Genomic DNA, 72089 nt, shown 5'->3' with positions numbered 1-72089 from the left:
ACTTTAACAATTACACTTTTAATTCAATTAAATGGTTAACCTAGACTTTTATGGATTTATTAAATCTCTTTTAATTATACACCTTAATCAATTAATAAAACCATAAGGGTGTATTTGAACTTTTCAAAACATTACTAGGGTTTTAGAATTTAACATTCCTATTTAAACTTTTAATCAACTTTTAAATTCCAAAACTTGAGGGCAAGTTTTGAAACATTTCAAAACAATTTAGTTTTAATCTATCTTAAAATTTCGAATTTATGACATTTAAATTAAAATTTTAAATATTAAAACTCTTGATTTAATAATTATCTTGAATTATACTATTAATTTAATTATTGAATCATAAGGGATTATCTAAATAATGAGGATAATTACCATTTAGACATTTAAGTTATCCTCATCCCTTAAATATCTATATAGATTTCGAAAATATGGATGAATAATGCAAGATCTTGAATTACCATATATAACAATTAGAGGATAATTACAAGATATGGGATAATCCAAATCCCTAAAAATTAGGACCTTATCTTGGGGAGGAGGAAAATTTCGAAAATCAAGGGATTATAACAAACCCTAGATTTCAAAATTTAAGGGTTTAAGGAAAGGATTTAAAGATCTTATTCAAACTCTTGCAAATTAGGGTTTGCAAATCCTAATCTCGAAAAACCCTAGCCTTTTAGGGTTTATTGGCAATAAACCCTAATATATCAAGTTCATACAATTGAAACCAAACCAATGGCTCTGATGACACTGATGGGTTTTGGTCATAAGACATCCTATGTGCTCATACAAACCCTAATGCTTGGATCTAGGTTTCTCTATTGTACATGCTTTGAATCCAAGACTATAAACCCTAATTCTAGCATACAAATAATCATATTAACATAAGAATGAGTTTATAATGTTACCTTGATTGTTATGTAGCAATAACAATCCCAAATCTCCTTGATTTGACATTGGAATGCTTAGAGTCACAAGTGTCACTCCTCTAATGGCTTACAAACACCAAGAGCAAATGGAGAAGGTATAAAGAGAGAGGAGAGAGGTTAGAATTCGTCCTTAGGACTTCTTGGGAACAAGTACACGAATTCTAAGGCCTTAGGGTCTTTATATAGGTGTAGATATAAGGTTTCAGTCATTATCCTTATCTAGTTGCTTATCCACAAAGCAACCATAAGATAAGCCTTGAAAACCCTTATCCTTTATCCTTTGGACGATTTCAAGGATCCTTATCTCCTTGAATTTGTTCAACCCATATTTAGGATAACCATTACCATATTTTGTAACTATCACATAATTACAATTCAGCCCCTCTAATTTAATTAATTACACTTGATCACAAAATTAATTCCTAATTAATTATTGACCAATATTAATTAAGCAAATATGATTTCTCCTTTAATATATTATTCTTATAACATATTAATAAATCATAATAACCTCTCTCTCTTTATTTATTTCTCCAATCAAGTTGCTTTGGTGAAGGCAACCCAAAAGGACCATGCACCATCGGGTCAAGTACATACCAAAATAGTTATGGACTTAGACACTAATCCAACATTACCTATATATATACATATATATATATATATATATATATATATATATATATATATATAATACACTTTCACCAACACTTTACACTTCCAAATAAAAAAATACTTCTACTTTCTTTCACTTTTCTTCAAAAAAATGGATCCCAACCAAAATACTTCACCCACTCTAAACACCCCAAACACTCCTAATGATTATCAAGCTTATATGCAATTGTTGAATTCTCCAATCCAACAACAACCTTTATTCACTAACCTTCCCTACAACCCACAAATCCTCCAACAACAATGACCACAACAACAATTCATTCCCCAATTCCAAGGTTTCTAACAATAAGCTTCTCCACAATTCCAAACTCAATCGTCTCAAGTCGCATTATCTCAATCCCAAACCGTGAACCTCGACAATGACGATGTACTTGTCCAAGAAACACCACAATCATCCTGAAGAAGGCAACCAAAAGGAAAACGGAAAAAGAAAGCAACGGCTTGGAATGAAGAAGAGGAAGAAGCTTTAGCAAAAGCTTGGATTTTCATATCCCGTGATTCGAGAAGAGGCAACGCGCAAACTGGAGAAAGTTTTTGGTATTGTGTTTTGGATCATTTTCACGCGCTACTTGGAAGGAAAATGGATCGGTCCTACGACGCGGTCAACGGGAAATGGCGTGATCTTCGTGCGATTTGCACAAAGTTTAATGACATATTTGAAAATCTAAAAAATATGCATAAAAGTGGTTCCAACGATTTCAACATTTTATCAACCGCGTGCTACCAATTCAAAGTGACCAACAACGGTAAACCATTTGGTCACCAAAAAGCATGGGAAGTTTGCCGTCAAGGTCTAAAATGGGTCCTTAATCCAGAGACATCACATTTGGACTCGACCACCGGCTCCAACAAAAGAGCAAGAACTTCTGAATCGGACACGGGTTTTGGGTTAGACCTCAATGATGACGTCGATGTTGCCGAGGGAGACGGTCCACCTGAAGTCCAACTCCGTCGACCACCGGGAAGGGACAAAACAAAACGTCCGACATCTTCAAGCGGGAAAGCAACCCCAACTAGCGACGACGGGCTTGTGGAATAAATAGATAAAACTTTAAGTTTTCTAAAAAAAAATACAAATCCACGGAGGAAGCTTGTTGCCAAAAAATCACTCTTACCGATCTTCAAATCATAAACTCGAAGCCCCTACCGGATCTCGACCCCGAAAATCTCGCGACATTTATCAAAATCCAACAACGTGTCCGTGCTAAGTATGCGGATTAGGTTATATATTTATGTTTTAGTTGTTGTGTGTGTTTTTTTTTAAGTAAATTAGGATAAACAAGTAATTTAGGATTTTTTTTGTCGGGGTTTTGGCAGGGCTGTTGTAATTCTATGCTACCAACGGGAATTCGAGTCTCTCTGGGTTAACTAGGACCATAAGTGCAGAATTTATACGTGAATCAAGATCGAGAAAAAGAAGTTTTTTGAGTATTTTAGGAAAAATAAGTAATTTAGGATTTTTTTTTTATTGTTGTGTGTTTAAAAATTAAAGCAATCTTTTTTAATTTAATGATTCTATTGTGTGTTGTATTTGAATTATTTTTTAATTTAATTTAATATAATTCATATAAAAAAGAAAAAAAATATATTGTGGAGTGGTAACTATTTCTAAGGGTTAGTGGATTGACAGTAGGTTAGTAGTGAAGGTGATGTGGTGCTGACGTGACTTCACTTTTTGAGTAGACTGGTGGTAACCATACCCCTTAGCCTAATCTAACACGCATGAGAGTGATGCGACCCTATAGCCTTTATAATAAATTTAGAATTTACCAACCAAAGTTGAATGTATCTTTCCCTAAAAGTTCAAGAAAATGTTTTACTTTTTTTCATTCGGAAAAAAATAATTTAAATGCATATCAAGAAGACGTATTTGATGATTGTATCGATGTTTTACCTTTAGTTCGCCACTGTTGTTTCGGTGGTGAGATACACAAATGCTAGTTTGACGATCCAATGTTTTTACCATGGGGCAAGATATTTTCTTTGATTAAGAAAGCCCTTTGTTTAGACTAGTCGGAAAATAAATTATAAGTTAAATGTATTTAAACGGTTATATTTAATTATTTTTCACATATTGTAAAAAATAAAACATTCTTCACAGTGGGTTTTCAAGTTATATATAATTTTCTAAAGTAATTTTTTTTGGACCATATCAAGACCTAATAAACATTCAAGGTTCCACTCAAATAAATCTAAAATATGAAAAATGTTAGACAAATAAAATCCACGGATCATAGACAATTTATGAGATTTTTTTATCTAGTTAAGAATTGGACAATGTAATAAGCTGAATGTGTCTTAAGATGACAAGTTTGATTAAGTCATTGTTTATTTTTTCTCTTTCCACACATACGCCACCTTGATATGTTCCAATGTTTTTTAGTATAAAAGCATCACCAAGTTGCATATTATTCACAAACTTCTCAAGCTAATTAACAAAGACATTAAAGCACAAGTTTCCCCTTCTCAACAATGACATCTCATTTGCTTTTATTTGGTCTCTTGGTAGCGGGCTGCTGCCTTGCATTTGCTTCGGACCCTAGTCCTCTTCAGGACTTCTGTGTGGCAGACCAAAATACCACAGGTAAGAATTTATGTCTACAGGTCGAGAAACTCTCCAGCATTTTCATGCATAATTTGAAAACATATCATACTTAATTGTGATTAATAGTTTATTTATTTATATTTTTTCCCTCGTAGTATTTGTGAATGGCTTGGTTTGCAAAGAGGCAAGGCTTGTACAAGCTGATGATTTCTTTTATAGAGGACTGCAACTAATGGGAAATACTTCGAATGCGGTTGGGTCTGCTGTGACTCCGGTGACTGTAGCAGAGTTGCCGGGACTTAACACTCTTGGTATCTCAATGGCACGTATTGACTTTGCCCCTCACATACACACCCTCGGGCCACTGAAATTTTGACTGTTATGGAAGGCCGTATTCTAGTTGGGTTTGTCACATCCAACCCTGAAAACCGACTCATCACAAAACTACTTCAGAAAGGCGATGTTTTCGTGTTCCCAGAAGGTCTAATTCACTTCCAGAAAAACGTGGGAAATGGCTATGCTGTTGCTATTGCTGCTTTGAGTAGTCAAAATCCAGGTGTTATTACCATTGCAAATGCTGTGTTCGGATCAAATCCCGATATTGCAGCAGATATCCTTGCACAGGCTTTTCAAGTTGACGTCAACGTGGTCTATCAAATTCAATCTAAATTCTAACTTTTATGTGATTGAAAAATGTTGTTTTCAGTGATTTAAACTCTTCAATCTTGTGATATTTTTTATTTTTATGTTGCTATATTTAAAATTGAATAAAAAATATATATTTTATTGTATCCGTGATTTAGATGTAAATCTTATTTGGTATTAACAACTTCAAAACTATGATCTAATGTTAAATCCTTGCATTGTGCTAGCAATTGAGTTCCAAATTACGAGACAAAATAAGATTAAATGGTCCCACGTGCTTTAAGAAAGTGAGAAGTTTGGTAATTAATTTTTTTTTTTTTTCTGGATGAGTATGGTCCGTATGTTTCAATTACTTGCCTATCGGTCCATAATCCGCAACCTATGCAAATTGAGTTTTGTCTCATTTTAAATAATGTTTTGCTTATTATAATTAAAAAAATATAATAATTAAACCCTAACGCCATACCTGCTCCCATCCACCTTTCCTTACGCCACCCCACCCACCCCACCCATTACATTCCACTCCATTCTTCTAATCGCAAATGTTACGTGATGAGCAATATAATCATAACCGATATAATTATATTTATAGTGGTTGCTTATGTCACATAACTACGATGAAGGAACATCTTAGGGATTATCAGAAACTTGTGTGGATAGGAGTCGTAAAGTTTGGAAATAATAAAAAAGAATTGATCAAAGGTTACATAACCATTACGAATGGTCAATTCACAATAAACCGTTTGTATATGTTAACGGGTTAAAACACAATCTCATCATTATTTCTCAACATGTTTTTGGAATTGGAAATAAAATTACTCTCGATGAGGAAGGAAGTATGGTCAACAATAAAATGACAAATGAGGTTTTGTTAAAGTCCAAACAAAAACTGATATATATCCTTTGGATATCACTATGATCAAAGGTGCTACTTCAATATGCCTTCTTTGAAAAGTAGTAAATGACATAAGTTGTTTGTAGCATTAGAGAATCTTTCACTTAAATTTCAAGAACATTAATTAGTTAGTTACACGAGATTTGGTGAGAGGATTACCAATTTTGATATTAACATCACGAAGTCATTTAATTACAATTGAGATTAACATCACGAAGCCACTTTAGCTGCTCCATGTTGAACATTATGGACTTCAAAAAAGGAAAATTATAGAGGAAAGAAGTATATCCTTGTTATTGCTGTTAATTTTTCAAGCTTCACATGGGTCTACTTTTTTTGTAAAAAATCCGAAACTTCACAAGATCTCATCAACACTATCAAAAAAATGGAATTGCATCTTTCAAAACCAGTCGGAAGTATACTCAATGATAATGGTTCAAAATTCAAAAATAAAAAAATATCCTACTTAACTTATGGAGAAATGAATCAGTTACAAATTTTCCGCTCCATACACTACAAAACAAAATATAGTTTTTGAAAGAATAAATTGATCTCTTTGTGAAGCTAACCCCTCAATGCTGAATTTGGAAATAAAATACCATTCTACTTGTGGATAGAAGAAATCTCAACTACGGGCTTCATATATAACCGTTTTTTTGTTCATCAACATCACTCCCTATAAAGTACTTATCAATCATAAACCTAATGTCAAATTTTTCCTTGTGTGTGTTTGTAGGTGATTCATAATGAATTTCAAGAATAATCATTTATAATTCCAATCTAAATTCGATGAAGGCATATATCTTGCTTATTCACAAAATTAAAAAGGGTTATAAGGCAATGAAAAAAAAGAACAAGGAAAACTAAAGTAACGTTCAATCTCACATTTGATGATCACTTTGTGAAGAAAAGCGAAGCATACTTTCATCGATCCAAACTTTTCCATACCCTACCCATTTAAACCTTAATCTTAATACATTTTGATGTCGATATTAATTTATTCTGTGGAACTCTAGAGAAAGCAAAAACTTCAAAAGTTAATTCTTTGGACAATCATGTTGATAAAAATGTACAATTTTTTTTAACTATAAAATCAAAAATTCACACCACTCCCAATCCTCCAATTCATGAAATAGACTCTTCTTATTTATTTAATCCAGAATCCACACCAATCCATGGGGAACACGGATCAACCAATGATATGGTTGAAGGGGAACATTCTACACCATCCGATGCTCCGGGGGGCGCAAATGAACCAAGTTATGATCAATTTTATGGAGAGAAGGATGGTCATATGAAAGGATATAATATTGAGCACGTGGATAACGCTCTCTTAGATTATGATAATATGTTTCCTCCTCTAACTAAGTGGACAAAGGATAATCCACTTTCTCAAGTCATTGATAATCCATCACAAAGGCTGACGACTCATTCTCAACAAAAAGAATATCAAGTTGTAAGGAACATTTATTGAAAATATTGCATGTTTCATGTGTTCTTCTCAAAAGTTGAACCAAGAATGTCAAAGTTGCTTTACAATATTCTGAATGGTCGAAGCTATCCAATTAGAATATCGGAGGTTAAAAGAAATTAAGTTTGGAGATTAATTCTTAAACCTCATGATGCATGTGTCATTGGTTTAAAGTGAGTTTTGCGAAATAGGTTGACAAATAAGGGAATATTATCCAGAATAAAGAAAGATTGGTTGTCAAAGTATACTGTCAGGAAAAGGCATTCATTATGAGGATACTTTTTTACCAATTGCATAATTAGGAGTTTTATGAATATTTATTATGTATGATGCTCACAAAAACTTTGATATTTATAAAATGGATGTAAGTATGCCTTTCTCAGCAGTGTACATAGAGAAACCTCCTGGGATTATGAATAAAAACTATCCCTATCGTTGTTATATTTTTGATAAAGTTGTTTATAGGTTAAAACATGCTCCATGTGCCTGGTGCGAAACAATTAGTTTTTTTAGTTTTATTTATTTATTTATTTATTTTTATAAATCAAGAATCTTATATCAAAAGTCTCTCGATAATATTTTGTATGATTTATTGTTCGGACGCAAAAATACCGATGGAATTTGTAACAAAATTAGGTCCGTGTAAGGTTAAACCACCCATGGAAATGCGCAATTATCATAGTATGATTGGTTCCTTAATTTATCATACCGCAAGTAAGTCTGATATTCATTGTTTTTTTAATATGTTAGGTTTCAAGCTAATCCGAGAGAACCTAATTTGCAAGCATTATAGAACATTTCTTGATAACTACACAAGACTCAAACTCAGGGTTTATCGTATCTAGCCAAAACTAGATTTTAGATTCAAGCGTATTTAGATATAGATCTGGGTGGATCTCATATTACATGGAAAAGAGCTTCGGGCTTATAGCAATTTCTTGATGGCAAATTGATCAACTAGAAATCCAAAAAGAAAACAACTGTATCAATATTAAGGTTCACCACAATGCCTGGAATGAAACCATATCCATAATTTGGCAATTGGAGATGAAGATCTCTTTAATCATCTTCCTTCATGGAGTTTTTTTTACAATAAAGCTTCCGGATGAGCAATTGGACATGCCTATCACACCAAGGGCTTTCACTTTTCAGTTATTTTGGACAAAGGATATTACTAGGATCGAATCCCCAATAACAATCTTTTGATAAGATTATTTCATGAATGGAAAACCACAAGTGGATGTGTAGACGCTTGAAGGAAATAAATAATTGGTTTCCATAAACCAATAGAAATGTATAAGAACATAATTTAAGATTATGAATTTGATGTGTTGTGAATGGATGTTCAATTTTATAATTTCAATGTGGTGTACTTTCCCCTTATCATTTCCCTTATTTGATAGTCTTGTTCAAAAGTTTGTTGATAACAAAAATTGCTGATTAACTATATCAAGTAATTTATGGTAGTATATTTCAATGCAATTGGAAAGATTAACTATGATGTGTGAAAGTGTTTGAAACTCGAGGAGTTACATCCCAAAGGTAGTCTTGATAATCAATAAAGGTATGTTGATGGACAAATTATTTAAACACTTGACCGGGGAGTTCTCTACGGTATGCAAAATTCTCATAATTGAATTTTAAAATGACTTTCTGGAATAATTCACGTGGAACATTTTTCTAGTTCAACAGTTGAGAGTATACTATGGAGAATCCACATTCCTATAATTATTTATGTTGAGGAAATAATGATGGAACAAAAGTTTGCTCCTGGTAGTTGGCAGTTAGTACAATGCTTTTCTTTTGGTGATTGGCAGTTTGGATTTTACCTTACAAGCCTATGTGAAGATTGAACCACAAAGGGAAGATTGTTAGGCTTATTTTTGTTTTTATAAGTTTCTTGTCTGTATATTATCAATACGTAGGTTTTTTCTTTTGTATCTGAGACTTGTTGTTTCTAGATTCTAGGACTCCTTTCTTACGCTACACACCCAAGTGGATGTTAACATATATAGTTGGTTATTTGTATTCACGTGTAATATCCTAGGTGTCATTGTTTGACTGGCGTTTCCGTTATTTGAGTATCTCATGTTCACTATAAATATGTATCTGGATAAGTCAATCATATAGCAAGCTAGACATAATCGTTTTCATCTGTCTAACATAAAGCATAGTAGACTTAATTAGAGTTTGTGCTATAACTGTTAATCATTAAGCTATCCATGAATCCTCTCTTGCAATGTTCAGTCTGAATTGTTTCATTTATATGCCGCATTCGGTTCTTTGATTGTTGATTATAAAGTCGCTAAAGTGAGTGATGATTTGTTGGTATATACCATATTTGTTTCTTGAGTATCCTAGCCCATGTGACTCCATATATCTTGAAGAACCTATTAACTTGCCAATTATTCCTATACATACTAGATTGGATACCATCTTTTTCTACCGTCCTTAGTACCAATGATATCCTTATGACTGATTTACCACCTTCTGATACTCCTGATACTCAAATCGTCCAGAAAAACTCCATCTCAACTCGTGGAGTTGTCTCATCAACTCGTCGAGTAGTCTCGTCAACTCGTCGAGTTGTAGCCCGTCCAGGCTATCGGGGGAAAACCATAACTGACTCGTCGAGTTGACTCATGCACTTGTCGAGTGCCTCTTGACTAATTCTCATTCAGTCGATTCTAAGCATAAATACTATCCCAAACTCTAGATCTAACTTCCCAAGGCTGAAATACCATGTAAAACTGCATGCTTTACATTCATGCATGGCACCTACAACTCGAAATGCCAAAACAATCTCTATTATAGGGTTTAATGCATAAAGGCTTGCCTCTAGCTTTATAAATCTTGGAACGTTGGGCTCAAAGGACCTCCTACAGTCCAGATCTAAGGTTTCAATCTCATAACATGGTCAACTGACTCAATAACCAAAAAATGGATGGGAGAAAACCCTAAAACTCCCTAGAATGAGATCTAACAAAAGAAATGGTCAAGATAACAACTTTTTGCCTCCAAACAAAAGCTAGCCACTAAAGAACACTAGATCCAAAAGTCCCTCCTCGATCCACTCCATGTTCCTCTCCAAATCTCATTCCAACAATACATAAGAACACTCAAATTAAACTCTCTATCTCTCTCTCTCTCTCTCATACACACACACACACATAGAGCGAGTGGAACTGGTCTAAGGTTTCTCACAAAGCTCTGACGTGACAAGGGAGGTTGATATGAAGGGCTTAAGGTCCTTTAAATAGGACAAAAACCCAAAAAATTAGGGTTTCCTCACACAGCTCCTACTCGTCGAGTCAGGGTCCTTCGATTCGTCGAGTAGACTCTAAAAATCTGTGACCATAATAGTCTCTACTCGGCGAGTTGGTTCTCCTTAACTGGTCGATTTTCCATGTCAAAAGAAGTAAAATAATTAAATATTATTCCTGGGAGTCGGGATGTTACATTCATTATTCAGGGTTGCGGCCCAATCATCAGTATTCATGAGGTTTATGGCCTTGGGGAAGAAAGGATTTAGACCTTTTCGGATGTGGATATTATATGGTGTTTTCGGAGCCCAAGGGTATAATCATAATTTGACAACTCGGTCTTTTATGAATTTTTGGGTTTTGCTGGAAGTTTTAAGGCTATGGTGAGTTGTTAGAAGTGTAAGGTGCTTGGTGCATGTTGGTGTGCTTTTTCTCAAGGCTCAAGGCTCTTTCATTTACCAGCCTCCATTGGCTTCTAGCCTCATTTCAGAAACCCTAACCTCTCATTGAGTGTTTGAGAGATCTAAGTGTGCATTTTGGTGTGCTTTTGCTCATTTTTAAGGAAATGGTGCTTCGTGCGAGCTTGTGGTTCAAAGAAATACATATAGATCTAGACTCTTTGCTTCATTTCTAACCCATTTAAGGTATCAAGTTCATAACTTGGTTTCTTGTTATGTTTTATGGATTTAGGGCTAGATTTGTGCTTATTTTTGGGTTTTGAATCCTCCTTGTGAGTTTGAGCGACTCCAAGAGCTAAGATTACTAGATCTTGTCCTTTTTGAGTTTATAAGCTCGTAAAAATGGTATCTTGATCCTTGCGTTTGGTCCATGCATGTTCAAGTTGGATTAGAATGAGTCTTACTGGATTAAGATGGTTTTTGGGTCCCATTAAGTCATGTAAATGCATAAAGGTGCCTGCTGATGGCAAAAAAACCCGAACCCGACGGGGAAACCTGAAACCCGATCATTTCGGGTCGGGTAACGGGTCGTTATCGGGTTTTTTATCGGGTTCGGGGCAGGGAGTGGGTTATGCTCGCCCCGACCCGCCCCGCCCCGATTATATATATATATATATATATATATATATATATATATATATATATATATATATATATATATATATAATATGTTCAAAAAATTTTGCTGTTAATTGTACACGTTCAAATATAAAATACTTATCGTGGACAAATTTTTTAGTTATTAATAATCTGGTGTTAATGATCATTTTTATGTGTTTTGACGTATTAAACAAAACTTAAATAAAACAATTTTTTATATAACGTCCAGTTTATTTTATTAAAGTGATGCATCATGTTTTTAATTTAAAAGAGTTGCTAGAACATGTATATTTTATAAGACATTAGGGTACCCTAAAAGAGAATAAAGATTTCGTTATCAGTTGTTGTAAACCCGATAAGATACCTAAAACCCGGCGGGGAAACCCGAAACCCAATGGGGCGCCCCGATAAGATACCCGAAAGTTATCGGGGCGGGTTTGGGAATCCATGCCGACTTTATACATCAAGAGCTTTATTTTAAGATTTTCTAAAGTTTGGGTGCAAAGTGCTTAAGTGGTTAAGCCATAAAGTCGGTTTTGGAGCAAGTCAGTTTACACCCCGCGTAACTGAAGGTACACCTGGCGTACTTGGTTGTGGTTGCGATCTGGATTTATCGAGTACGCCCAACGTAGCTGAGTATATGCCCTGCGTACAACACTCAACTGGGCTTTGGACTTGTTGTGTTTTGGGCTTCGCATCTTTGGGCCACTTTTTTGCTTTAGGCATTTTGGACCAACTGAGATCAACCATTGCACTAAGGGAATTATTGGGCTTAGGATAAGGCCCATATGGGGATTGGGCTCAATTTGGAAAATTGGTCCATTAGTGGTCCTTAGTGGATCTATTGGTTTTGGACCTTTTTGTTTTATAGATTTGGGCCTCCGTTTTGGTTCAAGCTGGGCCAAGGGTAAAATGGTCATTTTGCCCCAAGTATGGATTATGGCCCATAGATTGGAACCCAATTGTTAATTGGGTGTTATTTTGTACTGATAGCTCGGGGAGTCGTCAGGGCAACATCGAGGGATTTCTTTCAATGAGCTTCAGCATTCGAGGTGAGTCTCCTCACTGTCCTATGGGTCGAAGGCACCAATGCTGCCCCATTTGGTTTATGTATTATAGGAAGACCCAGGGGTATCCCTTGGAATTTGTATGAAGGAACAGGAGGTGGCTCCTGGCGAACTGTATGCAAGACCTGAGTCTGAACTCTGGCAGTTAATTAGTTAAGTAATGTAGATTGTATGCTAGTTGTCGTTATGATGCTTGCATGGAAGACCAAGAGGTGGCTCTCGGCACTTGTCCGTAAGACGCAGGGTTTTGGCCCCCAGCCTGGCAAGGAAGACCATGATACGACTCGTGGCATAATGGCAAGACTATGGTTGGCACATAACTCTTTTATTAATTGTTGGATAGGTATGATATGTATGGCTCATTTGATATGTGTGGTAGTGGTATTTTGGGAACCCAGTAAGCTTTGTGCTTGTAGTTTGTGGTTTATGGTTTCAGGTACTTCCGTTTCGAAAGGGAATGGCGCGACTTGATCGCTGTGCATACACCCGTGTTTTCCGCAATACATGATTTTGGGAATGAACTCTGATAATTGTTTTATTTTGAAATGTTTTTAAATGTTTTAATAAAAGTTACATGAGTGTTTTGATTATAATAAAAATGAAACTTTTACGCTATGATTTTCGGGATGTTACAAAGGCATCACCCTAGGGTTTCTAAAGGGTCGGGCCATAAGTGGCCACTTTATTGCCTTCTAGGGTTTCAATACCTATAAATATAGCCTTATGGGAGCCGTATTTGACATGCAAATTTTCGAAGCTCTCTCTCTTTCTCTCTCTCTCTCTCTCTCTCTGCAATTTCTTTCGGTTTCTTAGTGTTTGTTTTGCATTTATCGTTTTCCATAGTTTTTGGAAACTCGTTGAATCTACATTAGATACTGAGGTCTTACTCTATTGCTTATAGCCAATAGAAGCGAAGTAAAATCCTTTAAAGACAAGAGTTCGATCCATGCAATTATTACACGTTCAAGATTAGTCGTTAACAAGTCGGTTTTTACATTATAGTCTTATGTTTATTTTCGTCTAATAACCGGTCAATATGCTTCTACTTATTTCTTATAATCAGATCTAATCGAGAATGATTAATCTGGTTTCTAGACGAAACTTGGTAATTATATTAATAATAATAGGATTTTTTTCACAATTAATCGATTGTCAGTTTCCTTGCATGTCTATTAAATCTGATAATCAACAATACATACTAGACGACAACAACCTACATCAGATACCACCAAAGGGTCTTTGGCCTAGCGGTAAGGAGTAACTCTGTCAAATAAGAGGTCATGGGTTCAAGTCTCACTACGAGGCATATATGATATTTAGGATTAGATTAAGAGTAGGATAGTTTTCTGTTTGAAAAAAAAACGATACCGACTACTGATACAGACAAAAAAAAAAAACGATACCGACTGGATACCATCTTTATCTATAGTTCCTAGTACTAATGATACCACTGTACGAGTGATTTACCATGTTCTGATACACAAGATAGTGAAATTGATGATCAAGTTTTGTTTGCTTTCCTTACTTTGATCGCTATACACCCCTGCTCATCAACATAATCACCCTTTTTAGTCGTAGACAAAACCACTGCATCAACAATGAGTTATGAGGATTGAAGTAAAAAAAAACAAAATTTAATATTTGTTTCCCTAGAGTTATGTGTAAATTTAAAATGTAACATTGAATATCAATGCCTAATAAAGATTCAAGTTCCACCAACATTAACCAAAGTTGAATGTATCTTCCTCTTAAAAGTTCAACAAAATGTTTTACTTTTTCTTTATTCGGACAAAATAATTTAAATGTATCTCACGAAGACGTATTTGATGACTGTATCGTTGTTTTACCTTTAGTTTGCCGCTGTTGTTTCGGTAGTGAGATACACAAATGCTAGGTTAATGATCCAATGTTTTTACAATAGGGCAAAGATATTTTCTTGGATTAAGAAAGCTCATTGAGTTGACTAGTCGGAAAATAAATTAATTATAAATTAAATGTATTTAAACACTTATATTTAATTATTTATCCAATATTATAACAAGAAAAGATTCTTCGTAAAGTGTTTTTCAATTATATATAATTTTCTAAAGTAATCTTTTTGGACCATATCTAGACCTAATAAACATTCAAGGGTCCACTAAAATAATTCTAAAATATGAAAAATGTTTGACAAATAATTAAAATCCACGGATCATAGACACTTTATGTGATTTCTTTATCTAGTTAAGAATTGGACAATGTAATATGTTGAATGTGTCTTAAGATGACAAGTTTGATTAGGTCATTGTTTATTTTTTTTACTCTTTCCACACATACGCTACCTTGGTATGTTCCAATGTTTTTTACTATAAAAGCATCACCACGTTGCATGTTATTCACAAATTAACTTCTCAAGCTAATTAACAAAGACATCAAAGCACAAGTTTCCCTTTCTCAACAATGACATCTCATTTGCTTTTATTTGGTCTCTTGGTGGCGGGCTGCTCCCTTGCGTTTGCTTCGGACCCAAGTCCTCTTCAGGACTTCTGTGTGGCAGACCAAAATAGCACAGGTAAGAATTTATGTGTGAAGGTCGAGAAACACTCCAGCATTTTCATGCATGATTTGAAAACATATCATACTTAACTGTGATTAATAGTTTATTTATTTAATTGTTGTTCCTCGTAGTATTCGTGAATGGCTTGGTTTGCAAAGAGGCAAGGCTTGTACAAGCTGATGATTTCTTTTATAGAGGACTGCAACTAATGGGAAATACTTCGAATGCGGTTGGGTCTGCTGTGACTCCGGTGACTGTAGCAGAGTTGCCGGGACTTAACACTCTTGGTATCTCAATGGCACGTATTGACTTTGCCCCACAGGGTATTAACCCCCCACATACACACCCTCGGGCCACTGAAATTTTGACTGTTATGGAAGGCCGTATTCTAGTCGGGTTTGTCACATCCAACCCTGAAAACCGACTCATCACAAAATTACTTCAGAAAGGCGATGTTTTTGTGTTCCCACAAGGTCTGATTCACTTCCAGAAAAACGTGGGAAATGGCTATGCTGTTGCTATTGCTGCTTTGAGTAGTCAAAATCCAGGTGTTATTACCATTGCAAATGCTGTGTTTGGATCAAATCCTGATATCGCAGCAGATATTCTTTCAAAGGCTTTTCAAGTTGACGTCAACGTCGTCTATCAAATTCAATCTATGTTCTAGCTTTTATGCGATTTAAAAATGTTGTTTTCAGTGTTTTATACCCTTCAATCTTTTGATATTTGTTATTCTTGTGCTGCTATATTTAAAATTGAATAAAAAATATATATTTTTATTGTAACCGTGATTTAGATGTAAATCTTATTTGGAGTTAACTACTTCAAAACTATGGATCTAATGTTAGGATCTTGCATTGTGCTAGCAATTGAGTTCCAAATTACAAAAACAAAATAAGATTAAATGGTCCCACGTGCTTTAGAAAGTGAGAAGTTTGGTAATTAATTTTTTTTTTCTTCTGGATGAGTATGTCCTTATATTTCAAAACTTTCAATTACTTGCGTGATCGCTCCATAATGCATAACCTATGCAAATTGACTTTTGTATCATTTTAAATAATGTTTTACTTATTATAATTAAAAAATATAATAAGTAAACCACTACAAGAAAAGTATCCTTTACCAACGACATCTATGCCGATGACAATGGTTGTCGGTAAAATGTTTGTTATACGAACGACATGTTATCGGTACAGCTTTTTGAAAACTTTGACAAACTATCTTTGACCTGGACTCTATTCCGACGACTTACGGTTGCCATAGATTAGGTGGGAACGAATTTTTTTTGGCGGTCTACTGAAAACTTATGCCGACGATATGCCGTTGGTATAGGTTACGGATTTTATAATTTCGATTTATTTGTTTTTCTTTGTGTTGAAACAAAATAACGACGACGTTTTGTGGATATCTATCCCGGCGACATGTCGTTGGCATAAGACTTGGCGATCCACGTGAAAAATCAAAACTGGGAAAATCGAAACGACGTAGTTTTTTCTAACTCTATACCGACGACATGTCGTCGGCATTGGGTTTAAACCTAACATATCTTAGTCAATCGACTTCATTTGCATCGCAACTGTCTTTTGTTTCTCTGTCGCTCTCTCAACGAAAAATTACCACTCCAGCGATTCTCCTTTACCGTCGACGAGCTCGTATGCTTCTTAATCCTTCTTTTCTTCTATGTTACGGATTGCTCAAGTCATTTACCATACTTTTGGGTGGGGTTTTTTTTTCTCCAGTTGCCATTCACAGTCCTTCACTACCATCGGCATCTACATCTCTTTCCTGTGACCTTATTCCAGTGTACATCGTTGACCCTTCACCACCACTCATATCACCGATGATTTTGAAATAAAGTTCGGATTTCATTTTTTTTTTTTTTTTTTTCTGTTTTGGAAAGTTTTTGAGATATGATTGACTTATGTTTATGCTCACTGTGATGTATGAAGTCTTAATTGCTCAACCGGAATGTGTGTTTAGATGATACTCTAAAGCAGCTTCAAAGAGTAACTACAAGGTCAAACTCTATCTAGCCTTGAGTTTTTAGTTAAACTTGTTTAAGGAATCATTAGTTTCAAGTTTGGATCCATTATGTATTAACAAATGCAAATATACAAACTTTTACATTGAAGTGCAATAAGATTACTTCTACAATTTATTTCAACAAAACAATAATTGACATATAGTCAAAACTTAGATTGAATGTAAAACCTAAAAGCTTTATGGAGACTTCAAAGTTATCTTTTATTTGTCTAAAAGTTCAGCTAGCTCAATGTCTTCTGGTACGATCAGCTGTTTTTGAGATACCAACAGCAACAAATATACAAAACTAAGTAGTGTTACTCGTATTTAAACTAGAAAATACTAACAAAAAATATAAGACACATTTAGTATTGATATGTATAGGAATTTGTTTGGAAATTAAGCTCGGATTTTTTTATTCACAAATGCAAATGTAGAAATATAACAAATGAACAGTAGATTTGTCTATATTGGCATTGCTATTGTTATTTAGCATGCCTATAATAATATAATTTGCTCATTAATGCATACCTTTTGTTTTGTTTTGAATGTGTTTTTTGGATGTAAGTATCATTTTGTACATGCTTTCATAATTTGCTAATTGTAACATAGTATACTTTTGGATGTAAGTCCCAATACTTACTTTTACAAAAAAAAAAAAAAAAAAGTAACATAAAAACAAAAAACGTTTGTGTTCTTTCTATAATGGTTATTTTAATGCAATTGCTGCCAATGTAATTCTTGTATGGCTTGGTTTTGGACTATGATCTGGTTTCCTGTAGTTATCTCTTGGTTATGTGATTAAAACCGTGTTTTTTTTGAAGCTGAAAAGACCCGGTTATTTGAATGGGACCGGTCCATATTTAATCATTATACGGCCTGGTTGTAGAATTGAAACCGGGCTCTTATCTAATTTTATCAAGCGGGTCCTATGAACTTTTTTGTAGTAGTGTAATTACATTAATAATAATAGAATTTTTTTCGTTGGTTTCCTTACATGTCTATTAGATCTGATAATCCACAATACATACTAGACAATAACAACCTACATCAGATACCGACTACCAACTAGATACCATCTTTGTCTGTAGTTCCTAGTACTAATGATACCACTATACGAGTGATTTACCACCTTTTGATACATGTTTTGTTTGCTTTCCTACCTTTGATCGCTATCCACTCCTGCTCATCATCATAATCACCATTTTTAGTCGTAGACCAGACCACTGCATCAGCAATGAGTTTTGGTGATTAAAAAAAACAAAATTTATTATTTGTTTCCCTACAATTATGTTTAAATTTAAAATGAAACATTTGAGAATATCAATGTGTAATAAAGATTCAAGTTCCAGCAACATTAAGGCGAAACGGTAAGGAGGTTACTTGGCTACGCGTGGGTCTGATGTGGCAAGGTCACCTACGCGTGAACACCGCCCAGGTGCGCGTAGGTGCCTTGTGGCGTGGTGCGTATCACGGACGAAGACGTCCAATCAAAAAGAGAGAGAGAGTATGTAATGGGGTTTTTTTTACCGTTTGCATGTTAAACAAAAAAAATTAAAAAAAATACTTCTACTTTCTTTCACTTTTCTTCAAAAAAATGGATCCCAACCAAAATACTTCACCCACTCCAAACACCCCAAACACTCCTAATGATTATCAAGCTTATATGCAATTGTTGAATTCTCCAATCTAACAACAACCTTTATTCACTAACCTTCCGTACAACCCACAAATCCTCCAACAACAACGACCACAACAATAATTCATTCCCCAATTCAAAGGTTTCCAACAATAAGCTTCTCCACAATTCCAAACTCAATCGTCTCAAGTCGCATTATCTCAATCCCAAATCGTGAACCTCGACAATGACGATGTACTTGTCCAAGAAACACCACAATGATCCCCAAGAAGGCAACCAAAAGGAAAAGGGAAAAAGAAAAGCAACGACTTGGAATGAAGAAGAGGAAGAAGCTTTAGCAAAAGCTTGGATTTTCATATCCGGTAATTCGAGAAGAGGCAACGCGCAAACTGGAGAAAGTTTTTGGAATTGTGTTTTGGATCATTTTCACGCGCTACTTGGAAGGAAAACGGATCGGTCCTACGACGCGGTCAACGGGAAATGGCGTGATCTTCGTGCGATTTGCACAAAGTTTAATGACATATTTGAAAATCTAAAAAATATGCATAAAAGTGGTTACAACGATTTCAACATTTTATCAACCGTGTGCTACCAATTCAAAGTGACCAACAACGGTAAACCATTTGGTCACCAAAAAAACATGGGAAGTTTTCCGTCAAGGTCCAAAATGGGTCCTTAATCCGGAGACATCACATTTGGACTCGACCACCGGCTCCAACAAAAGAGCAAGAACTTCTGAATCGGACACGGGTTTTGGGTTAGACCTCAATGATGACGTCGATGTTGCCGAGGGAGACGGTCCACCTGAAGTCCAACTCCGTCGACCACCGGGAAGGGACAAAACAAAACGTCCGACGTCTTCAAGCGGGAAAGCAACCGCAACTAGCGACGATGGGCTTGTGGAATAAATAGATAAAACTTTGAGTTTTCTAGAAAAAAAAAAAAATACAAATCCACGGAGGAAGCTCGTCGCCAAAAAATCGCTCTTACCGATCTTCAAATCATAAACTCGAAGCCCCTACCGGATCTCGACCCCGAAAATCTCGCGACATTTATCAAAATCCAACAACGTGTCCGTGCTAAGTATGCGGATTAGGTTATAATATTTATGTTTTAGTTGTTGTGTGTGTTTTTTTTAAGTAAATTAGGATAAACAAGTAATTTATGATTTTTTTTGTCGTTTGAGTATTTTAGGAAAAATAAGTAATTTAGGTTTTTTTTTTTATTGTTGTGTGTTTAAAAATTAAAGCAATCTTTTTTAATTTAATGATTCTATTGTGTGTCTTATTTGAATTATTTTTTAATTTAATTTAATATAATTCATATAAAAAAGAAAAAAAAATGTTGTGGAGTGGTAACTATTTCTAAGGGTTAGTGGGTTGATAGTGGGTTAGTAGTGAAGGTGATATGGTGCTCACGTGAGTTCACTTTTTGAGTAGACTTGTGGTAACCATATCCCTTAGCCTAATCTAACACGCATGAGAGTACGCATGAGAGTGATGCGACCTTATAGCCTTTATAATAAATTTAGAATTTACCAACCAAATTGAATGTACCTTCCCCTAAAAGTTCAAGAAAATGTTTTACTTTTTTTCATTCGGAAAAAAATAATTTAAATGCATATCAAGAAGACGTATTTGATGATTGTAATGATGTTTTACCTTTAGTTCGCCACTGTTGTTTCGGTGGTGAGATACACAAATGCTAGTTTGACGATCCAATGTTTTTACCATGGGGCAAGATATTTTCTTTGATTAAAAAAGCCTTTTGTTTAGACTAGTCGGAAAATAAATTATAAGTTAAATGTATTTAAACGGTTATATTTAATTATTTTTCACATATTGTAAAAAAATAAAACATTCTTCACAGTGGGTTTTCAAGTTATATATAATTTTGTAAAGTAAGTTTTTTGGACCATATCAAGACCTAATAAACATTCAAGGTTCCACTCAAATAATTCTAAAATATGAAAAATGTTAGACAAATAATTAAAATCCACGGATCATAGACACTTTATGTGATTTCTTTATCTAGTTAAGAATTGGACAATGTAATAAGCTGAATGTGTCTTTAGATGACAAGTTTGATTAAGTCATTGTTTATTTTTTTACTCTTTCCAAACATACGCCACCTTGATATGTTCCAATGTTTTTAGTATAAAAGCATAACCAAGTTGCATGTTATTCACAAACTTCTCAAGCTAATTAACAAAGACATCAAAGCACAAGTTTCCCCTTCTCAACAATGACATCTCATTTGCTTTTATTTGGTCTCTTGGTGGCGGGCTGCTGCCTTGCATTTGCTTCGGACCCTAGTCCTCTTCAGGACTTCTGTGTGGCACACCAAAATAGCACAGGTAAGAATTTATGTGTGAAGGTCGAGAAACACTCCAGCATTTTCATGCATGATTTGAAAACATATCATACTTAACTGTGATTAATAGTTTATTTATTTAATTGTTGTTCCTCGTAGTATTCGTGAATGGCTAGGTTTGCAAAGAGGCAAGGCTTGTACAAGCTGATGATTTCTTTTATAGTGGGCTGCAACTAATGGGAAATACTTCAAATGCGGTTGGGTCTGCTGTGACTCCTGTGACTGTAGCAGAGTTGCCGGGACTTAACACTCTTGGTATCTCAATGGCACGTATTGACTTTGCCCCACAGGGTATTAACCCCCCACATACACACCCTCGGGCCACTGAACTTTTGACAATTATGGAAGGCCGTATTCTAGTCGGGTTTGTCACATCCAACCCTGAAAACCGACTCATCACAAAAGTACTTCAGAAAGGCGATGTTTTCGTGTTCCCAGAAGGTCTAATTCACTTCCAGAAAAACGTGGGAAATGGTTATGCCGTTGCTATTGCTGCTTTGAGTAGTCAAAATCCAGGTGTTATTACCATTGCAAATGCTGTGTTTGGATCAAATCCCGATATCACAGCAGATATTCTTGCAAAGGCTTTTCAAGTTGACGTCAACGTGGTCTATCAAATTCAATCTAAGTTCTAGCTTTTATGCGATTTAAAAATGTTGTTTTCAGTGTTTTATACCCTTCAATCTTTTGATATTTGTTATTCTTGTGTTGCTATACTTAAAATTGAATAAAAAAAAATACATTCTATTGTAACCGTGATTTAGATGTAAATAATATTTGGAATTAACTACTTCAAAACGATGATATAATGTTAAAAACTTGCATTGTGCTAGCAATTGAGTTCCAAATTACAAAGAAAAAATAAGATTAAATGGTCCCACGTGCTTTAAGAAAGTGAGGAGTTTAGTATTTTTTTTTTCCTTGATGAGTATAAGTATATACTTATGATTTCAATTCTATCGGTCCATATTCCATAACTTATGTAAATTTACTTTTGTATCATTTTAAATAATGTTTTGCTTAATATAATTAAAAAGGATAATAAGTAAACCCTAACCGCACATCCAATCCCATCCGCCTTTCCTTACGCCACCACACCCAGTCCACCCATTAGATTCCACTCCATTCTTCTAATAGCAAATGTTACTTGATGATCAATATAATCATAAATGGTGTATTAATTGTGGTTGCTCACTTCATATAACTAGGATGAATAAACTTGAGTGGATAAGAGTCGTAAAGTTTGAAAATAATAAAAAGCATTGATCAAAGGTTGCATAACCATTACGAATGGTCAATTCACAATAAACCGGTTGCATACGTGGACGGGTTAAAATACAATCTCATCACTGTTTCTCAACATGTTTTTGGAACTGGAAATAAAATCACTCTCGATGAGGAAGGAAGTATGATCAAGAATAAAAAGACAAATGAGGTTTTGTTTAAGTCCAAAAAAAAAAAGTTGATATATATCATTTGTATATCACTCTGATCAAATTAAGGTGCTCCTTTGAAAAGTAGTATATGACATAAGTTGTTTGTAGGATTAGAGAATCTTTCACTTAAATTTCAAGAACATCCATAAGTCAGTTACATAAGATTTGATGAGAGGATTACCAAATTTGAAATTTAATAATGATCACTTATGTGTTGCATGTGAACACGGAAAGCAACATCATCAAAGTCATTTAATTATAATTGAGATTAACATCACGAAGCTATTTTAGCTGCTACTTGTTGATCATTATGGACCTTCAGAAAAGGAAAATTATAGAGGAAAGAAGTGCATCCTCGTTATTGGTGATAATTTTTCAAACTTCACATGGGTAATCCATCATAAAGGGTGATGACTGGTGCTCCACAAAAAGAATATCAGGTTTTAATGAACATTTATTGTAAATATTGCATGTTTCATGTGTTCTTGTCCAAAGTTGAACCAAGAATGTCAAAGTTGTTTTAAAATATTCTGAATGGGTCAAAGCTTTCAAATTAGAATATTGGAGGTTAAAAGAAATTGTGTTTGGAGATTAATTCTTAAACCTCATGATGCATCTATCTTTGGTTTTAAGTAGGTTTTGCGAAATAAGGGAATATCATCTAGAATAAAGAAAGATTGGTTCTCAAATGATACTACCAGCAAGAAGGCATTCATAATGAGAAAGCTTTTTTTTACCAATTGCATAATTAGGAGTTGTCTGAATATTTCTTATGTAAGATGTTCACAAAAACTTTGATATATATAAAATGGATGTAAGTGCGCCTTCCTCAACAATGAACTTGAAGAAAGTGTGTACATGGGAAAACCTTTGGGGATTATGAATAAAAACTATCCTTATTGTTGTTATATTTTTGATAAAACTGTTTATGGGTTAAAACATGCTCCATGTGCTTGGTTTGAAACAATTTCTTGTTTTTTTTTTTTTTTTTTTTTGAAAATCTCAAAGTTCAAACAAAGCTCGGTAGATCCAACATTTTTTTTTCACAAAAGGTTGGCAATCAGTAAATGTTGGTGAAAATCTACATGGATGACATAATTTTTGGTTCTACGGATCGTTCTCTTAGAATGAATTTGAACAATCATTGCAAATCAAGTTTGAAATGAGTATGATGGGTAAAATAAATTTCATTTTAGGTTACGAATAAACCAATTTCGTGACAAAATTTTTACAAGTCAAGAATCTTATAACAAAAGTCTCTCGATAATATTTGGTATGCAAAATTGTTCGGATTCCCAATGGCATTTCTAACAAAATTAGGTCCGTGTAGGGTAAACCATCCGTGGAAATGCGCAATTATGAGAGAACCTCATTTGCAAGCAGTATAGAACATTTCCTGATAACTTCCTTACTTTATCATACCGCAAGTAAACCTGCTATTCATTGCCTGTTAATATGTTAGGTTTCAAGCTAATATGATAGAACCTCATTTGCAAGCAATATAGAACATTTCCTGATAACTACACAAGACTCAAACTCATGGTCTATTGTATCCAGCCAAAACCAGATTTTATATTCAAGCATATTTAGATGTAGATCTGGTTGGATGTCATATTACATGGAAAAGAACTTCGGGCTTATGGCAATTTCTTGATGGCAAATCGATCAACTAGAAATCCAAAAAGAAAACAAGTGTATCAATATTAAGGTTCACCACAACGATTGGAATGAAGCCACCATCCATAATTTGGCATTCGGAGACGAAGATCTCTTTAATCATCTTCCTTCATGGAGTTATTCTACAATAAAGCTTCCGGATGAGCAATTGGAAATGCCTATCACACCAAGGGCTTTCAATTTTCAGTTATTTTGGACAAAGGAAATTACTAAGATCGAATACTAAATAACAATCTTTTGATAAGATTTTATGTCATGAATGGAAAACCACAAGAGGATGTGCAGACGTTTAAAGGAAATAAATAAACTATTTCCATCAAACCAATAGAAATTTATAAGAACATAATTTAAGACTATGAATTTTATGTGTTGTGAATGGATGTTCAAATTTATAATTTCAATGTGGTGTACTTTCCTCTTATTAGTTCTCTTTATTTGATAGTCTTGTATGTTGATAACAAATATCATTTATTATACTTTGCCAACAACCTATATCAAGCAATTTATGGTAGTATATTTCAATGAAATTGGCAAGACTAAATACGATGTGTGAAAGTGTTTGAAACTCGAGGAGTTACATCCCAAAGGTAGTCTTGATAATCAACAAATGTATGTTGACGGACAAATTATTTAAACACTTAACCGGGGAGTTCTTTACGGTATGCAAACTTCTCATAATCGAATTTTAAAATGACTTTCTGGAATAATTCATATGGAACATTTTCCTACTTCAACAATTGAGAGTAAACTGTGGAGAATCCACATTCCTATAATTATTTATGTTGAGGAAAATAATGTAACAAAAGTTCGCTCTTGGTGGTTGGCAGGTTGGATTTTACCTTACAAGCCTATGTGAAGATTGAACCACAAAGGGGAAGATTGTTGGGCTTATTTTTGTTGTCATTTCTTGTCTGTGTAATATCAATACCTAGGTTTTTGATTTTGTATATGCAGACTAGTTGTATCTAGATTCCACCTAGGACTTATTTCTTATGTTGCACACCCAAGTGCATGTTAGCATACACAGTTGGTTATTTGTATTCACATGTAATATCCTAGGTGTCATTGTTTGATAGGTGATTCCTCTATTTGAATATATCATGTCCACTATAAATATGTGGCTGGATAAGTCAATCATATAACAAGCTAGACATAATCTTTTTCATCTTTCTGGCATAAAGCTTAGTGGATTTCATTAGAGTTTGTGCTACTACTATAAATCATTAAGCTATCCGTGAATCTGTTGGAAATTAAGCAATGGAATAGTAAACAATTCAAAAACCAACAGGGGTAAAGCTGGAAATGGGCAGCCAAATGATTAACTTTTATTAAATGAATGATAGCAACCTAATGATTGAGTTGTTGTACAAAGAAATTTCGATTGATGGATTGTAACTTCTAATCTATGATATTTATACTACTATACATCAACTGAAAATGAGAAATAATAGGAACAGTCAATTTTCCAACGGTCATGACTTCCCATGTGTTTTATTCCTTCGTAATTACTAGGTCAAACTTTGACCAACATTTCTCCCCCTCAAGGTTAACCTTTCTTCTTCAGATCTTCTATGCCAATTAGTGCACTTATCTCAGCAAACTTTGTTCTTGGCATTGCCTTTGTTAGAACATCAGCCTTCTGTTGATCTCTACACACATGCTCCACTTGAATATGTTCCCTTTCAACACACATACAAATAAAGTGGAACTTTTGTGTCTATATGCTTGCTTCTGCTATGGGACACCAAATTTCTTATGAGTGCTCTGGTGGATTGGTTGTCAATTAACAACTTCACCTTCTGTACTTTCTTTTCCATCAGCTCACTGAACAGGTTCCTTAACCATGGTCCTTGACATGTAGCTGTTGTTGCAGCCATATATTCAGCTTTACATGAAATTAGGGCCACAGTTTTCTGTTTTTGTGATGCCCATGTTATAAGGTTTCTTGAGTAGTAGTAAGCTACTCCAGTGGTTCCTCTCTTGTCTTCACAGTCATTATTGTAGTTGCTCTCACTATAGCCCACAACTCTTCCATTTATACGTAGATAACTATATATAGTCTTACAAAAGGAGCATAAAAAAACTAATTCTACCTAAAGACTAGGTAAGTAGATGACTTCTTCAATACCCAACGTGCACATCAATATGAATTAGTCAAATCCCATTATCCCAACTTTTGTTTATTTGGCCTTTAAATAAAATAAACCAAAATAAACTATTAACTTTTTAAACTATGTGACAATGAAACTGATTAACCCAACAATCACCCCCTTAATCAGTTTGGTAATACCACTCATTCACAACATCCTTTAACGATTCTTAACTTTTTCCGGACATCCGAAGTCTTTACCCAATCATGAATTTTCCTGGACACCCGACCTTCACCTCGGTCATGTCCAAAGTGCTCTATACCCGACTGTTGTTATTCACCACACAGAATCCGTTTTCACCTAAAACTTCTTGTGAAACGAGAGCCTTCTTCCACCGATCAAGAAAACAAAGAAACTTGCTTTTCCCGTCTTCTTTCACCTGCAAAACGAAACAAACCCAAAGCCACCTGCTTTGACGGATCTTTTAAGTTCGTTTTCTCACACATCTCTGGTAACTCTCTCCACTTTCCGACGACATACCTACAACCTACCGCTATAAGCACCACCTTGTCGGACACCACAAAACAAAAGGCAGCCATCAAAGAAACCAACCAAATGAACCAACTTTTGCGCCATTAACCAGTGACGAACACTAACAACTTCATGACCTCTGTTTACCTTCGATCCACAGGATGCTTTAACTGCAAACCTCATCGACAACAACTACTAAAACCAGTTGTGATCAACCCACTAACGACGATCCATCACCCTCATCACCAGAAACACGGGTTCCTACTGCATCTGCGCTGCTGCAAAGGGCTACCCTTTTTGTGAAACCGACTCTCAAACGGGCCTTGTTCCTTTTCACAAACCCTAAGCTTTGATACCAATTGTTGGTACAGGCCTGTAGTTAAACTTACAGATATATCTTTATGTGAGTTTGATAGAGATTTGAGTTCTGAAATATGTACAGTGGAAAAGGAAAATAAAAAAAAATAAAAAAAAAAAAAAAACAACCAAAAGACCTAAGCTCTGATACCAATTTTGGAAATTAAGCAATGGAACAGTAAACAGTTCAAAGACCAACATGGGTAAAACTGGAAATGGGAAGACGAATGATAATCTTTTATTGAATGAAGAATAGCAACCTAATGATTGAGTTGCTGTACAAAGAAATTTCAACTGCTGGATTGTAACTTTTAATCTATGCCATTTATACTACTAAACATCAACTTAAAAATGAGAAATAATAGGAACAGTCAATTTTCCAACGATCATCACTTCCCATGTGTTTTATAGCATAGATTAGAAGCAATGTTTTAAAACCTGGGTTGACCCGGCCGGTTCAACCGGTTGGACCGTGACCCGGGGTAGAAGGCAGGTCAATTGAGACCGGTTTTTTGAAAAAAACAAACCGGATCGAACCGGCTGGGTTTCCTCTAAACCGCGGTTCAACCGTTTATGTTGAACCGGTTAAAACCGGATTAACCCGTTTTAATAGGTTTTGGATAGTTGTAAACAAGTAGCGAACGCCAAAACAATGAGCCGTTTGCGGTTTCTTCAATGTTTTTAAATATTTAAACTTTGTGGATATTAAATTATTGGTTTTATATGTTTATATATTATGCATGAAAGTAAAAATATATAAAAATAGAAAAAGACCATAATCCGGGTTGACCCGTGAACCGGTCATCTTACCAGGTCAACCAAAAACCCGAGTTTTAAAACATTGATTAGAAGTTACTATCCATCAGTCGAAATTTCTTTGTACAACAACTCAATCATTAGGTTTCTATCCTTCATTCAATAAAAGTTAATCATTCGGCTGCCCATTTCCAACTTTACCCTTGTTGGTTTTTGAACTGTTTACTGTTCGATTGCTTAATTTCCATCAGTTGGTATAGAGCTTAGGGCTTGTGGTATTTTTTGTATTAAACAGTCGCATTGCTTAATTTCCAACAATTTGTATAGAGCTTAGGGCTAGTGGTTTTTTTGTATTTTCCTTTTCCTCTGTACATATTTCAGAACTCAATTCTCTATCGAACTCACATAAAGAGATATCTGTGAGTTTAACTACAGGGCCTGTACCAACAGAATCCTCTCTTGCAATGTTTAATCTGAATTGTTTCATTTATATTCCGCATTCGTTGCTTTGATTGTTGATTATAAATTCACTACAGTGAGTGATGATTTATTGGTATAAACCATATTTGTTTCTTGAGTATCCTAGCCCATGTGACTCCACAAATCCTGAAGAACCTATTAACTTGTCGATTATTCATATACATACTGGACGACAATGGCCTACATCAGATCCCCATTGGATACTATCTTTTTCTACAGTCCTTAGTACCAATGATACCCCTATGAGTGATTTACCACCTTCTGATACACAAGATACTCAACAATGACTATACGTCAAAAATGACTTTTGAGGGTAAAAGTAAAATATATTTTTACTATTATATAAAACATATTCACCATTTCTTGAATATTAAGAAGTACAAAACTTAATACAACATATACAATCATTTTATGCTTGATGTTTACTACGCATAAAACTTGTAACGCTTACAACTTATAAAGTTTCCTTCTAATTAAATAAGAAAATCAATGTATACGTTTCGTTTCATTACTTGAGAAAAATTCTCATTTGTTTATAACATCACATTGTCTCTCAATTCAATATCCATAAACCCTAAACGTCCTCATTTCTCTACACCATCAACACATTTAACCGCCATCTCCAGCATCTCTCTTCTATCACATTGATTTTCAGGCAACGAACACCACCAGAATCCATACATGCATCTCTCTAACCTGACTTACGATCCAACCCCGGGCCACTCCACCACTCATAAACCCTAAACGGAGAGTTGTCGTCACTGATTTCAAACTCATTTCTCTGACGCCATCATCGCTCCTTCCACACCCACAAGACAGAGAAAGAGAGTGTGTTTTTACTCATCACCCTTGCCTCCTTTGCCCCCATTGGTAATCATAATTTCTATCACACACTCTGACTGTGTTTTTTTACTCGATTCATTCAAATTTTATGTATATATACGCTTCCAATCGCATTGCACTTGAAAACTGAACAACTGAAACCATACATAATGTTGATGGCATGCATGCAGTTAGGATCTACATCAGTGGTTTTTCATCTTGATCAGGACGAAAAAACATGGTTAGTCGTTCTTCTGTTTTTTCGTTCGTTATGTGTTTAAATATCACATCAATTGTAAATACTGATTCATAATTTTGATTGATATCCACATTTGGAATTTTTCGATGTCGATGGTTTCTTTTTGTCCCCAATCGTGAAATCTCGACGCCCTTTTACTGGGGTTTTTGATTCTGGGATGTAAATTGTTTTTGGGTTTCTTTTGATACCCACATTCGTAACTGAATCCTAACTATTAACTAATCTATTTGAAGGGTTGTGCTTTGATTCTGTGATGAATGTTTAAGCATCGTTCTCGATGTTTTTAGATGTGGGTCTAATATTAATAGTTTATGTGAACAAATAATAATGCAGTGAATTAGAACGTCTGGGAAAATTTCATTCATGGAAGAAGTTACTGTCCTAATTTTAAAAGAAGACCTACATTTTGAAATCCAAGGGACAAAACAAGTACTTTTGGACGTTGAAATTGATATGAAATTGTCTCATATTTTCAGTAAAATTTTGTTAACTGCATTAAGCTTATAAGAGTCATCATGCGTAGTAAGAAAGTTTGTGTCAAGTTCATAAAAAAATTTCACATTAATATTTGCAGGTCGTTACTTGATTTATTAGTATCAATATCATATACACAATTTGTGCCTTTTAATGTATCTATTTGTGTATTTTTGTATGTATATGTGTGTATATGTATGTGAATGTTTGTGTTTGTTTATCTATGTGTGTATGTGTAATTTTTATGACCATTTGCGTGTATATATGTATATTCGACTGTTTATATGTCATTGTGTATATGTGTATTTTTCTATGACTATTGTATGACACTTTTTTTTTCATAGATACGAATGTATACAAAATTATTGGTGGGAATCCTCAAATGGCTTTCATGATGTAAACATTTACATGGTGACACGTATATATATCCATATGACATGATTGTTGTTTTCTGTAATCTTGATTGTTGGTTCATATATGCAGGGGTAGAATGAAGGTGAATGGTAGTTTTAATGTAACCCAATAGTTCACTCATGATATATTTCTTAAACATGTCTTTCATTTTAACAAATGATACTTTAAAGTATGATTATGCTAATGTTTGATTTTTTTTTTTTGTTTAGGGCTTGTGGTTGATTCCTCCTTTAAACTTCCATTAGGCGGGTAAGCTATATATTGACATATTACTAATAATTTCAAATGTTAACAAAAACTGATTAGTTTTTTTGCTTCTTTGTGACCCTTTCTAGGTTCTTCCATTCAACAGTAAACCATGTGATGTGACAAAGAATTTTTGAAGTTTCTTCCCAAAAAACCATTTTACATGTCATTCCCACTTCTTCCTCGACACGATTACGAGCCCTGCTCTTACTATTCAAAAGCTAACAGCTTAGCTGCTTCGGTGCTAATGTGAGATGGTATGAATTTAATGATTATTTGATATTATAATGTAAAATTATTAGAATGACTATTAGATATAAATTCAATTCATATTCATCTTTAACTGTTTATAATTCTTCCTTTTAAACTACTAATTATATGGTTTTTTTAGTAATTCTTCCTTTAGTAATTTGATGTGATAATGTAACATTTTTTTTCTCTTGCTATTGACTTCTCGTGTTTGACTGGTTCTTGAGTTGTATACAAATATTTTTGTGCATTTGTATCTATAGGTCTACCGATTTTTTAGTATTAGAGTGTATATGCAAGTAGTTGGATGGCTATCTGTCTGTGTAGATGTGTATGTGTTTTTATTTGTATCTATGTGTATGTTTCTTTTTTTCTATATATCTATTTGATTGTTTATTTGTATATGCCTAATTATACATGTGAATGAATTTGTCTGTGATTTAGTAAGATTATTAAACAAACTGTACCTTGATTTATAGTTGAAAATTTGAAATTGTTGAAGTTGCTTTTGCCAATGTCCTTTGTTTTTTGAGTTTACTAAGAAAATACTAGAATATTTGTACAACCCACTATTAGATGAACTAACGTGTCAATATGATTACAGGAACCAAGTGTTAATTGGGGAAAATGTCACTTGTGGTTGCTAATAGATATACTACTTGGAATCAGAGTGAACAAGTGGTTATAAGTATGTTGTTGGGTAATGACATCTTCTCATTTACATTAAAACCTTATTTGATTAAAATCCCAATAAGAATTAAAAGGTACATTATAAACAAAAATCAATGTTTAATCGTTTATGGTGTCATCTTTGTAAAAGTTGATTGTAAACCATGGCAAGGATGCTACTGGATGCTCAAAACTTTTCTTCTTGATAAGAACTTGCTTAATTTAGTGTCAACTTTAGTTTTTCTTTAAGATAAATGGTTTCCGAGATTATAAGTTGTTATTGCTCATTTCTCTTATTCATTTATTCATTTTAATAGAGATTTTGCCAATGGTAGGTAGAGAAAATACGTTGTTATTTCCGACAATGATGTTGGGAAATGCAAGGATTTCTACTAGGGGTTTACCAGACCTAGGATATGGACGTCGGTGTGGACCATAGTTAATAATTTGATAAAGAACAACCATTAGATGTGAACGCAGAGACCTCATTTGTCACTAGAATTTCATATTTTTAGAATGAATGTTGATTATTGTGTCTTTGTGTGTATTTATTATTCGGGAATGGTGATTGTATTATTTGTCAAGTGAGGTTTTTAGATCTGTAAATCACAATATATTTGAACTATTTTGGAATTGATGACATGATTACACTTGTGATTTGTAAATGATAAGAGTCCAAATTAGTATGTATTTTGATGGAAGGGTATCCATAATCTTCATGTAGCTGTTGAAATCTTTTTTTTTTTTTTGAAAATTTCATTGAGATTGGTGGCTGTACTGCAAGTATCTTTAGAACTTCATTTTATTTTATATTATAAAAATATATATAACTTGGTTGCTATATATTAGTAGGTTACATATAGATATGTATGTTTTAACCGACAACAAATGTTTCATATATATATATATTTTTAATAGTTTTTGGCTTTAGTATCTCTAAAATAATTTGTATGTTTAGCAAACAATGTGTACCGAGTATCAAATAAATTATGCCATCCATTCAAAGTGAAAACTTGAATATAAGGTAAAAGAAATTTTTAGTATATGCTTTATAGTTACATAAAAACAATATGTTAATACTGAATTATAATATATACAATTATTTTGTCTTATTTCAGCTAATTTACTAGCCTATCATCTTTAGTCATTTTTTAAATGTACGAAACGTTTAAATAACAATTTATCATTTTTAAGTTTGAACTTTTTGATTTATTATATTAGTATAACAACTGAAGCTATACATATACTATAAATATTTTTTGAAAAAAGATAGTCTATATTTTTCATGGTAAGAAATTTTAGAAAAATATTTTCTAAGCAGACAAAATAATATTTTTTGATAAAAATTTCAGTTTTTTTTAATTAAAAATTTGAGATTTAACATTACATAGCGATGTCAAAAGGGTCATGACATGAAAATACAATTGAACATGAGGTTGTATACTCTTCAACAAAATTTTGATTTTATTCCAAAATAGCAATACATTATTATTTTTATACCCAAAATAGTTTTATACCGAAATAGAATTCCAAAAGCAAAGTTTTCAATGAAAGATAACAATTTACTGTCCACTAAAAGAAAAGAAAGCAACTTCTACTCACCACTCCATGGTAAAAAAAAAAAAAAAAAAAAAAAAAAAAAAAAAAAAAAAACTAATTGTTGCTTCTAAATAATTCATCAAATGAAACAAATAGCCGCAGTAACATTGCACACCTCTAACTATATCAGATTGTCGGTTTCCCAATACAAATTGTTATTTTGATAATTATGTTTTTTTCGGGCTGTGCAGCTACCCACCTAGATAGATGCTATTCACCGAAAGAAACTATTTGACATAAAATAATCTGGAAAAAGGCTAATAGGAACCATCCGAAGGGAAAATAAAACTAATCGTCGCATGGAATCTACCCACTGAAAGACATTATCTAGAGTTGCCGCATCGCGCGGGTATCCCACTAGTATATATATATATATATATATATATATATATATATATATATATATATATATATATATATATATATATATATATATATATATATATATATATATATATATATATATACTATTCGTTTCCTTAGATTTATGACTACATTTAAAATGAAACATTTGAGAATATCAATGCCTAATAAACATATTCAACATTCCACCAACATTAATCTAAAACGCATTAGAGTGATGAAATTCTAGCCTTAAAATGAAACATTTGAGAATATCAATGCCTAATAAACATATTCAACATTCCACCAACATTAATCTAAAACGCATTAGAGTGATGAAATTATAGCCTTTATTATAGATTGAAAATATATAAACCAAAATTGAATGAATCTTCCTCTTAAAAATTCAACAAACTGTTTTACTTGTTTTTTATCAGGACAAAATAATTTCAATGTATGAACAGGCACACATATTTTATGACTGTTTCGTTGTTTTATCTTTAGTTCCCAACTATTGGTTCGATGGTGTGAAACACAAATACTATCGGAAGTGAGAAACACAAATACTATCGGAAGTGAGAAACACAAATACTAGATTGACGATCCAATGTTTTTACCATAGGGCAAGATATTTTTTTGATTAAGAAAGCTCTTTGATTAGACTAGTCAGAAAAGAAATTACAACTTAAATGCATTTAAACAGTTATATTTAATTATTTATCACATATTGTAACAATAAAACATTCTTCATATTGGGTTTTCCAATTATATATAATTTTCTGAAGTAATTTTTTTGGACCATATCAAGACCTAATAAACATTCAAGGTTCCAGTCAAATAAATCTAAAATATGAAAAAAGTTAGACAAATAAAATCCACCGATCAAAGATACTTTATGCGATTTTTTTTTATCTAATTAAGAATTGGACAATGTAAAAAGTTGAATGTGTCTTAAGATGACAAGTTTGATTAAGTCATTGTTTATTTTTTTACTCTATCCACACATACGGTACCTTGATATGTTCCAATGTTTTTTACTATAAAAGCATCACCACGTTGCATGTTATTCACATACTTCTCAAGCTAATTAACAAACACATCAAAGCACAAGTTTCCCCTTCTCAACAATGACATCTCATTTGCTTTTATTTGGTCTCTTGGTGGCGTGCTGCTCCATTGCGTTTGCTTCGGACCCTAGTCCTCTTCAGGACTTCTGTGTGGCAGACCAAAATAGCACAGGTAAGAATTTTCATGCATGTTTTGAAAATATATCATATTTAACTGTGATTAATAGTTTATTTATTATTATTTTTCCTCGTAGTATTCGTGAATGGCTTGGTTTGCAAAGAGGCAAGGCTTGTACAAGCTGATGATTTCTTTTATAGTGGGCTGCAACTAATGGGAAATACTTCGAATGCGGTTGGGTCTGCTGTGACTCCTGTGACTGTACAGAGTTGCCGGGACTTAACACTCTTGGTATCTCAATGGCACGTATTGACTTTGCCCCACAGGGTATTAACCCCCCACATACACACCCTCGGGCCACTGAAATTTTGACTGTTATGGAAGGCCGTATTCTAGTCGGGTTTGTCACATCCAACCCTGAAAACCGACTCATCACAAAACTACTTCAGAAAGGCGATGTTTTCGTGTTCCCACAAGGTCTGATTCACTTCCAGAAAAATGTGGGAAATGGCTATGCTGTTGCTATTGCTGCTTTGAGTAGTCAAAATCCAGGTGTTATTACCATTGCAAATGCTGTGTTTGGATCAAATCCTGATATCGCAACAGATATTCTTGCAAAGGCTTTTCAAGTTGACGTCAACGTCGTCTGTCAAATTCAATCTAAGTTCTAGCTTTTATGCGATTTAAAAATGTTGTTTTCAGTGTTTTATACCCTTCAATCTTTTGATATTTGTTATTCTTGTGTTGCTATTTTTAAAATTGACTAAAATATATATATATATATATATATATATATATATATATATATATATATATATATATATATATTTTATTGTAACCGTGATTTAGATGTAAATCTTATTTGGAGTTAACTACTTCAAAACTATGATCTAATGTTAGGATCTTGCATTGTGCTAGCAATTGAGTTCCAAATTACAAAGACAAAATAAGATTAAATGGTCCCATGTGCTTTAAGAAAGTGAGAAGTTCGGTACTAAATTTTTTTTCTTGATGAGTATGGTCCTTATGGTTTCAATTACTGGCGTGATCGCTCCATAATGCATAACCTATGCAAATTGACTTTTGTATCATTTTAACCTATGCAAAAAGTATAATAAGCAAATTGTAACCCCACACCCACTCCCATCCACCTCTAGTTACGCTACCATACTACTACAAGAAAAAGGGGTATTAGAGACTCACACAATCAGTCTCAGATGGATAATAATCGGTCTATGATGAGATTTTGCTAGTCCCCAGCTAGTCCTAGATATTGGGTTTCTTATGTATATGGGACTAAAAATCAATCTCTAATACATCAATGTCACACCCTCAAACTAAGGATGGCGGAAACATCTGTGGGTGGAGAACTTCATGTATAGTATCTTAACAACGAGTATAATAGTGATCAAAATAAATACAATCATCATGAATATAATCGAGAAAGTTACATGGTTTCATGAATATATGTTTCAAAATCGATTACAATATAATGATAAAATGGTTTGTCTAACGTCGTAGCGTTCCATCCTCAAATGCTGGTAGTCACTTAGTTTTATTGATTACCTGAGAATACAAGTAAATTTTGAAAGAGTGTCAACAATTAAGTTGGTGAGTGCATAAGCTTTTGTTTATAAAGTTGAAAACCTTTCTTTGTAAATGTAGTATATGCACAAGAAAAATCTAATATTTTCCTTATAAAATGAATTGCAGTCTTAAGACCAGAAGACCGAAATGTACACGTATTTTTTCCATACTTATAATAGTGTATGTAGTTTCATGATAATAAAACTGAAACAACCCAAAATTACAAGCCAAAAATTTCGTTTGAAAACAATACTAAAACCATAATATCCAAATATCATATAAGACAACATAAGTCGTGTGTCTCAAAATTTCATAAAATATGTCTCTTATCAACTGGTGTCAAAGTCATGTCAAAATATCAGAGTCTAACTCCTAGGCTAAAACTATGGTGTATGCCATGCCATCAACACGAGCCCTTCCCCTTGCTAGCTGAAGTACCTGAAACCAAAACTGAAACTGTAAGCACGAAGCTTAGTGAGATCCTCCAAACTACCACATACCATGCAATAACAAATAAATCACATACTGGGCCTTACCCACTACATCGGACCGAAGTTCGGAACTGACTAGGGCCTCACCCTCTGCATCAAATCGGAGTCTGGAAATAACTTGGCCTTGCCCACTGCATCGGACCGAAGTCCGGAACTAACTAGGGCATTGTCCTCTGCATCAGATTGGAGTCTGGAACTGACTTGGGCCTTGCCCACTGCATCGGACCAAAGTCCAGAACTAACTGAACATAACATAACATAATCATAACATATAACAATAACACATATACTGCATGCTACATCAGACCGCATCCCGGAACCCATAACGCATAGACAAGCCTGAATCAAAAAGACATCAAGCATACTGAACTACTGCTATCTAAACAGGCCGACATTGTGGCCGTAGACCCGTTCCTACAATAAGGAGACTCACCTCGTAAGGCTGACTTCTGAAATGTTGATCGGGAGTTGTTTGACTGCTGCTCCGATAACTCCCTGGCTACAATTCCCATAAAGACACTTAATCAAACACTGATAAATAATCTTAGGGTAAAATGACCATTTTAGCCCTGGTCAAAGTCAACTTCCAGTTGACCTGACTCGTCGAGTTGGGCCGCCAACTCGTTGAGTCCCTATTCTTTCTTTTATCCTTCTATCTGACTCTACTCGTCGAGTTTAGAAAGACTCGACGAGTTCCCCTTCTATAATGACATTTAGTCAACCTTCATCTGACTCGCCGAGTTGTATGAACAACTCTTCGAGTCCTCTTTCATCATATGAACACGTCCAAACTATGACTCGTTGAGTTGTTTGAACAACTCGTCGAGTCTGTTCTTGTAGGTAAGGAGATTGCCTTGGACTCGCCGAGTGTTTTCTATCGCTCGTCTAGTCCCATGATTTCCAGATTGTAGCTATATCTCAATATGTCAGATCACTCCTATGGACTCATCTCAATGCTTGTTATTACTCAGCTAGGTCCCTTTGAACCACAACAGATTGGGGACTGAAGCCCCTGGACTCGCCGAGTTCCAAGAACAACTTGTCGAGTTGCCTATTGTCCAAGTCTATAATCTCAATTTCTGGTGTACAATTGTCATCCAAAAGGTAGATATGGGCTTCTAAGATCGATCTAGCACGTAAAGTTATGAACTTTATGTGCATGCATGGAAGTATAAGCTTTAAGGACCCAAAATGAGGTCTAAAGGGGTGCATGGGCTAATATAGCCATAAAACTTGCATCTTTATGCCATGAACTCGGTTTTAGAGTCTAGATCTGGAGGTGAATCGACTTGGGATGTCCAAGTCTTAAGGATTAAGCTTATTGACCCCAAAACTCCACAAAGGGGCAAAGGAGAAAATCTATAAAACCACAAGTCAAGTTTTGAGCTTGATTACTTGAAAGCGAAGAGAAACTGATGGTGTTCCTGGATCTAGTCCTTCTCCCTTGATCCTTCTTCCTTCCAACTCTTCTACTAGATACACAATGTACCAAAAACCCTCCAAGTCACTAAGAAAGCTCAAATTTGCCAAAAGGAGTTAGGGTTTCGAAAGTAATGCTTTGGAGGTGATGGAGGCTGGAACTGAAGCTCATAATGTTGTTTAAATAGGGTGTAAAGCCCTTTAATTAGGGTTTCATCCAGACTGGCCTAATCGCCGAGTCCCAACATGGACTCGGCAAGTATGTCACTTAAACCCGCATCCCAACCTCGCATCTACTCAATGAGTTAGGGCTGCCACTCATCGAGTCACTAATACAAATGATATAAAAAATAGATCAAATACGTACCAGAAACGGGACGTTACAAAAACCCATTAGAATGTAGAAATCTGATGAGTGCAAATAGCTATACCTAATTTTAATATTTATAACCTAACTACCTTAACTAAAAAAATTGCACATAGACAGTGTACCAAGTCAAATTATAAAATAGTCGGATAAGTCGGGTGTCGATCACAAGTAACGATTTTAACTTATCAATTTATCTACCACTAAATTAACCTAGTTTTAATAAAGCAAGGGGTTTTTATCTAATTTTGCAAGTTTAGATGAACTTAATTCTTTAACACAAACTTAATCAATAAACAAACACTTCTGTTGGTTCAAATCCACTTTCACTCAATGGCTAATAAATTAGCTATGACAATTATTGTTGGTATCAATTAATAAAGTATTAGCAATTGAATTCCAAATTTACTAATATTCAATCAATTCATGTAAATTGTAACACCGTAGATTTCAAAACAAAATTTTCAATTTTTATAAAACATAATTCCATCAATATTCATCAAACAACCATATTAATTATCCAAAATAGGTCAATACAAAATCCCAAGATCACAATGTAAAAACTCCGAGTGTGTGTGTGTACGGATCAAGCCGGCGCCTTCCCGCGATCGTCACTAGTAGCTGAAACAATAACATTAAACACTGTAAGCACAAGGCTTAGTGAGTCCCCCAAAACACCACATATAACACATATTAGCCACTAAAGGCTATAACTCTATGGGTCCGTGCACCCAAACTCTGTGAACCCTCAGGTTCTATCTCTGATAAACATGCACTACATAAATCACATAGAAATAATGCAGTACAACACATAACATGCATAGCATACAATACTCTATCACATAACTCAGGTTACCTACTCAAGGTAATATAGTATAGTGAGAAGACTCACCTCGCGTATCTCGGTATCTCACGAATCCTGGAAATCCCTCGTGCTCGATCCTCCGAGCTCTAATCCTCCTATAACATTATATGCTTCTAATTAACACTTTATATCTCTAAGGTTGACTATCTATAAGGAGTCAACACAGGTCAACTCTGGTCAACGGTCAACGTTCAACTCTGACCGGACTCGGCGAGTACCAAGGCGACTCGGCGAGTCTAGACGTTTTTATCAACCCTCTGAAATCCTCTTACTACACGTCGAGTATCCCCCCCTTTACTCGACGAGTTTCACCTGAATGAATCGCGGGGCCACCCCGACTCAACTCGCCGAGTCTCAAGGACAACTCGGCGAGTCCAGGTTTGACTGAGTCCACTCGTCATCCCTCTCCAACTCACCCTGTCTCATTAAGTCTACCCATGACTCGATTGGACCACTCGCTGAGCAGTCCCAAGGCAATCTTCAAGCTACTCGCCGAGTCGGATGAACAGACTCGGCGAGTCCATGCCATGCAACCACTCCAACTCGCTTCTAAGGTCAGATCTGCTTCCAAAAACTATAGATCAGGCCTCCCTCAACTGATTCATCACGTAGAGCTCCTATCTTGGTGCTCATAACACACCCTATAACTCAATAATGGCGTTTTTGACCCAAGGCATGAGGATTCCAATCCAAAGCCTCCATTGATCCCCAAAAGCTTAGGTAAAGGGACACTCTGGACCTCTAAGGGTCCATATCTATGGTTCCAACCTCATAAGGGACCAAAAGAACACCAAATCTTGCCATAAAAGGGTTCAACAAACCCTAAATCTAGATAAGCAACAACAACAAGAAGGTAACTCGGATTTATTACCACAAAAGTGATGCTCTGGACTCCAAACCCACAGAAGTTGCTCCTTCTTGCTTTCCCTTGGCTAGCTCTTCTCCTTTCCTTGCAAAAAAATGGCGCCTCCAAGGTCAATAATGGCCTCCTACTTAGCTCCAATGCTCACACTCGATTAGGGTTTCACTCAAGGGGCTGGTGAGCACAAATGACGGCCATTAGGCCCTTTAAATAAGTCTCAAACCCGAGAAATTAGGGTTTTATTACACAGCACTGACTCGCCGAGTCCATATCCTGGACTCGTCGAGTCCAGGCGCGATCCTGCGTCCAAATCCGCGTCCCTACTCGGCAAGTCTGAGCTCCAACTCGCCGAGTCCCCCCTCACAAAACAACAAAATACAACAAACAAGATACCTGATAAAATCCGGCTGTTACAACTCTCCCCCACTTGGACTAGACTTCGCCCTCGAAGTCTCGCTCTAAAAACAGCTCCGGGTGCTGCTCCTGCATCATACGCTCTGGGTCCTAGGTCATCTTTGATCCCCTCCGATGTTGCCACTGAACCAACACCAGAGGTACCTCCTTGTTTCCCAAAACCTTGATCTTCTGATCCCTGATGGCCACTGGTCTCTCAGCATAATTTAGGCTTGCATCTACCTGAATATCCTCTAACGGAACCACTGCCGATTCATCGGCTATACACTTCCTCAACTGCGATACATGAAAAGTATTGTGAATCTGTCCCAACTCTGTTGGCAACTCCAACCGATAAGCTACCCGGCCTACCCTTGCAATCACACGAAATGGACCTATAAACCGGGGCCCCAACTTGCCCCTCTTCCTGAACCGGATCACCCCTTTCCAAGGAGAAACCTTCAGGAGAACGAAGTCGCCGACCTGAAATTCATGCTCGGACCGGCGTCTGTCCGCATAACTTTTTTGTCGGCTCTGGGCGGTCAATAACCTCTGCCTGAGCTGCTGTATTTGCTCTGTCGTCTGAATCATGATCTTTGTACTGCCCATTACCCTCTGCCCAACCTCTCCCCAACAAATGGGAGTCCGACACCTCCTACCATACAACAGCTCAAAGGGCGGCATACCGATGCTCGAATGATGGCTGTTATTGTAGGAAAACTCTGCCAAGGGTAAATACGTATCCCAGCTACCCCTAAAATCCAATACACATGCTCGAAGCATGTCCTCAAGCGTCTGAATCGTCCGCTGATATGTCTGGGGGTGGTACGCGGTACTAAAATGCAGCTTAGTACCCAACTCCTCATGAAATTTCTTCCAGAATCGGGAAGTGAAGCGCACATCACGGTCCAAAACAATCGAGATCGGCACCCCATGCCGAGATACAACTTCCCTCACATAAATCTCCGCCAATTTCTCCACCGAAGAACTCTCACTGATGTCAAGAAAGTGAGCGCTCTTTGTCAACCTATCCACAATCACCCAAATTGCATCGACTCCTCTGGCAGTCCTCGGTAATTTGGTGATGAAATCCATAGTGATCTGTTCCCACTTCCACTCGGGAACCTCCAATGGCTGCAACTTGCCATGCGGTCTCTGGTGCTCGGCCTTCACCCTTCGACAGGTCAAACACCTCTCGACAAACCATGCGACGTCCCTCTTCATACAAGGCCACCAATACTCTTTCCTCAAATCCAAATACATTTTCGTAGCCCCGGGGTGGATCGAAAATTTCGATCTATGAGCCTCCTCCATCAATGTAGTACGCGTACCGCCCACAAACGGTACCCAAATCCGGCCCTGAAAAGTCATAAGCCCTCGACTATCCGACACGAACTCAAAAACCAACCCAACGACCCGTTCTCTTTTCTGCATTTCCGGATGCACAGCCTCGGCCTGTGCCCCACGAATGGTGTCCAGAACTGGAGCTATCATGGTCAGTCTCAAACATACATTTCGCAATGGAGTACTCTCCGCCCTGCGACTCAATGCGTCGGCTACCACATTAGCCTTGCCCGGGTGATACAAGATCTCGCAATCATAATCCTTGACTACATCTAACCACCTCCTCTGCCGCATATTTAGGTTAGGCTGATCCATCAAGTACTTCAAGCTCTTATGGTCCGTGTATATCGTACAACGAACCCCATACAAGTAGTGCCGCCAAATCTTGAGAGCGAAAACCACTGCCCCCAGCTCTAAATCATGTGTGGGATATCTCGTCTCATGAGGCTTCAACTGCCTCGATGCATATGCTATCACATGTCCCTTCTGCATCAGCACCGCTCCTAGCCCTAAAATCGATGCATCACAGAATACCACAAAATCTTCCATCCCTTCCGGAAGAGCTAATACCGGAGCTTCGCACAACCTTTGGCGAAGCGTCTCAAAGGAGGTCTGCTGCTCAGGACCCCATAAAAATGTAACACCCTTCCGGGTCAATCTGGTGAGTGGCACTGCAATCTTGGAGAAATCCTTGATAAACCTCCGATAGTACCCTGCCAGCCCAAGGAAGATCCTGATCTCAGAAGGTGACTTTGGCACCTCCCACCTCATCACCGCGTCAACCTTGGCCGGATCGACCAATATCCCTTTCTGATTAACGAGGTGCCCTAGAAACTGGACCTCCCGCAACTAGAAATCGCACTTGGAAAACTTTGCATAAAGTTTCTCCGATCTCAAAACTCCAAGAACCTCCCTCAAACGCTCCTCATGTTGCTCTCTAGATCTCAAATATACCATAATATCATCGATAAACACAATCACCGACCGATCCAACATCGGTCTGCATACCCTGTTCATGAGGTCCATGAACACAGCCGGGGCATTGGTGAGCCCAAAAGGCATCACCACAAACTCATAATGCCCATAACGCGTCCTGAATGTTGTCTTTTGGACGTCCTCGTCCCGCACTCTCACCTGATGATAGCCCGACCTCAAATCAATCTTGGAGAACCAAGATGCTCCCTGCAACTGATCGAATAAATCGTCGATCCTCGGCAACGGGTAACATTTTTTGACCGTCAGCTTATTCAATTCTCGGTAATCAATACACATTCGATGCGAGCCATCCTTCTTTTTCACAAACAGAATGGGTGCTCCCCATGGCGAGCTACTCGGCCGAATAAACCCCTTCCCCAGCAGCTCCTGAAGCTGCGAGGATAACTCTTGCATCTCTGGAGGTGCAAGGCGATAAGGCACCTTAGCGATAGGCGCGGCTCCCGGAACCAAATCGATACCGAACTCCACTTGCCTCACGGGAGGCACACCTGGTAACTCTTCGGGAAAAACATCTGGAAACTCACGCACCACCGGAACTTCATCCACTGAGCTCGGTCTCTCGGAGATCACTCGCGTATCCATCACATACGCCACGAAACCCTTACAGCCCTGCTGTAAACACTGCCTCGCCCTAGCGGCCGAACAAAAGGCTGATCCAGAACGTGTACCATCGCTGTATACCGAAAGAACTCCCCCACTAGGATCTCGTATGGTCACCAGCTGACGCTCGCAGTCGATAACCGCACCGAATCGGCTCAACCAGTCCATGCCCACTATGACACAAACATCACCCATCGCAATAGGAACCGGATCGATCGGAAACTTGACCCCAAAAATCTCTAACACACATCCCCGGAGGACCTCCGTGGCACAAATTACTCTGTCGGCGGCTATGGAAACCCGTAGAGGCCGACTCAATGCCTCACGACTAACACTGATATGCTGACTAAAGGCCAAAGATACAAAAGACCGACTCGCACCTGAGTCAAATAACACTAAAGCAGGCACAGAGTTCACAAGGAAGGTACCTATGCATGGCATAATATAAGCATAATATCTCAACACCAAAAATAAATATATAAAAGGAAACGTACCAGCCACAACGTCGGGTGCAGCGCTATCCTCTTCCGCAGTCAGCTGAAAGGCTCTCCCTCGAGCTCTCGGTGCCTCGGCCTTCACGGGCCGACTCTCTGTAGCTCTGATGGCGGCGGGAGCAGATCCCTGAGACGCTCCACGCAGCAGCGGACACTCCACCTTCCGGTGTCCGGTCTGGTTGCAGTGAAAACACACTTCAAACCCCTTGGGGCAGTCCTTGGCCATATGCCCCTCCTTGCCACATTTGTAGCAAGACCTTGCTCGACAGACTCCATCGTGACCCTTGCCGCACTTCCCACAAGTGCGGCCCTTCTGGCTCCCGAGTTTGGGATCAGCGGGCTTGGCCCGCTTGGCTGCCGGCTAAAGCTGTGCCGGCCGCCGATCCCTCCCTAGAGACTCCGCCTCCTCCCTGGCCTGAGTCTCAAGCTCAATCTCCCTCTTCCGAGCATTTGCCTGAAGCTCAGCAAATGTCCGATACGAGGAGTTCGCAATGAACTCCCGAATATCCCGTCTCAAAATGCTCAGGTAGCGGCTCATACGTGCCTGCTCAGTGGACACGTGCTCAGGGCAGAACATCGCCCTCTCATGAAACATCCTCGTGATCGCTGTAACTGACTCAGTACCCTACTTGAGGGTCAAAAACTCCTGTGCCAGACGCTCCCTCTCCACCTGGGGAACGTACTCATCTCGGAACATGGTAGTGAACCTCTCCCAGGTCACTGCCGAAAGCTCAATAGGCGTGAAGTGCGCCGTCACAAACTTCCACCAGTCCTTCGCTCCCAAGCGAAGCTGGTTCAGCGCGAACCGAACCTTCAAATGCTCAGGGGATGAGCAAGTGAAGAAGCACCCCTCCATATCAGATATCCACCTCATAGCTGCCACCGGATCCTGTGTACCATCAAACTCTGGTGGTTTGGTATTGCTGAACTCCCGAAACAGTGACGCATCACCTCCCTGGGTCTCACCACAACGATCGCTGCGGTAGCCGCTGGAATAGTAGCCTCAGAAAAGAGCGGCATAACGCTCGTCAAATGTCTCAATCAGCGCGGTCTTAATAGACCCGAACATCTCTGGTATCTCAGCTCTGATGACCGCAGCCACCTCCTCATGAATGATCTGTCGAATCTCCTCATCACTAGCTCCGGCATCCTCCGGCATATGACGTGTCCTCACCATGATCAACCTCTGAAATACAACATGCGATAAATTAGAATTCACTCGAACACTCTTACACCCGACAATCCACCCCTCCTTGATTCTTGGTATCCCAAGATTCTTATTTGGACTGTGTACTGCCCCGGTGCTTTCAGTAGTACGGGCCCAATACTACTGTCCACACCGTCTCAGTACACACCCCAAACCTTCCTCTTCGGATCCCAATTCCCAAGTACTCTATCATGCGTAAACCACTTTCTAACAGATCTCTCATAAACCCCTTGCTGCTACCTACTCACTCTCAGCATCTCATAGCAGCTCACCCCTCCCTAGGCTAAGGCATCACAAATCAGGCCACTCTAGTCCTATTAGCAATACCTAGCCTACTCTAGCATGAAAATACATCATATTAATATTAATATCACGTAATATAAAGGTATTTTGGGAATTCACCGTTCGGGCGCTGACTGATCGTACACACGTTTCTTCCTGGAATTTGTTTCTTTTTCAAGAAAGTCTTTTACTCTTAGAAAATTTTGGTTTTCTTTTGAAAATATCTTTCCAATTCCTCAGTTTGAGTTCAAATACTCCCGAAGGTGTACCCGAATCCCTCAAACCAAGGCTCTGATACCAATTTGTAACACCGTAAATTTCAAAACAAACTTTTCAATTTTTATAAAACATAATTCCATCAATATTCATCAAACAACCATATTAATTATCCAAAATAGGTCAATACAAAATCCCAAGATCACAATGTAAAAACTCCGAGTGTGTGTGTGTACGGATCAAGCCGGCACCTTCTCGCGATCGTCACTAGTAGCTGAAACAATAACATCAAACACTGTAAGCACAAGGCTTAGTGAGTCCCCCAAAACACCACATATAACACATATTAGCCACTCGAGGCTATAACTCTGTGGGTCCGTGCACCCAAACTCTGTGAACCCTCAGGTTCTATCTCTGATAAACATGCACTACATAAATCACATAGAAATAATGCAGTACAACACATAACATGCATAGCATACAATACTCTTTCACATAACTCAGGTTACCTACTCAAGGTAATATAGTATAGTGAGAAGACTCACCTCGCGTATCTCGGTATCTCACGAATCCTGGAAATCCCTCGTGCTCGATCCTCCGAGCTCTAATCCTCCTATAACATTATATGCTTCTAATTAACACTTTATATCTCTAAGGTTGACTATCTATAAGGAGTCAACACAGGTCAACTCTGGTCAACGGTCAACGGTCAACTCTGACCGGACTCGGCGAGTACCAAGGCGACTCGGCGAGTCTAGACGTTTTTATCAATCCTCTGAAATCCTCTTACTACACGTCGAGTATCCCCCCCTTTACTCGACGAGTTTCACCTGAATGAATCGCGGGGCCACCCTGACTCAACTCGCCGAGTCTCAAGGACAACTCGGCGAGTCCAGGTTTGACTGAGTCCACTCGTCATCCCTCTCCAACTCACCCTGTCTCATTGAGTCTACCCATGACTCGATTGGACCACTCGCTGAGCAGTCCCAAGGCAATCTTCAAGCTACTCGCCGAGTCGGATGAACAGACTCGGCGAGTCCATGCCATGCAACCACTCCAACTCGCTTCTAAGGTCAGATCTGCTTCCAAAAACTATAGATCTGGCCTCCCTCGACTGATTCATCACGTAGAGCTCCTATCTTGGTGCTCATAACACACCCTATAACTCAATAATGGCGTTTTTGACCCAAGGCATGAGGATTCCAATCCAAAGCCTCCATTGATCCCCAAAAGCTTAGGTAAAGGGACACTCTGGACCTCTAAGGGTCCATATCTATGGTTCCAACCTCATAAGGGACCAAAAGAGCACCAAATCTTGCCATAAAAGGGTTCAACAAACCCTAAATCTAGATAAGCAACAACAACAAGAAGGTAACTCGGATTTATTACCACAAAAGTGATGCTCTGGACTCCAAACCCACAGAAGTTGCTCCTTCTTGCTTTCCCTTGGCTAGCTCTTCTCCTTTCCTTGCAAAAAAATGGCGCCTCCAAGGTCAATAATGGCCTCCTACTTAGCTCCAATGCTCACACTCGATTAGGGTTTCACTCAAGGGGCTGGTGAGCACAAATGACGGCCATTAGGCCCTTTAAATAAGTCTCAAACCCGAGAAATTAGGGTTTCATTACACAGCGCTGACTCGCCGAGTCCATATCCTGGACTCGTCGAGTCCAGGCGCGATCCTGCATCCAAATCCGCGTCCCTACTTGGCGAGTCTGAGCTCCAACTCGCCGAGTCCCACCTCACAAAACAACAAAATACAACAAACAAGATACCTGATAAAATCCGGCTGTTACATAAATCAATGCATAATCACACATTAATTAACACATAATTAATTATTTAATGGATTGGAGCTATGTAGTTTGATTTTCTAAACACAATTGTATTCGTAATTTGTATTCTCTAGCAGAGCCTAATTCAATTATTCAATTGCTTAACTAAGATTGGTTTGATCCTAGCTCTAATAATTTAATGCTCACTAAATTACCAGGTATTCTAATTCATACAAATTAATAATCACTAACTACACATAATAAGAACTAAAAGCAATTTAATATCAAATCAAACATGCTAAGTAAAATCAATTAACACAAGTTTCTACCAACAAGTAAAATCAAATCTAAAATATCAAATCTATGAGTTCCAGCTTCATCTAGCTAACAGAAGAAACTAGATTTAGCTGGACATCCTAGCAACTAGGTAAACAAAATCCATAATCAAAAACATGTTTAAATATACCAATCTATGAATCAAATTATGAACTTCTTCTTCCTTGGTGTTGAAAACCAATTCCAAACTTTTCCTTCTTCTGAAAGTCGTCTCCAGGAACCCTCCAAGGTAGCAAAAAGTCTTTTAAATCGTAATGATCTTGGGTTTATATAATTTTCTCGAAATTCGTGTTTCACGTCGTGAAAGGTATCTTCATGTTGTGACATAGGAGAAATCCTTATCGGGCAAGGATTTTGCTTCGCGAACAATTATCATCTGGAAGATTCGAGTCCACGTCGTGGCCTTCTATTTCACGTCGTGAATAGAGCTAAATCCGTGGGCTTCTTCTACTTTTGTACTCCAAGTCTCCAAAGTTCCATGTTTTGTCATTTTTGGTCCATTTCTTTGAAAACGCTTCAATTTGGCTACAAGATATAATTTAAGCTTATAAGTACCAATATTTTATGCTATTAACCAAATTATTAATAAAAATATGAATAAATGTTTCCTAAAATTATGTATGAATTTGGCAATATCAAAATACCCCACACTTGTGCTTTTCTTGCCCTCAAGCAAATTTAACTATTTTTAATTCAAACCTTCATCACCAACATCACATAGAACAATCCAACTCAAACTCAGCCATTATGCCAAAACCTCAACGCATGCATTTGTGTCTAAAATTTTTCCTAAAGACCCCCCTTAATTCTAAGTACTCAAAATTCTCATAAACACGCATCCGCTTCTTTTGAATAATGCTCATTTTATGCATCCCTATGAATCCATCCGCAAAAAACTTTCTAACCTCAATGTATTTTTGTAAAGCTACCCAAGCATACATAAACTAGAGAATTACAACTTTAAGATACCACAATGGAGCTTCTTGAATTCTTCACTTTCTTTTGACATTAACTCTTTGATTTCTTCGAATTCACCACCTTTTTGTTTGATTTTTTTGTATCTTCTACTTTTATTTTTCATAATTCTTTATCTTCAAACTTTGATATTTCATAACTCCAAAAATTCTTCAACTTTTCTTGTAATTACTCTCATTTTTTTCTTGCATGTACTCACTTTTTTTTCTTCTTTTCACTCAAAACCTACATGCTTAAGCCAGAGCGCTAAACTTCAACCCTAATTGGTTAAAGATATTAGTTTTCCCGGATACATTTCAAGTACAGGCTTCTAAACATATTGTATCCTTCAAACGAAGCGAAGTTGTGTTTTTGTCCCATGATTTCACTAGAATAAAGGAGGCCACAAATGTACTATAACGTATATTGTCTCGATTAAACATTTGAGCTCTCATCAGATCATCCCATGCAACATTAGCAACTAAAGTTCAAATTATTACTAGATCTAACAATAAGATTATTATTGCAAACCTCTGAAAAATTTTAAATTTACCTATTTCTAACAATTTACTTTTTCGACCCCCTACCCCACACTTGTTACATACAATACCCTAACTGTATGCATAAAATAATTAAAAAGCAATTAAAAGGGAGAAAAAGGAACAGACTTCCCTGGGATAGTAGTGGTAGAATCAAACTTCAATCGTGTGGACGAAATGTGCATCTCAAATATGGGACTTCCTTAAAATAGAAACTTGGATCTTGATTATATAAACCGCCAATAACGAATCAAAAATTCAATCTTCAACAAATGAGGCGTAAATCTCCAAAACGTTTAGAATAATGTGGGAAAGCATACGCCACATTATATAGTGGAGGAAACGAGCCAGAATAATCTTCAAAATAACACCAAAGAGAATGGTGGTGACGCATAAAAAATGAATAAAAGGCTGCATGATTGTGAGAAGAGACGACTCACGACGTGAGTAATAGCGATCACGACGTGAGGTCGCTAAATATGAATTCTGAACTTCTCCTTATCCCACCTCACGACGTGAGGAATAAGGACTCACGACGTGAAAACTGCGCAAAAACTGAAACAACCCATCTTTCTTGTAAATGAACTCCAACCAATGTCTTAATGAATTAAGACCCTTATAAATGCATTATTTGACGACTCTTCTAACTTTATCCTCTCTCTCGACTCACCCCACACTTATTTCCAATTGTGGGTCTCTACTCTCAACTTGAAACTCTAAACTTCGCTTGTCTAAACATATACGCTCTCGGTTCGACTTTTCTTCCCAAGACTCCTTTAGGAATTTGAAATTCAACCACCAAAAGGAAAACAAAGTAACATCATAATTTAAAATGTCTTACAAACCAGACGAGTTCAAAACAACACAACCCAAATTAAAACTAAAAAGAAAAAAGAAAGTGATCAATCATCTTCTTCATCTTCGCGTGTCCCACTGGTACCAGCCCCATCACCCCTGATTTTTAAGTACCACGTTGTGAAGGGCTAAATCACGTCGTGATTTGCTTGCTGGGCTAAAAAAAACTCCGGTGTTCTACAATTAAACTTATTGGGCTTAAAGTCCCTCGTAATTCATTTTTATCCACGACGTGAAACATAATGCCATGTCGTGATATTAGTCTGGACCAAAAAACAATTTAATGAATGATATTTGTTCATTTTAATTGTTTACCACTTAACTCTAAATTACCCCGCTTCTAATTTCTCCCATTTAAAAGTTTTTGGATGACGAATTGATCATTTCCCTAAAAAAATAAAAAAAATCCTAAAAAGAAGAGAAAAGAAAAGAAAATGCAAACCAAACTCGGGTTGCCTCCCAAGAAGCACTTCTTTTTGATGGAGTCATGAGCCGAACTCCATGCCTCCTATGTTGAGCTATCAGAGGAGTCCACCACCTATACCTTCTGTTCTTTCCATCATCTCTTGTACGCTTGAACTTGTCTAATGTACGCCTTCTTTGAATTTTCCTTTTTAGCTTTTACTTCATCTACATCGAGCTTGAGTTTGATCCCTTTAGTCTCTAATTTTTCTTCACTCTTATTAAGCTCCATAGGAATTTTTTCTTCCTTCACCACTGGACTTGTCTCCTTGGAAGTAGCCTCGTCTTCATCACTCGACTAATCATCACTTTTCTCACTCATCAAAGTTGTTGGCTTTGTGTAGGTAATAACTTAAACAAAGAACGGGATAGATCCAAGATTCCTTATGTTGGAATAAGTCCATGGGGTGACCCATGGATACTCCATGGAGGTTAAAATCCATGGAGCATAAGGAATGGGTAAAGTCATGAGTTACATGGTGTAACCCTAATAGCCACCGTATAAAAGAATCCCATGGCTCAAGAAATCATGCACTATGTGTGAGTGTGAGGGCTAAACGATTTTAAGGAGTGTTTAAGTTTCTCTCAAGTTATTCCAAATGTATTTGGTGTTGTGTGAACCATTTGAGGTGTCACACTTGGGGCACTAGGCACTCAAGCTTCATGAAGACTTTCTACATCAAAGACGTACGTAATTCTAACTTGATATATTCATATGAATCATGTTATTATGCTAGTTAGGATGAATACCTTGGAAAGTTCATATTTGTATGTATAATAGAGAAAACATAGATCCAAGGTATTTAGGGTTGCATGTATACTTAGGAGTGTTAGAATGCTCAAAACCCAACAGTGTTATCAAAGCGACGGGTTGTTTTCTGTTATATTGATGCGAATATTTTATTTTAAAAGTGGAACAAAAAGGGAAAAAAAAACATGAAGTTTGTCAAATTTTAAGATAATTACTTGTTCTTGTGAAAAACTAATTATTTGTAAAATTTGAATAATTTGCTATATGAGTTGAATTAGGTTAAATTTAGTAAAAGATAACATGATATGATTAGTTTATTAGTTTTAAAAGTTTGATCTAAAGAGTTTTATTTTTTGAAACCTCCATAAGTTATGGATACGAAAAAGTTTTAAAAAAATTGATTCAAAGTTTTCATGGAGTTACAAAATTTGGTATTAATGTTTTAAAGAATTCCATAACTTAAGAATAAGTTATGGATCACCAAAAGTTTTTTGTGTTACCTTGTTTTATGAGTAAATTTAGATTAATGAAAAAAATTATGTGATAGTTGGTTTTAATCCAAATTAATCCAAAAGAAGTTCAAAATGTGTTTATGTAACTTAAAAGTCACATTTATGAATCTTAAAACTCATAAAAGTTAACATAAGTTACAAAAATGAAGAGTCTTGTTTTCATTGAATGCTTTGATGACTCCATAACTTGTCCTCAAGTTATGGAGGTTCAAGAGTCACTTCATTAAATCATTAAAATGTGTAACCTTAATTAATTCCATATGTTACAAATAAAGAAAAAGTTACATTCTTTTATTAGTTTAAAGTCTTCCATAACTTGTCCTCAAGTTATGGAACTTGAAGAGTTTTTGGATTAAAACTACTTTAAACACATAAGTTATGGAATTAATTAGTTTTGAATATTTTCAAAACATACCCTCAAGTTTTGGAATTTGAAAAGTTTTCTCTTATGAATACTTTAATTCCAAGTTAGCCCTTTAGAATTTTAAAAGTTAATATTCAACCCTTATACTTTATAATATTATAAGTTAATAATATTTATATATATGTATAAGAGTAAAGTCAGTCTTACCATTAGTAGGTCTCATTCACGAAGTCGGTCTATAAGGGGGGGGGGGGGTATAAGGTTACTGCCTATAAAATGGCAGTTTAATGGGTGTCAACTCTCACCCACCGCTTCCTTGACTGGTGGAGGATCGTTAGCCGAACGGGTAGGACAAGGACTATAATTCTCCCTTCATTAAAAGTATTAATGATAAATACTAAGTAATTAAACCTTTTATAAATACCCAATCTTAGTTACTTAGGAAAATGTGAATAAGGTGTTAATCCATGAAATTATACTTTGCACTTTGTTTAAGTCGGTTAGTGGAGCGTGTGTGGTTAACCAGCACACAAAACTAGACTTAACAAGGTAGGCAAAGGGTAACTTAATATTTATCATAGTATCAGTGGAGCGTGTGTGGTTAACCGACACATCGATTAAGGGGTAAATATTAGGGGTACCCAGTATATTTGCATGGTTACTTCACACCTTGTTTTGTGATCCTCGGCATCCCAGTCACAAAACCTGAAGGGCACACTCGAGATTGAAACATGCCATTGAAAAGTTCAATGAATCTCAAAGATCTAGGAGTTTCAAAACCAATTAAAACCTAATAATACATTTAGTTTATCTTGGTGGAAATTGGTGAATCGTCATTCACCTACCTTCAAATATTTTATAGCTTGGATTACGGCATCCCTCTTCCAAGTTATAAAAGTATTGTGTTGGGTCCTAGCCTTAATATTTCATATTGGGTGTCATATTAAGGACTTTAAATCAACTATCTTGAATATCTCCCAAAAAGATGTCTGGTTTAGACATTTATTATCTTCCCAAATCTCTTGAAACAAGCTTTCCTAAATGAAGATGATGTCCCATGGAAATCATACTTCTTTCACCTCCTCCAATTATTCTCCCTAACCCACAAGTTCTTGAAAAGTTTAAGGTTACTTAAGCCCTATTGGCAAGCAAAGGTCTATGTGTGATCACATCTTGGAGATGTAGTCACATATTGACAAGTCGGGAGAGTTGGGTGTCAAAGTCTTGTGAAAGTTGGTGGTTCTATCACTTTCAAAGTCACATAGTGAGTTCCTTTAGGTCTCCTATGAAACAGACTATGACAAGACCCTTAATGATCTTATTTGTTTGCTAAGATTAACTTCCTAAAACTTGTGGACATTGACAATAATGACATTGGATATGCAGTAAAGCTCTCTCTTCCCAATGGAAAGGGATCGGCCATAGTCAACTCGGTTGACCAAATGGTAAAGAGAGAGGCTAAGTCTGAGATAGTCCGATTATCAAGGGTCCATAGGTAACTATTTCCAAAGGAAGGGGCATTGGTTGCGAAGCAGCCAAATTTACCTAAGGATGTTAAAGTCAATAAGTTTGGCTCTACTTCAGGTAAAGTCCATTGTCTAACTCTATTAAGTACATGCTCGCGAAGATGGATTTCAATCGCATGGTTCGGTGATCAGAATTTTGGGCTATTACTTAAGAGTTATGATATTTATATTGCTTAGGAATAGATAACAACAAAGTTTTTATATGGATTGTAAGGATAAGTTTTTCCGTAAAGTTTTAAAATAAAAGAAAAAGGTTTTTATTTTATTTATTTTAAGTATCCTTAAAATGACATTTGTGAAAAGTTGTTGCTTATAAGATTCCACTGAAAACAATATTGGAAAAATGGATTTGATTCTTTCGGTTGTGGTAGTGTCTAATATTACTAAATAAGGAAAGATTCTCATCACCCAAGGTTCAATTGGACCGAAACTTGGAATCATGCAAGTTGTATAGTATGATGAATGAGAACTTTCAACTTGGAAAATTAAGACTAATTCCTTATGTGAATAAGGAAAGGACTAAGGGATCGAGTACACATTCTTGTGCACTGGTCAAGTCCACCACAAAAGATCAAGAAGAATATTCATCGTGATTTACTTAAGTTCAGTAAATATGGTTATACTTATAAGTTTAAGTATAAGTCTGTAGCATTGGAGAAGTTTCAATGTGAGACAGAACGAATAAGAAGAATTAAAGTATGGCAGAAAGATAAAAGTTTCTCAAGTCTGAAAAGATGGGAGAGTACTTTAGTATCATGTTATTGTTGGGTTTTGAGCAATCTAACACTTCCTAAGTGTGCATGCAACCCTAATAAACCTTGGATCTATGTTTTTCTAAATACATGCAAAATAATAATTTTTCCAAGGTTCATAACCTATCTAACATGCCATGGGGTACTTTTAAACATAAAAAAGTTAGAAGAGATTACATACCTTTTTGATGGGATTGATTCTTTGGAGTTTGAGGGCCAAACACCAATAATGTGAATGCCTCAAATGGAATCACAAATCACCACAAACACTTGGAAAATTTTGAGAGAGTATACACACTCTTGTATTTTCGGCCACACACAAGCACACACACTAGTCACTCACACTAGTTTTCATTTCATGCTCCATAAGCATGCTTATATAGTGTGCATGGTTAGGGTGAAACCCTAATAGCCCATGTCTTTTCCTTTACAAGGATCCATGGGTTGAAAGCTCCATGGATCATCCATGGACTTCCATATAAGCCTAGCCCATTAACAAATGAGTATTAGCCCACACTATATAAAACCAATAGCCCATAATCTAATTAGTCTTCCTTTTAATCTCTAAATTAATTCATAATTAATTTAAGACTAAAACTAATTAAATAACATAACTTCATATTAATATATTATAACTTATAATATATTAATAAACATATGTGTATAACTCTCATAAAATTATCCATAAATAGTTCGGATGAAATGCAACCCAAATGGACCATGCCGGGTCGGGTCAAGTATATACCAAATAAGTTATGGACTTAGACACCTTATCCAACAGACTCCCACTTGGATAAGTCTAATAACTGTATTTGTCTATATAACTTCAGGAACTAACCAACAATCGTAGCTCTTGAAAACTCCGCTGAACTATGAAGCGCCATTTTAAGATAAGTGATCATACAATCCTATGTTCTCATGATATCAGCCGGACAAACACATGGAACTATGTCTTGGTTATTGTCTGGCTGTTGTTTCCCGATTTCCGATTTGTTTGACAAAGAACTCAACTGAACACATCAATTTAGTTCTGACCGGGCCCGGTACATGGGTCAACACAAAATCATCGAGGGGCCCAGATATCGCTTCTATTTCTAGAAGGAACAGATAAACTTCGACTCATATGCTTGTTCTACTACTTGTTAAATTGTACACAAAGGCACGTTTTATAACATCAAGTTACTGATGCGTTTACGTGTAATCAATGCACAACCAACTCATAGGTAACAACTCATATCTCTAGGTTTGAAGATTTATATGATATTACCGTCTCACGATCACTCGAGATAAATTCCATGAAGTGATATAAGTGAGCGTGGGTTTATTCCAATACTCATAACTTATGAGTACTCATGAACGTTGTAGCAACCATTTCCATGACTAAACACCTTTAGCCATCTGCAAACCCAATTCATGACAATCTTGATTCATACCTACTTCCGACGTATGATCGATTGTGGAGGTTTGAATAAATTAATTATTCGGGAAGTCAAAACATGCAAAACTGAAACAATAGTAAATAATTGACAATGACAGTAACACTTTACTCATAAATAAATCACAAATTTTATTCATCATCAAACGTCGATTACATTTTACAAGCTTCAGGAAAACTATCTAATCTGTAAAACTAATATCGTCCCTCAGCCCGATGCGCCTCGCATGCTGAAAATGCTTAACCTTCGTCAGTCCCTTCGTAAGGGGATCTGCAGGATTCTCATCCGACGATATCCTCTTTGTCACGAGGAGTCCTTCTTCAATCTTGTGTCTTATGAAATGATATTTTCTGTCAATGTGTCGGGATCTGCCATGATCTCTCGGTTCCTTGGCTAAGGCAACCGCACTATTGTTGTCACAGAAAATCTCCATAGGCTCCTTAATAGCTGGTACAACTCCAAGGTCTCCGATGAAGTTCTTTAGCCATATCGCCTCCTTTGCTGCTTCACTCGCTGCTATATACTCTGATTCACAAGTCGAATCAGCCACCGTCTCCTGCTTGGAACTCTTCCAAGAGATTGCCCCTCCATTTAAGGTAAAGATCCACCCTGACTGAGAGCGGAAGTTATCCCTATCAGTCTGAAAACTAGCATCACTATACCCTAATACTCTCAAGTCATCACTCCCACCAAGGGTAAGGATCCAATCCTTAGTCCTCCGTAGGTACTTGAGAATGTTCTTTACCACGATCCAATGAGCCTTTCCAGGGTTCCCCTGATACCTGCTGACCATGCTCAAAGAAAAGGCCACATCAGGGCGGGTACAATTCATAGCATACATGATTGAGCCAATAGCGGAAGCATACGGTAGTTGGATCATCTCAGCTATCTCTGCCTTTGTACTCGAACTCTGAGCCTTACTTAGCTTGGTATTGCTTTGGATCGGTAAATCTCCTTTCTTGGAATTCTCCATGTTGAACCTTTTCAACACCTTATCCAAGTAGGTACTCTGACTAAGTCCAATCAGTCTTCTACTCCTTTCTCTTAATATCCTTATCCCTAGGATATAGGCAGCCTCCCCTAGGTCCTTCATAGCAAAGCACTTCCCAATCCAGGACTTAACCTCCTGCAAGGTTGGGATGTCATTTCCTATAAGTAGTATGTCATCTACATACAGTACCAAGAAGCTAACTATACTCCCACTAGCTCTGACATACACGCAAGACTCATCTTCACTTCTCGAGAAACCAAACTCTTTGACCTTCTCATCAAAACAAAGATTCCAGCTACGAGATGCTTGTTTTAATCCATAAATGGACTTCTTAAGCTTGCATACTCTATTTGGGTACTTTGCACTGACAAAACCCTCTGGCTGATTCATGTACACATCCTCAGCCAACTTTCCATTAAGGAAAGCGGTTTTGACATCCATTTTCCATATTTCATAATCATGAAATGCGGCAATGGCTAACATAACCCTAATAGACTTAATCTTTGCTACCGGCGAGAAGGTTTCATCATAATCAATACCTTGAGTTTGAGTAAAACCCTTCGCAACCAGTCAAGCCTTATAAGTATGCACTTTTCCTTCCATGTCGGTCTTCTTCTTGAAGATCCATTTGCACCCGACTGTTTTACGTCCTGGTACATGGTCAACCAAGTTCCAAACTTGATTGTCATACATGGACTGTATCTCGCTGTCCATAGCCTCCTTCCATTTAGCAGACTCTGGGCCTGCCATGGCTTCCTTAACACTGCTAGGTTCATCCAAATTTACCAATGTACTATCACTGATAAACGTATCACCTTCCATAGTAATATGAAATCCATAATAAAACGAAGGTGTGTTTCTAACCCATGTGGAACGCCTCGGAGGTACAGACTTGTCAGCTTGCTCAACAGGAGTTTCCTCCTCAGGTTGATTGCTAGTGTCTGAGGTTCCTTCACCAATTGCTTCTTGAATTTCCTCAAGATCAATTTGCCTCCCACTGTCTCCTTGGCTCATAAATTCTCTCTCACGAAAGACCCCTCTTCGTGCTACAAAGACCACATTCTCACTGGGTCTGTAGAAGAGGTAACCGAAGGATTTTTGTGGGTAGCCGATGAAAATACACCTTTCACTTTGGGGTTTGACCTTATCTTGAGTCTCACGCCTCACGAAAGCCTCGCAACCCCAAATCTTGATGTGATCTAAATTGGGAACCTTCCCAGTCCACATCTCATGAGGTGTTTTGGTAACCTTCTTTGTAGGGACTAGTTTAAGGATATGGGCGGCAGTCTCTAAGGCATACCCCCAAAAAGAGATTGGTAACGAAACTCGACTCATCATAGAGCGAACCATGTCTAACAAGGTTCGATTACGCCTCTCAGCTACACCATTCAGCTGTGGTGTCCTGGGAGGAGTCAATTGTGAGACAATCCCACACTCCTTAAGATAGTCAAGGAACTCGGTACTAAGATACTCACCACCTCGATCGAATCGAAGCATCTTAATGTTCCTGCCCAATTGATTTTCTACTTCCTGTTTGAATTTCTTTAAACCTTTCAAAGGTTTCTAACTTATGTTTGATTAAGTAGACATACCCATATCTACTAAAATCATCAATAAAAGTCACATAATACCGATTAGCATCCCTTGTGGCGGTTTTGAATGGCCCACATACATCAGTATGTATTAGGTCCAACAAACCCTCACCCCTCTCACAAGTTCCCGTGAAGGGTGATTTTTTCATCTTTCCAAGTAGACAAGATTCACAACTATCATCCGATTTGAGGTCAAACGACTCCAAGACTCCACTCTTTTGGAGTTGGCCTATGCGTTTCTTGTTTACATGTCCAAGACGACAATGCCACAATGATGCTTTATCTAAGCTAGTAGAAGAATCAATATAAAACACATTATTTCCTAAGTTGTCTACAATCGACACAGTTTCATACACACCATCACAAGGTAATGCTTTAAAATAAAACACATTATTAAAGAAAGCATCAATACCACCACATTCATTATCAAACAAAAAGGTAAAACCTTGTTTGTACAATGCATGAAAAGAAATAATATTCCTCGCCATTTTAGACGAGTACACACATTTATTCAAATCTAATTTCAACCCATTATTAAGCAACAAGGTATAAAATCCAATCTTGGAAACAGGTGAAGCCTTCCTATTCCCCATGATCAAGTTTATCTTCCCGTGCTCCACATCCTCACTTCTTCTTAGGCCCTGCAAATCAGAACATATGTGAATACCACATCCTGTATCAAGCACCCAAGAGTTAGAATATGATAAGTAATTAGACGATATAGTGTAAATACCTGCGTGGGTGGGTTTCACTTTCCCATCCTTTAGATCCTGCAAGTACTTAGGGCAGTTTCACTTCCAGTGGGCCTTTTCATGACAATAAAAGCATTCAGCATCCTTGGGAATGGCAGAAGGAGTGACAGAACCGCTCTTGGTGTTCGATGAGGAGCCTTCAAGAGACTTTCCCTAGGTACCCTTCGAAGGGTGCTTCCTCTTCTTCCCTTTGCCTTGCCCGATAGCCAAAACAGGGGTAGATGTTGGAGTACGAGTAGTAGAGGTAACAACCGCCTTACCCTTAAGATCAGATTCTGCGGTCTTCAAGAGTCCTTGAAGCTTGCTGAGGGTAACTTCCTCCTTGTTCATATGATATTTCATACGAAAATGGTCATAACAAGAAGGCAAGGAGTACAAAATGATGTCAATTGCCAACTCCTCAGGGATGTTTATATTCAGCTTCAGCAAACAGTCCACATACCTTTGCATCTTTTGCATGTGGGCCGTGACGGATTCACTGTCCTTCATGCGGGTAGTTATTATGGAGGAGATTATTTCATACCGCTCCTGACGAGCACTCTGATGGTACCTTTCCATCAGGTCTTGGTGCATCTCAAAAGGGTAGAAATCTTCATATGACTTTTGGAGCTCGGCTGTCATCGTGGCCATCATGATACATGCCACCTTAGTAGCATCTCTCTCATGAGTCCTGAATTCAGCGATCTCCTCAGGAGTAGCAATAGACTCATCAAGCTCTTTTAACTCCTTATCGAGGACATATTCTTTGTCCTCATAACGAGTAACCATCCTGATGTTCCTAATCCAATCCATGAAGTTGGAACCATCAAAGATGACCCTCCCACAAAAATTCATGAGAGAGAAAGAACCAGTTGGGTTAGAGCCCGAAGCATTAGTATTGGAAGACATCTGAAAGAAGAAAGCAAGTTTAGATTAGATATATAGAATCCTTAATAAGACACCCAAATGTAATATTAAGGCTAGGACCCAATCATAATATATTATACTTAGAAGAGGGATGTCGTAATCTAAGTAATAATATATTTGAAAGGTAGGTGAATGACGATTCACCAATTTCCACCATGAAAACAAAATGAATTATTAGGTTTAATTGGATTTGAAATTCCTAGATTCTTTTGAGATTCATTGAACTTTTCAATGGCATGTTTCAATCTCGATTGTGCCCTTCATGTTTTGTGACTGGGATGCCGAGGATCACAAAACAAGGTGTGAATAACCATGCTAATTCACTTGGTACACTTAATATTATCACCTAATCAATGTGTCGGTTAACCACACACGCTCCATTGATCTATGACAAACATTAAGTCACCCTTCGAGATCCTTACTAGTCCAAGTTAGTGTGCCAGTTACCCACACACGCTCCACCAACGACTTGGTAAGGTACAAAGTGTGAATTCCATGGACTAGCACCATGTTCACATTTTTCCTAAAGTAACTAATATTGGGAATTAAAAGGAGTTTAATTACTTTATAATAATCATTATACTTTTAATGAGGATTTAAAGTCATTGTTCTACCCGTTCGGCTAACAACCCTCCACCGATCAAGCAAGCGGTGGGTGAGAATGGACACCCATTAAGTCGCCATTTTATAGGCAACAACCTTATACCCACCTTATAGACCGACTTCGGGAATGAAGCCTACTAACGGTAAAATGACTTATTCTTATACATATATATAATAATTAACCATTAATGTTATAACTAGTATAAGGGTTAAATTTTAACTATTAAAACTCTAAGGGTTGGAATTAAAGTTTATTAAAGTGTGTGACACTTTACAAATTCCAAAACTTGAGGCCAAGTTTTGTAACTATGCAAAACCTTTCATTTCATAACTTATGAATTAAAGGTTCATAAAAATGAAGACTCTTCATTTTCATGTAACTTATGTGTTTTAAGTGTGTGTTAAATAAAGGTGACCTTTGGAAATCCATAACTTGAGGAAAAATTATGGACTCCATTAAAACACATAAATGATCAAGAATTAATTCTAAACAATTCAGCAAATAATTCCTATCATTTTCTAAATTCATAAGAACATGAACATGATTATCAAAGTTTCAAAAATTATATGAACACATACAAAGCATGAAATTTTGATATAAGCCATTGTAAATGGATTAGAACAACCATTACACCCACTAAAATAAGTTTTAAAACATCAAAACAGTTTGGGGTAAAGTTTCTAGTCCATTTCCAGCAGCAAAAGTCGAAATTCTGCATTCTGTTCATTCTACTCGCCGAGTGCACGAACCAACTCGGCGAGTAGGATGAATTTTGCCTTGTACTCGGTGAGTCCCCCCATGGACTCGGCGAGTCCAATCGTCAGACAGCAACAATTTCAACCTTTTTCACTATTTTGCATCAAGTATCAAACAAGCAAGCCTAAGCTCTGATACCACTGCTGGGTTTTGAGCAATCTAACACTTCCTAAGTGTGCATGCAACCCTAATAAACCTTGGATCTATGTTTGTCTAAATACATGCAAAATAATAAATTTTCCAAGGTTCATAACCTATCTAACATGCCATGGGGTACTTTTAAACATAAAAGAGTTAGAAGAGATTACATACCTTTTTGATGGGATTGATTCTTTGGAGTTTGAGGGCCAAGCACCAATAATGTGAATGCCTCAAATGGAATCACAAATCACCACAAACACTTGGAAAACTTTGAGAGAGTATACACACTCTTGTATTTTCGGCCACACACTAGTTCACTCACACTAGTTTTCATTTCATGCTCCATAAGCATGCTTATATAGTGTGCATGGTTAGGGTGAAACCCTAATAGCCCATGTCTTTTCCTTTCCAAGGATCCATGGGTTGAAAGCTCCATGGATCATCCATGGACTTCCATATAAGCCTAGCCCATTAACAAATGAGTATTAGCCCACACTATATAAAACCAATAGCCCATAATCTAATTAGTGTTCCTTTTAATCTCTAAATTAATTCATAATTAATTTAAGACTAAAACTAATTAAATAACATAACTTCATATTAATATATTATAACTTATAATATATTAATAAACATATGTGTATAACTCTCATAAAATTATCCATAAATAGTTCGGATGAAATGCAACCCAAATGGACCATGCCGGGTCGGGTCAACTATATACCAAATAAGTTATGGACTTAGACACCTTATCCAACAGTTATATGATCATCTTAATGATTTAGAGACCTTATCACAATTCATCCTCTAAGTGCATTCTGATAGTTAACAAGAGGACTATTGTTGAAGTGGTTAAATCAATAAGATGAGTCACACTTCGTTCCAATACAAGTCTTAGAGTTATACTCTAAAATTGTAACTTGAGTGACATGTCTTAAAGAAGGTTTAAAACACTTGTCAAATGTAAGAGTAAAAGTTTTCTACTCCTGTACATTTGAAATTGGTAAGTTGTGATGTTTTAGATAAAACATGACCAACTAAGGCCAATTGTGTGAAGTGTTTGTCTTGATTAGAATCCACACTATCTCTTGAATATTTGACAAGAGGGTCTTATATGTTAAGAGGACAGTGGGAGTCTTAATGCTCTTGAAAGTTTCAAGACTTAATCAAGAATAAAGTCCTTCACTAGCACACGACTTGAGGTTTATAACCTATCATGTTGAAATTTGTGTGCCTATTCAAGTTGTCTTTGCATAGGAGTTCTGAGAGTTCTCAATTGGTTGCACAACAACTTGGAAGCAACAGCAGACCCTTGAGCTGCCAGATGGCAAGAATTTAAGATTACATAAGTTTAATCCATATGAGTTTGGATTTGTCACTAACCTTGTCTTGTGATTATGGTTTTGACAAATTCACATGGATAAGAACACATACACTATTAAATCTAAGTGTCATAAGGTTTCTCTCCGATTCATGAAAATGATGGTGAGGAAACACTTTCACTAAGTAGATTTTAGCTAGATAGCAATTGTGATATTTGCATTCTCAAAGTCATTAGTGGAGCGTGTGTGGTTTACCGGCACACTAACATGGACTTGTGAGAAGTGGCAAAGGTCTAAAAAATTGAGACTATGATTACGACATCCCTTTTCATAGTTCTAAAATTGTTTAGACACACATGTGAGCTATCTAAGAGAGGTCTATGATTTTGATAAAGTTTTATCAAAACAATCTAGTATTAGAAATCTGAACTTTGGTAAGAAAGTCAATAAAGTATTAATTTCTAGAAATCCAACTGATTTCTGAGTACATGTCAAAGCTAGTGGAAGCATAAGTATTATGCTAATAGTCATCATGTTAGTGGAAGCATGATAATTATGATAAAAGTTGCAAGTTAGCAATGTTAATTATAGAAAACAAAAGTTTCAATTGGGAAAGAGTTGTTTTGCTATAATTAAGGGAGAGGAAATTATACTTCATCTCAAATATAAAAGCTTAGATTGAGGTTTTAATCGTATTTAGTCAAGGAAATATATATATGAATTTCATGTTGGAATGGCTCAACATAAGGAAATTCTGTATATGGGTCCATTATTTGTGTTCTAAAATTCGATTATGATTACGACATCCTTTTCATAATCTGAATTATGAGAACTTGGGAAATTGAAATGGAAATATTATAGCAAAAGACTGATTTAGTCTTTATGTGAGACATCATGAGTCGTGTCCCATATGCTTCGGATATAGGATCGATTACGTGTGCTATATTCATCCGTTCTAAAATTTTCAAAATGCCTGGGGCATTAAGAAGGGCAAAGGTCTAGAATTGGATATGACTAAAAGGATTAAACAATTGTCGAGGACAATCTAAGGTTTACCAAATGTTGGTTGCTCAAGGACAGTTGGAAGTATAATGATAATTCTGGAAGGACCATATCGACATAATCTATAAGGAGGCAACTCTTGTTTAGAAGTGATTGTCAAAATGGAATATGGAAATGTTTCAAAGTTAGAAATTATTCAATCTGTGTAAGATTAGGAAAGTTAATGCAAGAAGGATGTTTCCAAGGAGTTGATCTCCTTTGGAATGCTTTGTAATGTTTGTTGTCAAGTCTTTGCGACTTTATGCATAATCATTACAAGAGGATCTATGCATATAAGTTTAGAATCTAACAGATTTCAGTAAATGGCATGAATTTGGAATTCTTGCATTTGCAGTAAGGATTTGGGACTATGAAAGAGGATCATTGGAGTTATGTTTTAATTGATCTAATTCAAAAAGTAAAGATCATAGACAAAAATAGTATGCACACTTGGTGTGTGGCATGACTAGTGTTTAGAAAACATAGTGTACATGCTCGGAGCATGGGACAATTAGTGTTTTAATTCAAGAATAAAGTTGATAGCTGAAACAATATACAATGAATAATGTGTAATCATATGGTGATAAATAAAAGGTGTTTTATTTATGTTCATAGGTTTTGATACCATATTGGATTCAATTATTATTGTGTTTCATTTTTGCATGTTTTAACTTCCAGAATAACTAGGTCATTGGATGACTAAGTTATTCAAACCATCCACAATCGGTCATATGTTGGAAGTAGATATGAATTAAGACTGTCATGGGTTTGCTTGTAGAGGTCTAAGATGTTGGACAAATGGATACAACACTCATGAGTGCTCATAAGTTCTGAGTATTGGATTCAACCCACGCTCATTGGAATCACTTCATGGATTTTATCACGAGTGATCATGAGATGATAATATCTTATATTGTTCAAACCTAGAGATATGAGTCGTTACTATGAGTTGGTTGTACATTGATTGCACGAAAACGCATTCGGTAACTCGGTGTTATAAAACGTGGCTTTGTGTATGATTCAACAAGTAGTAGAACAAGCCATATGAGTCGACCCGGCAAGGTCCATTTGGGTTGCATGGCATCATGCATTTGTATAGACTAAAATGAGAGAAATAACACTTAAGGTTTGTTAATATATTATAAGTTTTAATATATTAATAAGGTTATTTAATTAGTATTGATGAAGAATTAATTTGGAATTAATTAAGTGATCAAAAGAAGACTAAGTAAATATATGGGTTGATTGTGTAGATAATTCATTCTTATATATGTGGGCTTGTGTTCCAAGATTCCTTATGTTGGACTAAGTACATGGGGTGACCCATGGATACTCCATGGAGCATAAGGAATGGGTAAAGTCACGAGTTACATGGTGTAACCCTAATAGCCACCGTATAAAAGAATCCCATGGCTCAAGAAATCATGCACTATGTGTGAGTGTGAGGGCTAAATGATTTCAAGGAGTGTTCAAGTTTCTCTCAAGTTATTCCAAGTGTATTTGGTGTTGTGTGAACCATTTGAGGTGTCACACTTGGGGCACTAGGCACTCAAGCTTCATGAAGACTTTCTACATCAAAGAGGTATGTAATTCTAACTTGATATATTCATATGAATCTTGTTATTATGCTAGTTAGGATGAATACCTTGGAAAGTTCATATTTGTATGTATAATAGAGAAAAACATAGATCCAAGGTACTTAGGGTTGCATGTACACTTAGGAGTGTTAGAATGCTCAAAACCCAACATTAACATCATATCCTTGAAACCCATCTTGTACTTCAAAGTCTTCCTTATCATCACCAACCCTCAATGTAATCTTGGATTCACGAACATCAACTAAAGCGCTGGCAATATTCAGCAAGGGACGATCAATAATGATTGGGATAATTACATCCTCCTTCATATGCATAATCACAAAGTCAAGTGGGAAAACAAATTTCCCAATTTTAACAAGGATGTCTTCTATGATTCCCTTTGGGTGTGTCACCGAACGATTGGCCATGTGGATGGTCATCTTTGTAGCCTTCATATTTCTGAATATTTAGCTTTTGATAGAATGAATATGGCATCAAATTTTTGCTATCCCCGGAATCGGCAAAAGCATAAGTCTTCAAATTGTTACCAAACTCACATGGAAGAGTGAGGCGTCCATGATCTCCCATCATCTTAGGTATCTCTCCCAATACAACTTTTGAGGTTTGTTCACTACGAACGACCTTAGAATTCTTCTTCAACTGCTGACGGAAACGACAAAGGCGGTTGGTAAGCCGCAATGGATTCTGAATTTTTCTGTTCAGATCGAGGCCACGTCTTGAGCAGAGGAGGTTCACATCGTGAATTCGGTAGTTCAGCAACATTTTTGTTTTCGAGTTTTGACTTCTTTGGCTTTGGATCGGACTGCTTCGGCTCCACGTCTAGTGCTTCTAAAAACTCAGAGATTTCCTCTTCTTCAGTGTCAATTACCATGACATGAGGTTGAGTCTTTTTCTCGAGAAATTTTGGATAAAATTTTTCGTTAACCAAATTTGTTAGTTGACCAAGTTGGGCTTCAAGATTGTGGATCGATGCTTGTTGATTTCATAATGAGGTTTGTTGGTAAATCATCATAGCTTGTTGTTCCTTCATCATTAACCTTTCATCTTTCAAGGCTATATCAGTGTCCTTATGTCTCTTCTCTAAAGTTTCCATAAAACGTGCTAACACATTCTCTAAGTCAACTTTATGTTCAGCTGGTGGTTGATCCTTTTGATAGAAACCTCTGCATGTTTGCCTGTATTTCTCCTCCTTCTGCTTCTTGTACTCATCATATGACAGCCACTCTTTCTTAGGTTTTCTCCAATCTTCATCATACTTTTCCCCAATCGAGTAGCAAACTTGAGCCTTTTTATTTCCATAATCATCCAAATTATAGTCCTTAGTCAAATGTGACCCATTACACCTCTCACAACCAACTCGAATTGCATGAATCGATTGGTCTATTTGGGTCAATCTCTGATCCATAGTATTAAGCATCGTTATCATAGCAACAATGTCTTCAGAATGTGCACCTCCACTGCCTTTTACTCCATCTTGTCTTGGGCTTAGCAGTTATCGCGGTCGAAATTTCAATAGCGGTCACATGCCGCTATTTGAAATCGCGGTTATCACGGCAGTATAGCGGTGATATAGTGCTTTTTAATATTATGTGTAATTTATATTATATATTTATACATAGTCCATATATATTAGAGTATTAATACTATATAGAATTCATATTATAAAAATTCATAGAAGAACTTCACATAAACCATATATATATATATATATATATATATATATATATATATATATATATATATATATAATTCTAATATAGTAATATGGAAACTAAAAAATGTCATGTCATTGCAACTCAAGTCGTTCGTGGTTTCTAAGTACAAAAAGAGATGAGAAAGAGAAGTTTTCATTTGTTGTTTTGTAGTTTTTAATTAATTAGATTTATTATTTGGACTTATCAAAACAAAAGTGTGGTGGAAAAATTAAAAAAATACAGATTTAATATTGAAATAGTCCACAATCGGTTTTTCCTTTGTAAAAGTAGCCTAATGTGTGTGAAATTGAAAAAGCAGGTGTAGCGTCGCTATAGCATTGATGAGATTCGCGGTAAATAGCGGTCAATCATGCCGATAATAGGATCACCGCTATTCGTAAACTCTATTTTAAAATAGCAATCAGTAATACCGCAAAACGTTATAGCACGCTATTGATAGCATAGGTATTGGGTTGTGATATTCACGAGAATGCTTTGCAAATTCTTCAACTAGTTCCTTGACTACGGCCAGATTTTTCTTTGTAAGTGGTCCTTGAGAATCAAGGAGTTGCCTTGTCAATACATTGACCCCATCATACAATATAGACACCACTTGGTGAATGTTAAGGTCATGTTGACGACAAATCCTTAACAACCCCTTGTAACGCTCCCATACCTTGTAAAGTGACTCACCCGGGTTTTGCTCAAAATTGGCTATCATCTTTTTGAGTTTAGCTATCTTGGATGGTGAAAATTGTTCGTGCATCTATGCCCAAGAAGTGATTGTACCAGGTGGAAGTGCCTTTAACCAATCTTTCGTAGCTCCTTTAAAAGTAACGGGAAGCATCTTTAAAAAGACAATATCTTTATTAACATTCGGGACATTAAAATAGTCTGCAATGTCATTGACTTCATCTAAGTGCTTAAACGCATCATCATGATCTTTTCTATAGAATGGAATATCCTTTAGTGCAGTAAGGATATGTCCTTTCAAATCGAATGTGATAGTGGCAGGTTGTACTAAACCTAGACCTACATCATCTCTAATTTGCTTCCTGTAAGCTCCCATTGACATTTATTCAATGTTTGCCATCTCTTTTCTTGGCTCGTTCTCGGGTTCACTTGTATATAATTCAAATTTGGGCTCGGTGTCAAATTTGGATTCGTTTGGGATAGGTGTTTGATCTAAGTTTCAACCTTTCTCTTGTTCTTTGAATATAAACTCGACTCTTCTGTTTTCTTCCCCGACTTCTTTGAGAACACTGACTTGAATTTTTGTAAAGGTGCCTTCTTTGGTGTTTGATCTTCTTTCACGTTCTTATCTTTCTTTTTGTGAAGGGCCGACTCTGGATCTTCAAGTGGTGGTACCAAAAGTGTGTTTGAGCCTCTGGTCATGAACTCCTGCAAAATAAACAAAATAAAAACGTAAAACTGAACAAAAACTAAATAAAAATTTCCTACTGACTGGTCCCCATGACATGGTAAAGATTACCACCTCGTGTTGTTGCAAAAAAACTAATAGAAAAGAAAAATGAAGAAATACGAAAAACTACTAAATTCACGTCGTGAGCTTAAGGCTCACGTCGTGGATCAGAAACTGAAACAAAAACTAAAGCTGGAAAATTAACTTTTGCAGGTTTTACCCCACAAAAAGGATCGATCAATATATAGCAAATAAATCAACAATAAAATAAGCCGCTCCCTGACAACGGCGCCAAAAACTTTTATGCGTGCAAATAGCTACACCTAATTTTAATATTTATAACCTAACTACATTAACTAACTAAATTTCACCTAGGCAGTGTACCTACTCAAATTATAGAATAGTCGGGTAAGTCGGGTGTCGATCACAGGGAACGGTCTTAACTTATCAATTTATCTACTACTAAATTAACCTAGTTTTAACAAAGAAAGGGGTTTTATCTAATTTTGCAAGTTTAGATGAACTTAATTCTTAAACACAAACTTAATCAATAAACAAACACTTCTCTTGGTTCAAATCCACTTTCACTCAATGGGTAATAAATTAGCTATGACAAATACTATTGGTACCAATAAATAAAGAATTAGAAATTTAATTCCAAATTTACTAATATTCAATCAATTCATGTAAATCAATGCATACTCACACATTAGTTAACACGAAATTAATTATTTAATGGATTAGAGCTATGTAGTTTGATTTGCTAAACACAATTATATTCGTAATTGTATTTTCTAGCACAACCTAATTCAATTATTCAATTGCTTAACTAAGATTGGTTTGATCCTAGCTCTAATAATTTAATGATCACTAAATTACCAGGTATTATAATTCATGTAGATTAATAATCACTAAGTACACAGAATAAGAACTAAAAGCAATTAAATATCAAATCAAACATGTTAAGTAAAATCAATCAACATAAGTTTTTACTAACAAGTAAAATCAAATCTAAAATATTAAATCCATGAGTTCCTGCTTCATCTAGCTAACAGAAGCAGCTAGATTTAGCTGGACATTGTAGCAACTAAGAAAACAAAATCCATAATCAAAAATATGTTTAAATATACCAATCTATGAATCAAATTATGAACTTCTTCTTCCTTGGTGTTGGAAACCAATTCCAAACTTTTCCTTCTTCTGAAAGTCGTCTCCAGGAACCCTCCAAGGAAGCAAAAAGTCTTTCAAATCGTAATGATCTTAGGTTTATATAATTTTCTCGAAATTCGTGTTTCACGTCGTGAAAGGTATCTTCATGTCGTGACGGTGAAATCCTTATCGGGCAAGGATTTTACTTTGCGAACACTTATCGTCTCGAAGATTCGAGTCCACGTCGTGGCCTTCTATTTCATGTCGTGAATAGAGCTAAATCTGTGGGTTTCTTCTACTTTTGTACTCCAAGTCTCCAAAGTTCCATGTTTTGTCATTTTTGGTCCCCTTCTTCGAAAATGCTTCATTTTGGCTGCAAGATATAATTTAAGGTTATAATTACCAATATTCTATGCTAATAACCAAATTATTAATAAAAATATGATTAAATATTGCCTAAAAATATGTATAAATTTGGAAATATCAATTCCCCGTAAACTATGTGTATCGTTATTTCCCCTGTGTGAGTTATTATAACCATACAAATTGACATAGTAACCTGTTACGACCTTCTTCAGGCATCGGGATGTTATTATATTTGTCACCTCAGACCTACTAGTCTAGCTGTTGCATGCAGCTAAGGTGTAGGTTGTTAATCCTAATATAGATCTATATATAAGTATCATGCTCTCCCTACAACAGTCTCTGATTATAACTACAAGATTTTAACCAGTACTCTATGAGTATAATGAAGTAGTGTCTCACAACCGAATTTAATGAGTTTACATGTAGTGTAATTGAAAATCCTTTTTGTAGTAGGAATTTAACCTTCCTTAGTAAGTTCATAGAGTTGATGTAACATAAACTATACCTATTATAGCTTATCATGTATGTTTGTAGTAAATGAAAAACTCTTTTGTAGTGAAGACTGAACCTTTCATAGTGAATTGTAATGTAACGAAACATAAACTATACTTATTATAGTTTATCTTATATGTTTGTAGTGAATAAAAAACCTTATGATAAATGAGTATTTCTATTTCATAAATTTAACTTAACAGGAAACACAAGTCAATATGTAGTCATCCTTGATAAACACTTTGATCTACAAATTACAAAATGTTAGTAAACTTGTAAATTGTTTTTAACTAGTTTTAACTTTTATGTCATTGTCTTGTAAAACTCACTAGAAAAATCACCGGGATTCAAAAACTGAATTCGTAAACTATGGAAGTTCATAAAATGTATCTAGTATGCTCCCAATTTTTATTATCATTTTTAATGTTTTCTAACCGGTGTGAAAAGCGTCATCTTCACTAACTGGTCCGAAATCATTTCTATAGTGAAAGGTAGTTTTATAAAAATCACCATAAATTATAGAAAAATCATATGAACATGTGCAAGTAGTTATTTGAAAGGTATAAACATGAACTATTTGTATATTGAATAGTTTTGAAAAATATTGTATTAAGGAGGTCAAAACAATTCATGATTGGCCCCTAACTTTTCTGTTGTAAGCTGTTATTTGAGTTTGAGCTTGTTTTGGTGTTGTAACTTGTATTCTCCCCCATAAAATTAGAAGAAAACATGAAAAGATGGGTGTATGAACTCACCTTGAGTAATTTCCTGAGATGGATGGTTGAAGAAATGGGGTTCCCAAGTCAAGAACAATTGAAGAATGCTTAAAATTTTGAAGATCCTAAGAACAAATATGACAATATTTGTGTAAGAAGTCCATGATTTGAGTGAGGGAATGTAGAATATTTAAGAGTAATAATGAAGAACTTACCAAGGCTAAGGGAAGACGTTATGACCTGCTGGGAGTTTTGAGGTTCCAGATAGAAAAAAAGAGAAAGAGAGTGAGAGAGTGTTTGATTTTGGATAAGGCAAATAAGACTTTTGGGAAATGTGGAGAATATAGAGTTTTATGTGGATTTGATGTAAGAAAATTTGTTGGAGTGTTGGAAAGAGTAGAAAAAGGACAATGATTTGACTACGTAGAGTGTGAATAGTGACATAAAGTGGGTATG

The 72089-nt window shown here is 36.3% G+C and overlaps 1 protein-coding gene, 1 non-coding gene and 3 pseudogenes across 2 annotated transcripts; all 5 read left to right on the top strand.

Annotated features, from left to right (window-relative positions):
* The first annotated feature begins 4079 nt into the window (after positions 1 to 4079).
* Positions 4080 to 4827, top strand: LOC145017144 (putative germin-like protein 2-3; annotated as a pseudogene).
* Positions 4828 to 14985: 10158 nt separating this feature from the next.
* On the top strand, positions 14986 to 15754 carry LOC145017468 (putative germin-like protein 2-1). The gene is made up of 2 exons (XM_078975498.1): positions 14986 to 15102; positions 15219 to 15754. Exons 1-2 carry the CDS (start codon positions 14991 to 14993, stop codon positions 15752 to 15754), a joined length of 648 nt encoding a protein of 215 aa, XP_078831624.1. The 5' UTR covers positions 14986 to 14990.
* A 5238-nt stretch (positions 15755 to 20992) lies between these two features.
* Positions 20993 to 21756, top strand: LOC145017513 (putative germin-like protein 2-1; annotated as a pseudogene).
* A 12893-nt stretch (positions 21757 to 34649) lies between these two features.
* Positions 34650 to 35378, top strand: LOC145015613 (putative germin-like protein 2-1; annotated as a pseudogene).
* A 32735-nt stretch (positions 35379 to 68113) lies between these two features.
* LOC145019060 (small nucleolar RNA R71) lies at positions 68114 to 68220 on the top strand. The gene has a single exon (XR_013667379.1). It is a non-coding gene; the product is annotated as a small nucleolar RNA R71 (small nucleolar RNA).
* The last annotated feature ends 3869 nt before the right edge of the window (positions 68221 to 72089 follow it).

The sequence above is a fragment of the Lactuca saligna genome, chromosome 9 (assembly GCF_052625555.1).
Source record: "Lactuca saligna cultivar CGN05327 chromosome 9, ASM5262555v1, whole genome shotgun sequence".
Lineage (NCBI taxonomy): Eukaryota > Viridiplantae > Streptophyta > Magnoliopsida > Asterales > Asteraceae > Lactuca > Lactuca saligna.
The sequence above is the reverse complement of the archived record's forward strand: the minus strand, read 5'-3'. Positions and strand labels throughout refer to the sequence as shown.

Coding starts and splice junctions, on each gene's coding strand:
- LOC145017468 (XM_078975498.1), top strand. CDS start 14,991: ATGACATCTCATTTGCTTTTATTTGGTCTCTTGGTGGCGGGCTGCTCC. Junction 15,103..15,218: donor GGCAGACCAAAATAGCACAG/GTAAGAATTTAT, acceptor TGTTCCTCGTAG/TATTCGTGAATGGCTTGGTT.